The sequence below is a fragment of the Grus americana genome, chromosome Z (genome assembly GCF_028858705.1).
Source record: "Grus americana isolate bGruAme1 chromosome Z, bGruAme1.mat, whole genome shotgun sequence".
Classification (NCBI taxonomy): Eukaryota; Metazoa; Chordata; class Aves; order Gruiformes; family Gruidae; genus Grus; species Grus americana.
This window is the reverse complement of record NC_072891.1, coordinates 40,814,694-40,886,782: the sequence shown is the minus strand read 5'-3', so window position 1 is coordinate 40,886,782 and position 72,089 is coordinate 40,814,694. Positions and strand designations below refer to the sequence as shown.

The window sequence follows — 72,089 nt, the reverse complement described above, 5'->3', positions numbered from 1 at the left end:
CCTGCTCCTAATGACTGAGATACTGGTGTATATAAGTGGGGAACTGGACATACCCTCTTTGAGTTGCTGGACCTGCTGGGACAATTTCTCGAATAGATTTTTGGATTTTCAGACAGTCGTTCCATAGCTGAGACACAGTCCCATAGGGAGGAAGACATATTTTTTTGTATTGCCAGAGTTGGCCAGCCACTTCATTGACTTTGTCTGTCCAGGCCAGTACTGCCAATGATTTGGCATATGATAGTGGTGCACTCTGTACAAACCTCCACCACATGGGTTGGGTACATTGGACTTCATCTGGATCTGTGGGTAACTGCACATTGTCCTGGTTGTAGTAAACCATCTCCCACACAGCTAATTCCCTCAGGTACTGGATACCTCTCTCCAAGGTGGTCTACTTGCCTGTGTGACATATAACATCTTCTTTGAAGGGATACCTTTCCTTCACACCTGATAAAAGTCGCCTCCAGAGGCTGAGGGTTTGTGTCCATTTTCCAATCACCTTGTCAATGACCCCTTCCCTGGACAGGGATCTCAGATCACTCAGAGATAGGGATGAGGTAGTTATTTCTGTCTCTGTCTCTTCCTTCTGTTGTTGTGATGGCACTGTTTCATCATCCTTTACTAAACAAGTTGACTTTTGTGTCCATTTCTTCTTGTATAAAGAGGCAACTGATACCTGTATAGGTTGGTTCTCTGGTTCAGCTGCAGTGCTTGTCGCCAGGGATTGAGTAGCCACAGTGCCTATCGCAGGGGTTTGAGTAGCTGCAGTGCTTCTCATGGGGGTTGATCTCTGGGTGATATTCTTCAACAGTTGTTTAACTCTAAATGAGACCCGAACCACATTCAGGAGACCTAGTAATAGAAGCATGCTGGTCTGAACATCCCAGGGATATTCAACATTCTCAAGAGCAATTGTAATTAGCCTCGAGAAGGGGAAGGTGAAGGAAGGTGTCTCCACCACATATTGGCTCTCTGAGGAGAAAAAGTGAAAAGTATAATTATTAATAGCTTCTGACAGATGGCTCCCAAAGTATGGAGAGGAAACTGCTGCTGTTGCTCTGCCACTGCTGAGTACAGATTCAGTTGCTGCTGAATACAAATACAAAACTGGTCTGACAGTCAGTGATTTTATCATACCGTAAGGCAGTAGTAGACTGAACAAGAGACAATCCAACACCCAGAGGTGACAAACCACACATAAACGCTGATAACCAGCGTATATAGCACGTAAGGTGTAACATAACACAACTTCAAGAACAACTGTGTGAACAAATAAAACAACATTGTGACCAGTGACAATCAAACTAATATAATAAATGCTTACAACAAATTTGTTTTAACACTCTCTGGTCAGACCTGTCATTATCTCAACACTTTGTGCCCCACATGGGGCACCAAAAAGGACTGTCGTGATTTAGCCCCAGCTAGCAGCTAAGCACCACGTGGCTACTCGCTCCCTCACTCAAGGGGATGGGGAAGAAAATGGAAAAAATCCCCTTGTGGACTGAGATAAAGACAGTTTAATAGTATAACAAAGGAAGACAATAATAATAATAATAATAATAGTAATAACACCACCACCACTGACAATAATAATAACAATAATATGTGATGCACAAATGCAATTTCTCATCACATGCAGAACAAAGCCCAATGCCCAGTCTGTTTCCGAGCAGCGAATTTACCTCCCGGCTAGCTTCCTCAGTTATACATGGACCCTGACATTATATGGTGGGGAATGTCCCTGTGGCCAGTCTGGCTCAGCTGTCCTGGCTGTGCTCTCCCAGCCTCTTGTGCACCTGGCAGGGCGTGGGAAGCTGAAAAGTCCTGGACTTAGTGTAGATACAACAACTACCTAGCAACAACTAAAAACATCAGTGTGTTATCAACATTAATCTCATACTAAATCCAAAATACAGCACTATCTTGGCCGAAACCAGGACAGTGGGATGTCTCATCTATCAATGACCTTTATTACCTTTAGTACATATGTCTGTAAATGGTTCTTACAATAAAGGGATGTCTGGTAGCGACATGGTCTGTTTGCAGGAAGTGCACTCAGATATCACTTCATGTGGCTGTTTGATGAAATTGGAGCAGCAACTGTTTTACCTGGTTAGCTGGTCTAGGATCATTATGGTGGCTGAGTTTGGCTGATTGGAAAGTACCTTCCTTTTTTTTTTTTTTTTTTCTCGCTTCTGTGAATGGTATACCTCTTGGTAGTGTAAAAAAGGACTTTTGCATAAAATTGCTTTTATATTTAACACCAAACATACTCTTATTTCCTCAGTTGCAATTGGTTAATCTGAAAATCTCTCTTATCTTAAAAAGCCCTGTCAGAGAGAAGACACTGAATTATCAAGATGGCCATGACACCATTTTCCATAATCATTTCACAAAGAAGCCTCCAGGTCTTTAACAACCTTTGTTATGCAATTATTCTGAAAGATAAGAAACAAACTTTGAGAATGAGGTTAGAACAGATGTCCCATAGTGATTTTGTTTTATATCTATACAACACATTTCTTCAAGCAGTTTCGCTGCAGCTTTTTTAAAAAAAGGAAAAAAATTCACTTAACTGTACTTCATTGAAGAAAGCCGGGGGGGAGCTTGCATTTTAAATATCTGCTGGACTGTGACTGCAAAATGGAAACTGAAGCTGCCTGTTGCTGTAATGCAGATTTGATTTTAAAACTGAAACAGTTCATCTCCGTAGGGCTGTTAATGGTTTAACACCAGAGGTGGACAGAGTGCCAGATTACTGCATTTTGGTGGAGAATGGGAAACAGAGGAAGGGTGTTGCTAGCTACAAGATTGTGTCCTGAAGGAGTGGTAAACCCTGCACAATGCTTGTAGAATTACAGGGATTATCTGGACTGTTACTAAAAGTTGTATTTTGTTGTTCTAATTAACGGGAATACAATAAATTATCCTTCCTTCATTGTTGGTCAATGTAACTTGAATTTTGTAGCAGTGGAAGAAAGGATGGTGGGGAGGTCAGTGTGGTTTTAGGGGCCCAAGGAGGCTTTTGGGGTCTATTCAGGGTAAAGAAAATGACTTCTCCTTGCTTCCCCATGTAGACTGCAAACTCAATACTGATTTGGGGGGCAGGCTGGTGGGTAGGCAACAGAAGCGGGTCAGGCTAGACCACCTCCTCTTGCCTATGCCCAAAATTGGTGTGGAGTAAAACTGGAGACACCTGAGCTGGGAGAAAAATGAGAGATATAAACTGAGCTCTGATCCTTTTGGGAGTATACGAAACCCTACCAGTCCCAAGCTGAGGACAGTCTCTCCAAATCCTTGCTGTTGCTGCCTGATAGTTCACTTCCTGACTTCAGCCTTCCCCTGAAGCACCCGTCATTGAGCGTTAGCAGAATTTAAGTTACTGGGTTAGAGAGGCCATCTCTCTGAAAAGCCAGTTCTTTGTTTTGGTTTATAAAGCAAACTGCTTTAGAGATGATAATGTTGTTTTATTCCTTGAAATTCACAAATGCGAAGTAATAAATGATGTACAATAAATGACATTTAGCATTTCTGTTTTATTTTACCTGTCAAGAAAACATCTAAACTAATTCCTGCAATTTAAAAAAATGTTGAAGTGCTTAACATTTTAAATACTCTAGCTTGTAGGTGTTCCAGTCCTTTTGTGTGGAAAACAAATATGTGTTTGACAGAAGTCTTCCTGTTCCATCTGAACAAAGCTTAAGTCATTTTTGAGAGGTGTAATAATACCTTTTTCTAAGTGGAAACTTTATTTTTTACCACATTCCATGAGCTACAAAGAAGAAAATTGGTATTAATTTTTTTTTTTTTTTAAATTACACCAGTCTTTGAATTAATGAGGGTATTTTTCCCTCTACTAAACATGCATGACTGGTTAATGAAAGAGACTTAAAGGGATGAGTCAGAGAAAAAAAATGTGAACACAGAAAACTTGTGCTAGATTCTGAGCACACTTTTCATGTTTCTGTTCTGCCTAATGTTTCGTCATACTTTTCTGAATTTAGGGTGTGGAAGATTTCAGGGGGATATGTTTGGTGGGAGGGAGAGCTTGTATTTTTTTCCCTTTATGTGGAATCTCTTGACCATCAAATAAGCTCCAAATTAGACAGAGCTGTATTTTTTCTGAGGTTGGATCTGGAGATGGTTGAAATTCTTTTAAGTCACAGCCTTACTGTGGCCAAAACCTGTGCATGGCTTAACATGCTTTATTAATGAAATGAAAATGCTACCCTCTCTTATAGCATCAAGACCTGTTAATGACTTTGTTCTCTTTGCCTTGCGGCCATACATGTCAAAAGACAGACTGATGCAGGGCGAGAAGTTATAGATGTTGTAAGGTCTGTTTGTTTGGTACAGTTGCATAAAACCGGTAGCACTAAGGCAATGACATCCAGTATATAAGTACTAGAAGGGGTCAGATAACAGCCACCTAACAGGTAATACCCTTCTGGCAAACCACTAACATATGTCTGCAAGAGCTGCAATGGTCTGGTTTTGATCTGCAAAAGGAGGAAATAATTCTTTAGGCCCAACCAGCCAACTTTGTTTCTCTTTTCTTTCATCAAAGACATCTTTATCCTGGTCATCCTGGCCTCGGAGACCTGAAGCCATCCAAGACTGTGAACATCAGAGCCAGAAAAGGACCATCAGATGTGTGGTACAGTAAACGTAAGGCCTGACTAATATATTTCATTAGTGACTGGATTGTGGCTGCTAACAGATTGCCTAGTCATTGAACATAACTGAAAGCATGCTGGAAGTTTTGAGGTTTGCCTGCCCCCTTCACGGCACTCTACAGACACCTAATAATAACAGTTGCAACATCACCAGATTACAAATTACACAACAGGTGGTTAACCACCGTATCAGCCTGTTGTTTCTGTCCCCACAACATTCTTTATGCTTTAATACACCAGGGACTCAAAATAAACATTACCACAGGGAATATCTGAGGAACAAACTTTCCTCCCACAGATGATGTCTCTTACAGCATGTTTTAGCTGCCCTTACATATTTGTTTTCCAGTGTTATGCACGTTAATATTCAAATTCTTCAGAGAACTAACAGAATATAAACATTATCATGATTACTATATGTGGTGGGTTGACCCTGGCTGGACACCAGGTGCCCACCAAAGCTGCTCTATCACTCCCCCTTCCTCAGCTGGGCAGGGGAGAGAAAATATAATGAAAGGCTCATGGGTGGAGATAGGGAGACATCACTCATCAATCACAATCATCAGTCTCATAGGGAGAGATCACTCATCAATTACTGTCATGGGCAAAACAGACTCAAAATGAAAAAAAAATCAAATTTATTACCAAGCAAAACAGAGTAGAGTAATGAGAAATAAAACCATATCTTAAAACACATCCTCCCACCCCTTCCTTCTTCCCAGGCTCAACTTCACTCCCCATTTCTCTCCCTTCTCTCTGCCAGCAGCACAGGGTGACAGGGCATGGGGGTTGTGGTCAGTTCATCACACATTGTCTCTGCTGTTCCTTCCTCCTCCTCAGGGGGAGGACTCCTCACACTCTTCCCCTGCTCCAGCGTGGGTCCTTTCCACAGGGTCACAAGTCCTGCCAGCAAACCTGCTCCAGTGTGGGCTTCCCATGGGGTCACAGCCTCCTTTGGGTGCCTCCACCTGCTACGGCGTGGGGTCCTCCATGGGCTGCAGGGGGATATCTGCTGCCCATCATCCTCCATGGGCTGCAGGGGAATCTCTGTTTTGGCACCTGGAGCACCTCCTCCCCCTCCTTCTGCACTGACCTTGGTGTCTGTAGGGCTGATCCTGGCTGCAAAAACTGCTCCTTCTGTTTGTTTTGTTTTTGTTTTTGTTTTTGTTTTTTTTTTTCTTCTTAAATACCTTATCCCAGAGGCACTACCACCATCGCTGATTGGCTTGGCCTTGGCCAGTGGCGGGTCCCTCTTGGAGCCAGCTGGCATTGGCTGTCTCAGACATGGGGGAAGCTTCTAGCAGCTTCTCACAGAAGCCACCCCTGTAGCCCCCAGTACCAACACCTTGCCATGCAAACCCAATACACTACAGTTACATTGTTATTAGAATTTAACCTTGCAACTGGCCTTCAGAAATGCCAGTATCAGAAGTGTGGGTAATCAGTCCAATTGGTCTAACTGTAGCTTTTTCTGAATAATAAGACTGCACCTATAACTCAGCCTTGTACAGCAAACCTAATTTATTAGGATTAACTTTCTCTGACTGTGCTTCCAAACAGTGAAACAGGTTGAAAATTACCTTATGACTGGCTGGAGGCTGCTGATGTGTGGTGGCCCATCACTCCGGCGCCTGATGGGCACTTTGCCATGGACCCCGTCACCACCATCACAAAGCAGCCCTCAGCAAAGACCCCAGGCCCTGCTGCACCCTTGCTGCAACCAGCACCATGTCCCTCTGAGAGGTCTTCATTCTCTGTGCCCTGGGGGCTGGGGCAGCACTATGCCCTAAATCTTATTTATGGGAAAGAGGAGTCATATCTTAAATAAAAGTAAAGCCAGAAATTTCTTGTTAGGATGATGGAAATCTTAAAAGTCTAGTTCAAGAATATTTACTCATCTAGATCTAATTATTAAAGAAAATGAAAGAATAATATTGCAGTTGAATTACTTCTGTATGGAAAAGTCTCAGTAATAATACAATTAAAATTGAAACACACACATTCTGTAGTTTCTCTGCCCTTTTTCCTGGTGTTATGCTTAAGTCAACAGCTTTGAACTCCTAGAGAGGACTGTTAAAGGAGTGGCTGCTGCCTGTGCAATCACACACCATTCATGGTGTCGCACATGCACACACACACACACACACACACACACTCACTTATTCCTGGGCATACTTCCTCCTCCTTCAGGCTTGACCCCAGGTTTCCCACAGCAGAGCCTCAGGCATTGGATTTTACAGAATAATTAATTTAATTAAAAGGTTCAGCAGCAAGAACAGCCCAGGCTGGGTGCCTCCAAAGAGAGGAACCGAGAACAAAGAAATCCCAGAGCAAATATACCCTTGGGACCCACACATCCGCCCCTCACCCACCCTAAGTCCAATGGTGATTTTTCATCTGGGGTCTTCTAACATTTAATTGGATTCTTCTTCTGTGACCAGGCAGGCAGGATCTTGTCTTCTTTATTTGCAGTTTCCGCAGTTTCCGCCAGAGATCTTCTGGTTTACAGTGGACCTGCCCTTGCTGCTGGAACATGGAGAACTGAAGAGTCCCAGACTTGGGAAAAACACTACTGAAACATTAATGTAACATCAAAATACTTTCTCCTACTAAAAGACTAAACGCAGCATTGTACTGGCTGTTAGGAAAACTACTGGGAAAATTACTGAGAAAAATAGCTCTATCGCAGGCTAAAGGCTTCAGCAAATCTAGCCACTCATGCTACGTAAAGCTAAGCAAACAGCACAAATCACACTCTATTATAATCCTAAGTAATTTATTCTAACTAAAACTTACTTATCTATGTTAAATTAATATCCCTCAACAGCTCCTCCCTTTGTTTTTATTAAGCATCCCTGCTAACATGCTAAACAAAGATCATGAATATGGTCCCTCTCATTTGGGTTCCAATTTTGATTTTCAGGAAAACACTTTAATTAAGATCTCATCTCCTAGCTGTATATCATGTACCTGTATTTCAGGTGGTGTGGGCTGGTTCCATTAGGCATATTTCCTTTTGTCTTCAAATACCTTTTGCATATATAAAATATACTGGGTCAGCTGTTCATCTCCGTCCAATAAGCTGGTCTTACCTGGAATGTAAGTTCCTGGTATAGCTAAGTGCCTCCCAAAAAGAATCTCTGCTGGTGTTAGTCCTATGGGTTGTCATGGAGTGCTTCAAACATCCCATAGGACTAAGTTTAATTCTTCTGGCCATTTTAAGCCAATATGTGCACATACTTTTGCTATTCTTTCTTTAATGTTCTATTCATGCTTTCTACTTGTCCTGAAGACTGTGGGTGATAAGGGGTATATAGACCCATGGTTGCCCCCCCCAACTCTGAGCTCGGCCTGGTACTTGAGCACTTTTGACAAGTTGGGCAGCTACCGGTGATTCTTTTTGCAGCCACATAAATTCCTGGTGCTGTCCATACTTTCTATACTTGATTAACTATCACCTCTGCTCCCCCATGGGTTTTGTCATGAAACCATCTAGCCACAGTAATTACATATTTCTTTGGTAGTATTTATTTTCCTTCTGTTGTCATCTTGGCTTGCTTCCCATTTTTTCCATTGTTCCTTTTCTTCTTCTGAATAGTCTTTTTCATACATGGTTTTGGGGTCTGTTAAATTAGGCCATTCACCTTGGTCCATTGCTGGAATTACAACCAGGCATTCTCTCAGAGGCTGTTGGGCTGCAGCCTTCGCAGCTGCATCAGCTAAGTCATTCTCCTTACTGATTTCTGTGGTGCTCTTGGTATGGGCTGGGCAGTATATGATAGCAATGTCTGTAGGTAGCTTGATTGATTTCAGCAAGTCATATATTTCTTCTCCATTAGATACCTTTTTCCTGATGATGTGATAAATCTTCATTCCTTCCATAACATCCCAGTTGGATGACATAACCTGAAGGCATAGCAAGAATCTATATAAATAATAATTCATTTACCTTTTTCCAGACATGCGGCATGCTCTGCTCCTTGTGCACTCATTGCTGGGACGGGTTCAGCTTCTATTACCTGCCCTTGGCTGACCACAGCATATCCAGTCCAACGTTGTCCATGCAGGTAGTAAGATGAGCCATCTACAAACAGAGTCAGATCTGGATTCTGCAAAGGAACATCAGTTAAATCTGCTTCAGGTGTGCTTGAAACAGTCATCACCTGTTCACACCAGTGATGTTTTTCCCCATCACCAGGGAAGGGTATTAGGGTTGCTGGATTCAAAGCATTACCGCTTTTCAGAATGACATTACCTGCCATTAGAAGGATCACTTTGTATCTGCGTGCCCGTTGTGGTGATAGGGCTTGGGCTGCGTACTGCTTCAACAGTGCTTCCACTTCGTGTGGGATGTGAACTGCTACACGCTGTCCCAGTATGAGGGGGTGACTTCTTTCTAATATTGCGTCTGCTGCTGCTGCCACTGATACAATGCAGGCTGGTGCTCCTGCTGCAGCTGGATCTAGCTGCACAGAGCAGTATGCAACCGGTCTCTGGTAGGGTCCTAATTTCTGTGTTATCACTCCACTGGCTCCTCCTTTTTGTTCATGCACATATAAATTGAAGGGCTTTGCACAATCCGGGAGCCCAAGAGCAGGAGCTGATGCCAAGGGTCCTTTTATTGCTTTAGAAGCTTGCTCTCTTTCTGGACCCCACGCAATAGGCTCTATCTCCTCACTTCTTGTTGCTTCTGTCAGAGGCTTTGTTAATCCTCCTAATCCAGGAATCCGTGGCCGACAAAATCTCACAGCCCCAAAAAATTCTCACAACTGTTTCTTCGTGACCAGACGTAGAAGTTTTACTATTGTCTCTACTCTTTCTGGATCTGCTACTTGCTGCCCTTCCTTTAGGACAAACCCTAGATATCTGACTTCTTTCTGACACAGCTCATGTTTGGACGGAGATGCACGATGCCCTTTCTCTGCTAAAACAATACATAGACGTATAGTATCTTTTATACAAGCGCCTTTGTCTTTACTCAATATCAGCAAATCATCTACGTATTGTACAAGAGCTGATTCAGCCAGTAGTTCTACATCTTTCAAATAATTTCTCAGTAGTTCAGAAAACAATTGTAGGAGATCCTGCAAACCCTTGTGGGAGACGCGTCCAGGTTAATTGTTGTCCTTTCCAGGTGAAGGCAAAAAAAAGCTGGCTGTCTTCATCTAAAGGGATACTAAAGAATGCAGTAGTTAAAGCAATCACAGTAAAATATTTCGCTCAATGTGATATTTGCAAAAGTATAATAGAGGGATCAGACACTACTGGATGAGGAGCCACTACATGTAGATCTTGTACAAAACTGTATTCGGGTCCCCATCCTCATCTAATTGATACTGTTTTACAGGGAGTATAGGAGTTTTATACGGTGACATACATGCCTTTAAAATTCCGTGAGCTAAATACCAGTCTATTCACTTTTGAATGCTTTTTTCAGCCTCTTAGGGAATAGGATATTGTTTCATAGCCAGGGGAGGGCTTCCTCACTTTGTTTTTGTGTTTACAGGTTGAGCTGATACTAGCAATCTGCATCCGTGCTAGTTTTACTCCACAGCTTTGTTGGTACAGATTTCAATATTTCCGGTATTTTTAGCTCATTATTTGGGCTCTCAGTGACCACAGCCAGGCTCATGATTATTAAATCATTCTTTCAGGTGACAAATGTAAATCTACGTCCAGAGCCTGCAAAAGATCTCTCCCTAACAGACATGCTGGGGAGTCCTCCACTAATACAAATCACCCCCATATACTCTTGTTACCTATAGTTACTAATAAGATTTTAACTAAATTCTGCTCTGCCTGTCTTGTGACTCCATGTATTAAAATTTTATCTGTGGTCCTAGATCCTTCTGGGAAAAAATTCAAAAGGGATAATGTAGCTCCTGTGTCTTCCAAGAATTCAACTTCATAACCTTCAACTTTCCCTATATCATATCCCTGCTGGTCCAATTGGGTTACCCATATATTGAAAATTTCTAATTTTTCTAGCCTGTCCTGACCCGCCCCGCCCCCCCCCCCGCCCCAATTCACAGGGTGCCATTCTTCTAGTCACAGCTACTGCAACATGTCCCGGGGCAGTTTCCCCCGTGAGAATCTTCTCCTGGTGTCCTGTTCCACAGCCAGTATGGGCATTCCAAACATAAATGTCCTATATTCCCACAATTGGAGCATGCCCTTCCAGCATTCCTTCCTTGTTCTTCTTCCCTTCTTCCCAGTCTTAACTCAGGCCATGAATTTGATTTTCTTCCCCTGCAGCCTCTATCTCTTGTTGTCAAATTCCTTGCTAAAGCTGCAGCCAGTAAATTTGTCTCCTGTTCTTTTGTTTTTTTCTTTTCTGTAACTGGCTTAACTTTTTGCCTTTCCTTGTGTCCATCATATACAAGCACAGCAACACTCAAATTCTTTTGCAAATTTTCTCCTTGCCACCCAGGCATATGTTCTTTAAAGTATTTCCATATGTTGGGGGCTGCCTGATCCACAAAGACGTTAATTGCAAGCTTTTCATTACAATTCTGCATCATTGTCCCATATTTCAACAAGACTTGCTGGAGCTGCATCCAAAAATCTCTAGGGCGTACATTAGCCCAATTTACCATCATTTTCTCCCATGGCCTGTTTGTTTCTGCTAAATTTTGGAGTGCAATTTGGCAGATGGTTCCATCCCCTGCATTATTATAATCCCAATTTGGATTATTTGCCAGCCAGGGGTTTCTACCTCCTCCAGCCTGTTGTGCTAATTCTGCATCTTTATTAATTATATTTTCATGTTCATTTGGCTGAAACAACTCCCTTAAAAGTATTTGAATGTCTTCCCAATTTGGATTATACCTGGTGCATATATTAGAAAACAACTGAGAACATTTTTCACCAACCTCTCTCAGTCTCAGCATTTTACTCCCCCAGGTAGCTAAATCACCAGAATTCCAAAGTTGATTAGTAAATATGTGCAGCACATGGGGAGCCCCTCCACCTCCCAGTTGCATAGCAGCAGCATTAGGTAAGACCTTAGAAATAGCAGAGAGTCCAGCGGCGGGCAGAGCAGAATCAGAAAACAGAGAAGGAGCATTAGGCACACAAAGCGGAGCAGACGCATTATCTGATGCTTTGTTCGGGGCAGCAGCCCCCGCTACTGCAAGCATTACCTTTGGAGAGACCTTTTGCATCCCACTCCTCTTCCACGCCCAATCCACCCAAACATACCAGTAATCCATTTGTCCCGGGAACCTATCCTCTAGGCAACGTCGCAGAAAGCTAAGTTTATGCTGGTCAAATGTCCCTTGCGGTGGCCACCGTTGTGCCAGGTTTCCACCTCTCGTTATAGCTGGCCAGTCTTCTTGACATAAAACATCAGCACGCTTTTTTGACAGAGTTGCTGTACCAAAAATGCTATTCCAATTTTGCATGACCTCGGCCAAGGGTGTCCCCTTCTCTGAGCCGGGTGAGTTTCCCATCGCTTTCTCAACCACTGTGCCTCTCTGTGCTTTACACTGATCAGGTCACACAGCCCCCCTCCTTCTTTCTGTGTGATTTACACTGATCAGGCCACGCACTCTCAACAGCTGCAGCAAAAAATAAACCTCTTCTCTCTCTCTCCTTTCCCCCACAAAGTCTGCTCCGGGAATTTTAACACTCACCCTTCAGCGCCTTCCGCTCCAAAGGTCCCAGGTGAACTCACCCGTTGCCAGCAGTTGGAAGTTTGGAGCCGAGAGGATCCGGAGGTGGTGGTCTAGGGTCCCAACTGGGTCGCCAAAATGTTAAAGGAGTAGCTGCTGCCCGTGCAACCACACACCACTCATGGTGGTGTGCATGCACACACACACACACACTTATTCCTGGGCGCACTTCCCCTTCTTCAGGCTTGACCCTAGGTTTCCCGCAGTAGAGTCTCAGGTGTCAGATTTTATAGAATAACTAATTTAATTGAAAGGTGCAGCAGTAGGATCAGCCCAGGCTGGGTGCCTCCAAAGAGAGGAACTCAGAACAAAGAAATCCTGGGGCAGTTATACCCTTGGGACCCACACACCTGCCCCTCACATGCTGTCCACACACCCTTTAGTCCAATGGTGTTTTTTGGTCTGGGGTCTTCCAACATTTAATTGGATTCTTCTTCTGTGACCAGGCAGGCAGGGTCTTATCTTCTTTATTTGCAGTTTCTGCAGTTTTCCTCGAAGGTTGGAGCCTCCCTATCTTCTGGTTTACAGTCCTTGTGCATCTGCCCTTGCTGCTGGAACATGGAGAACTGAAGAGTCCCAGACTTGGGAAAAACATTACCAAGACATTAGTGTGATATCAAAATACTTTCCCATACTAAAAGATTAAACACAGCATTGTACTGGCTGTTAGGAAAACTGCTGGGAAAATTACTGAGAAAAATAGCTCTATCGCAGGCTAAAGGCTTCAGCAAATCTAGCCACTCATGCTAAGTAAAGCTAAGCAAACAGCATAAATCACACTCTATTATAATCCTAAGTAATTTATTCTATTTAAAACCTAGTTTTTACCTTAAACAACTAATATACCTCAACAAGGACGATACCAGAAGCTGTCAGCCCCCTGAGTCCTTTGGTAGGAAGATGATGATGCTGGTGCTGGTTTCTTCTTTATCTCCCTAAGATCCACCTGAAGTCACTTGTATACATTTTCTAACATGCTTTTTTCACATCTTCTTTCTTCAGTGGTCTCTAGTGCCATGTTGTATCCAAATTAACTATATTTGGTGCCCTCTACATATGTTAGTTGCCATTTATTTGTTCTCTTCGTTATCTCTAAAATCAGTTGTTGCCAGCTCTGGGTCTGCATTTCTTTAACTGATCACAGGAGAGTTGTTTATAGTTGCAGGGTCTCTCTCCAGTGCCAACTCTGGAGACCCATTTCTTATCACCCATGACTGTACTCCTCTGTGCCATATTGTGCCTCTCTGCTTCTGGAGGCCTTCGCTGTTGCACCAGAGTTGGGTTTCTCTGCACTGTATCATTGTGTCAGAGGTGTAAATATCCCATTCTGCACAGAAAAAACTGCTCGTTACTGCTATCTGTATAAAAATATGGTTGTACTACACCCAAGTAAAATGGATTGATCATCAGCGCCTGATCAGTTAGAGAAATTGCTTTCACAGCTAAGACAAATAAAACAAAGGGGAAGGTCAAAAAAGTTCAGACAGCACAAGTCTGACAATCCTCAAATTCAGTACAGAGCATAAGGCCTGTAACTAGCACTGGCAATACCGTGTGGAGGACCACATGGTGTGACAGCTCTGTAACTCTGTTAGCTGCTCTGAGCCACTGTGGAAAGACCCCATTTCTGCCATCGCTGCCCTAAACAAGCTAAATGTCAATTGCTGTAGGAGTATTCTCATTCCTAAAACTCCAGAATTGGGAAAAAAAAAAAAAAAAAAAAAAAAAGATGTTTTGCTTGGTCTCCAAGAAGGAGGCGTAATATATGGCTATTTGGACATGCCAGGTCTGGATCAAGGAAGAGAAACAGAATCTGAGATGATGGGATGGATGGATGGATGGATCTTTTGCATGTATGGCTTCACAATTACAACTATAAAACATGCATTGTGAATGGCCATACATCGCTGTCCCTTTAAAAAAAACACAACCAAACAAAACCCAAAACCAAAATCCAAAATCTATATTATTTGAATTCTTAGTCTTGCCCTGTGCAAAATTTTCAGTGTGATTCCAAATTTAGTTTCTATAAAGCTCATGAGGTAAGTGAGTTTACCTGTTTTATCTTAAGTCATGGTAAATAAAGAAATATTCTAGGAAAATACCTCTTTTCAGATGACTGGTTTTTTCAACTACTATAAGTCTAGTGAACTCAATGTGATGGCCAACTTCTATCATGTACATATAAATGAACAAATAAAAATACCAAGTGGCTCAATGATTATGTTTTATGTTTGTATATTCAGCTGTAAAGGAGAAAATGCAACCCTCTTTTGTGTTAAAAGAAAATGAGGAAGAATAATGTCTGAAGTGTCAAGATCACAGATGATATGTATTCAATGTGTCCTATCCAGTTCTGGGAAATTAGTATTAACTAAGCAACTGCTATATCACTTCAACCCTGTAGAAAGTGTGAAGCACAGATTCATTTGCCTGGCAAACTTAGCTGAGATAATAATAGGAAGTTAGTTGGTTGGTTGGTTGTTTCTCAGAAAGTTCTTGGTGGAGGACAAATGCTTGCATTTATATTTTGAGTTTAGGAAGTGATTATGCTTAATGTTTTGCATAGCTGTTCCTCTTTCTCATGCTTGTCATTGAAAATTGGAGTGATTTATAGGAAAAATGAACAAACAAAAAATAATTCTCTAGTGTTCTTCTTTCTTTCCAAGAACAGACAACTTCACAGCTAAGTGTTTTGAAGATGGCATTGTTTTGGAGTTAAAATTGCTGATTGAGCCTTTAAAACAGGGTCAAACACATCTAACATGAATAGCACATTTTTTCCATATATAGGAAGGTGAGCATCAGAGCACTTCAAGGACAAAAGCTTTGCCTTATTCAGAGGACTTGTAGGTGGGATGCCATAGGAGGTAGCTCTGAAGGGCAAAGGACCCCAGCAAAGCTGGTTGGCCTTTAAGGACAGCATTCTCCAAGTGCAAGAATGGTCTATCCTCAGGAAAACAAGGAGACATATCAGAAGGCCAGCTTCATAAAGCAAGAAAGTCATGGCATAGCTCCAACATGAAAAGGTAGTGTACAGGTGGGGGGACAAGGACAGGACAGAAAGGAGGAATCAAGAAACGCTGCCCCGGCATGTAGGGGCAGTGTCAGGGAAGCCAAAATTCAGCTGGAGCTGAGGTTTGCAAGGAATGCCAAGGGCAGCAAGAGGGAAGTTGGTTTGTCTCCAGTCTGAGGGAGTTCATGCCCCAGCTGGGTGAAGCTTGATAAAATCTGATCTCACTGCCATTCCTGCTTTGAGCAGGCAGAGGGACACTACTGAGGTCTCTTCCAACCTGAATTTCCTAAGATCCCATCATTCTAACAGGTTGTCTGCAGCTTCCATGTTCTGAGAAATGCCCCTTCCCATGGTTAGTTTTTTAACTACCATGTTAGTGCAAAAGCCCCAGACGTGACATTGCAGTCTTTTCCACAGGAGCAAAAGTACCCAGTCCTGCAAGTAACAGTTGCCTACTTTTTCACCATTCTTCCACATGTCCTTTGTCATCAACGTGCCCACTTAACCACAGTGCCGGTCAGTGTTCATCTCAAGCCACGTTTGGAAGAAACGAGCATCTGTGGTCAGTATTCAAACATGACTGTGAGTCAATCATCTTACCCCCCATAAATAGTAACCAGCCCAAGAGCCCTTTGAGCTCTCCTGCACAGCACGGGCTGCATGCCAGGTTCTCCCCTCGACTAGGGATGCCTCTCAAGGTTACTCCTTGAGGCTGAGAGATTCCTTGCCACAACACATCCTCAGTAAGTGACTAACAGCATGCTAAACTTTGAAATCTTACCTAAGCGATATAAAGGATTGATTGTGCATACATAATCCTTTAGACATAAACTGTTGACCAAGTCTGGGACTAGGATTGGATCCAGCTGCACCTAGAGTCCTCCCTGAGAAGGAGTTTAGAAAGCAAGGGGGTCTTTTCTGAACCTCATGACTCAACGAGAGGGTCTCCCTGACAGTTCTGTCTGACCTTGTCCTCCATGCAGTAAATAAACAAGCGTACCTTGCTGTTGAATCTTGTTACACCACTGTAGCATTTACCATTGCATTTTGCTAACTCCTGGTTTTATATCAACAAAATATATTGTTGCTTCTCTTGTGAGTGAAGTGCATGATGCCATCCGTGACACACGGGCACAGCCATTGCATTTATAAAGGGGATTTCAACTCCATTCTTTCCATTATCCCCTTTCTCAGCCCCTTTCCCACTTCTCATTCAAGGATCCATTAATGTGATGTATAAAGGAGAAGAATAAACTGTGAAAGCATTTGCTACAGACTGATAACTATTGCTACGTATTGACAGACAGGCATTACTGCCATAAACCTGAAAATTATAAACTACAAAGCCAGAGCCCTGAACACCTCTTCAGACCACAACCTGTGTTTGAACTGCGTGAATCCAAAATGGTGGATTTGTGCATATCCAGAAAATGGAAATCTTTTGAGAGCATTGGTAACTTTTCCTTAGGGGATTATTTAGATACATCCATGTGAGAACTATTTATTTAAATCTGACTAGTTAATCTCAGCTTTTATTCAGGCATCATTGTCATGGAGATACACAGTGCTGGTCAAACAAAATGCCTTTATGTCCACTCTGATTCTGTGTTTGTTTATTACGTTAGCAATTGTAACTATTTGTCCTTCTGGCTGTTAAACAAATAAAAGGAGGACCCAGTTATGTGCCTTCGGCCCCTGAACAATCCAGAAGGATAAAACAGATGGAAAGCCCATCACGCATCTGCAGCCACAGCACTGTGCCTCTGAGGGCAGCAGCATATAACAGACTCAGTGCAGTCTCTGAAATCATGATCGGAAAGTATGCCCTTTTCTTGCTTAGAAGCCTTACCTGCTTTCATCTAGCCTCTTAGTGCTTAGAAAAAAAACAGTGAAATATTTTTTCTTCCAGCATGTTGAAGTCACTTAATAAAGTTTTAAAAAATCTGTATTACCTATGAACAAAAGCTAAGATGAATAAACCCACCATGCACATAGGCAGTGCTGAGCTGCCACAGCTATTTTACAATTTGCAAATCTGCTTCTTGACCACAGAACCAGTAGCAATGAAAGTTCCCCTACTCCACCCTTTACTGTAGCCTCTCAAGTGCTGCCAGTATATGGCATCCATAATCATAGAGACTGAGGTTAAATATCCCCCTCATACCATACACTATGCTTCCTTCAGGGAGTAATACATGCTATTAAGAGCCTAGAATTACAGAGGGTCTGTATCCTGATAGCATGTTTTGGAAGCATTCAGATCTCTGTTACTGTTCCCTTTGTAAAAATTAAAACAAATAAAAAAGTGTGAGTTTTGACAGAAATGTTTAAATTCGGAAACCTGTAGAAAGCAAGTAGTAATAATAGCTGGGACACCTAACTACAGATTTAGTGTTGCATGAATAAAAAGGAAAAAAAAAAGACAAATAATTTATAATTGATCATTAACAGGAATCAGTCTGATTTCAAACCTGCTGGTGCATGGAAAGAATATAGCTGTATCTGAAGAATTTTACTTCATCCATAAACTAAGATACATTGCTCATTTGATCTATGGGATGTCCATGAATACATTCAGGTTAGAAATCAGAAGAAAAATCCTTTCCATTAGAGAAATGAGAATCTGGAATAGCTGCCGCTTCACAAGAGACAGGACAGAAATCCTAGCTAGCTTTAAGATGGAAATTGATATTGCATGGATTTATGCACATGAGGTGGTATCAGATGGCTGATCTCAGTGACTGAGGAGGTCCTTCCTGTTGCTATATTACCATAAATATAATAAATCTTTAAATTGTGATAGAATTCAGTCTGGAACAACATTAACAGTAGATATATTAGGAAGAAACTTACTGTTTCTTGTTTAAAACAAGTACAAATCTACCCTAGGATGTAACAGATAATAGGAAGTATCTGTCTTTAAGCACTTAACTGACATTTTTTGTTGATTGTGTAATGTGACAAACAAGGCTCCTAACTTTATGAGTGAATCCTTCCGTCTGTTCCTTAACAATGACATGACTGTGTTACTTCAAACACAGTGCAATAACTGAAATGTGCCTTGGTGGGAGCAATGATTGAAAGGGTCATAACTTTCACGTATCAGTTCCTACTGGCTTGAAGAGTCGCGAACATATGCCTAAGCCAGCCCTGGAAACACACAGCAGAGTCAGCTCTGGTTTTCAAAATAATTCAGTAGGTGAATAGCTCAAAAACAGTGGTGTAGAACAGGTTAGTTCATACGTGCTTTAATGCAAGAAGGGAAGCCCTTCATTTGGTGAAATATTAATGTTCACCCCTATTTTGTGCCTTCTTTGCAGCAAGGGTCCTGGAGCTCTTCTGCCTGCAAGCCTCAGTACAGCTGACACTAATGAAAGGAGCAGGTTCTGGAGCTGTCTTTGTTGAAGCTGTGTTGTTTGAAGCAAGCAATACTATTAAAAATGGAAAGGAGAGAAGAGTAAGCCATCGGTACTAGCTAGTCATGGCTCCAATGAAATGCTCATTGCCTGAGCGCCAGTAAACACCGCACTGAGGTGATTTCATGCTAGCATCAGATGCTTTTGTTGCCTTAGAGCGTCTCTCCTGGATTGTATTTGTTGCTGCAGGAGAAAATTTGTCAATAAAACTGTTAATCCTAGGAATTTATGTGGTGCAGAAATAAATGAGGCGTTCTACTGAAGTAAACACATATTGAGCTTTATAACGTTTACTTCTGCTGTGAAATGCTTACTCTTTTATGAGATGTTGGATGGTTGGAAATTATGAGCCAATGCCAACTTCTTGTAACTCCCAAGGCTAGATGGAAGATCACCTGACTCTTTTTTTATTCAACAGAATTGTTCTTTTGCTGCTTTTTGTTCTTTTGTATGCAGGCTGCGCTATGTGGGCTGGTGAAATACTTGCATAATGTATGAATGCTTAGGGTTCATATTGTGCAGAATGTCTCTTTTGCTACTTTCTACTGAGTTTCCCTGGATACAATGAATGATAATTCTGTGAAATAGTCAATATGTACCATCCTAGTACCAGCAGTAGCCACTCTCATTTCCATACAGTTACAGAGAGTAAAAGGCAAAGTGCTTTTCCATTACTTCTTTATATTGAATAAAAGCTGCAAAGTCATGATTCAATAGAACACATTGGTTTGTTAAGGAAGACAAAGATCCAAAAGGAAAGAACTGTAATGATATTTTAGATTCTTGAACATATGTGCATCCTTTAGCGTTCAGTGAGTTTTCAGGATGATTGATTGGAAATACAAGGCCTCATTTTTAACTAGTGGGAGTCAGCTCAGCTCCATTAAGCACCAATCTATGAGGCAAGGTGGCCTGTGAGTGTCAGTCTAGTATATATGCAACACTGAGGGTCTTTGGAACAGAAATTCAGTATAGTAATGAAAATTATCTCTTTTTATGAGCAGATATAAGACATAAGAGAAGGACTAACCTTCCCCATTATTAAGAACTGAAATTAAAAATTAATCATACTTCTCAAATAGTTAGCTAAATAAAAAAACCATACTGAAAATGATGTTACTGTGAAGTAGAAAAGTGTTATGGGAACACACATGACATAGAGTAATTCTAGAGAGATTCCCTATTGCAAAAAGCAGTCCCTAAATCTTTCAAGCACCGTCTTTCAAATATAAAATCAGCCAGTCACTCAGATATCTACCTATGCATCTATAGAAGTCAGATGGGGAAGAAAAAAGAAGCAGTTTTATCCCGTGACCCAAGAGAGGAAGAAGGGAATTACATTAAGGAAAACTTCCCTTCCCTTTCTTCAAGGACATTGGGCTGATTTTTCCAGAAGAATACAGTCAACTTGTTTTGGTCCTTTTTCATTGTTCTGTTCATTGTACTAGTCACAAATGTTATAAATGCAGTCTTAATCAAACAACCCTTACTGCTGCGGCTGCAGAGATGTGTGAATCGGGTGCGTAGCGGGTGAGTTGCATTACAGCTTTCTCCCATGGAACTTCTAGTGGCAACTAAGGGATTTCGTCTGCATGTGAAAGAAGTGATGAGCTTTTTCTCTTCTCCCTTCCGTTCTTGTCCTCAAGTTATTGAAAACACAGAATCTTAAAGCTCGTCCAACCACAGACTGTTGAAATTAGGGCCTTGAAATGGCTTAGGGAACAGGCATATGACCCAAAGCCAGGCATGAATTGCTGTAGCTATTCAGTTCAAGGGAACATTGATTACGAAAGAACAAGTTATTAGCTGAAAGAACTAGCTGAAAGAACAACTGTGGAGGCCATTCCATTATAAACGACAGAGTGACCTTGGTTTTGTGTCCCTACACAGTCCTTCAACTCTCCTGCTGAAGTAAAACTAAACTTTCAAATTCTTAAGTAGAAACATCATAAGACCTTTAAAAAAAACACTTTAGTGGCAGGAGTCACAGGGCTAGTATCGTACGCCGTTTCACATCCTCCATATGAAACCACCTCTCTCTAACTTTCTATACTTCGGTCGGCAGTCTGTTAAGCAGAAAGCTATTAAAACTCTTTCCTTTTTTGGAGGTGAAAGCAAGCACCCAGTGGGGATTTGGCAGGGACAACAAAAAGAATTGCTGCTAAGTGAAACATGTAATTTCAGAAGTTTAAATTGGAAAATAGGAAAAAACATAGGCCCAAAGCACTAATTAGACTTACGTGTGCAAGCTTAGCTACACCCCCCTGTGCAATTAGATATTTTGTTAGCGGACAGACTTTCACTGTGAAACTATGTAATGCATTAACACTCTTAAAAAAACTCAAGACTGTATTTAATCTGGTGCATCTGATCATGATTTAAAGGAACGAGTTATGAACAGAGGGGGTGGCTGCATGTGGGAAGTGAATGAAAGTATTTGGCAATAAGGAGTTAACAAATACTAGTGTGTGTTCCTATTTTTGTTTAAGGCACGTGAACTGAGGTTGCTGTTAGTGTTAATACAATCTTCAACTGATGAGTTGCTTAATCTTTAACCATTATAGGTTATTAAAAAACATATCTGCTGAATCTCAAAACTAGTTAAATTGAGTTGTCTAAAAAGTGAAGTATGAGTTGGCTTTTCTGATTGACTCCTTTACTGTACAAAATTGTTTCACAATATAAACATTCCTTATGAATCTTCTCCCTGGAGAAATAAATGGCTCCCTATCAGTAATAAAAGAAAGGTTTACTACACCCAAAAACTTGCTTGGATATTTCACATTTCTGCACATTCCCGCTGGTGTGACACACCAAATCTGGCATCACTGGAGCATGGTAATTCCTGTTTAAAGCACCCTAGGGTTTGCTAGCACACGGTTCTGGAATAGCCCATTTGCATCTAAATTCTTTAGTCTCTCAGGGTCCTCTGGCACTGGCTGTTCTGTGCAAATACCTCTGAAACATACTATGTGTTGCCTAGAAAACCAGAATTTACCACACATCTCGATCCCAGACCACCAATTAGTTAATCAGTATCTGCTTAGGATTCTCCCTGGATACTGGTAATCCACTTCTGCATGGTGAAGATGGCCCTCCTGCTTACGAGCCATTGCTGCAATACTGGAGTCCAATTATATCACGGTTTCAAAATCTCTCTGACTTCATCCTGTAATCCATCTACTCAGAGCCTCTACTGAAGAACAAGACACATACATGAGCCCTGATCTAGCAGCCTTGGGAGGCTCCTTGGGAAGCTTATAGTTGCTGCAAGAACAGCTATGAGTTCTTCGTCTCACTCTCCCACTTTTTAGCAGGTAATATTTTACCTAAATCTCTTCAAAAAATGATTAAAAACCATAAAGCATTTTCTCCAGCATCTATTGTGAGAACAAAACTGGAAATTAGTGCTAATACTGTGGGAGTTACAGAACTTCTTCTCCTGGGACTGTATGGGAGTTTCTTTTCTTTTCTCTCAGCCCAGCAGGTGTTACTGTCAGCGTCTGCCTTGGGGGCTGTAGGGTAGGGACACATCTATGTGTGGCCGTAGAGTCAAAGAGTAGAAGTCCTCTTTCTCAAGTGACACAGCCAGAGCGAAACAGTACTTTTGGCTGGCTACTTGACTGTTATTCCAGACATCCATTTCCCTCACACCGACAAGGCAATAGGATAAAACTGCTCTTCCCCCAGACGATGAAGCACTCACAGAGAATCCACTGCAGGTGCCTTGGCTGTTTTTTTGCAACTCTGACTGTGTGGAGGACTGAGAAACAGAAGCCCATTTGATTCGCATAAACTAATTGCCTTTTACAAAGGCTTAGATTTTTTTCCCCTCAGTTGTATCTAATCCAAAAAACTACAAAAATACAGCAGTTTAACACTTAAAGTGTGTGAATGAGTGTGACTTACCAGGAACCAAGATTCTCAAAGGAGACAAGCCACTTCGCCTGCTCTCTCTTTCTGTCACAGTGTACTATTTAAAGCATCGTACTTGCATATCAAAAGGGCCTATGAGTCACGACAGTACTTTTGAATCACAAAAAACAATCTTGCTTGTGCCATGGATAAAAAAATAGCTTAGTTGTGAATGCTAGCAGGCGGCAGATAATTAGATGCATGTGTGTATGTGAGTAGATGTCCGAAATTGAACTTTGACACTCCCAAGCAGAAGCCTGCTACTTGCTAGTTGCAACTGGCATGGGGGTCAGTTGTAAATGTTGATTAACACCTGGTCTAAACACTGGTGGCACGTCCTGAATCCTCCAATTGATGGAGGGACATGAGATACCACTTAAGAGGCTGATCACACGTCCTGCTTCTGCACACAGACTATTCGTGTTGGGAAAGCTGGGGCCTGGAAAGGAGCAGGTGAAGATCTTGGCTGAAGGAAACATCCTGGAAGTGGGGGAAGGTCCTGGAGATCAGAGAGCTGAGTGGAGATGAGTGCCAGGACCCAGTAACATCCAAGAGAGGTAACTGCCAGTGGCACTATAGCAGAAGCCTACATGACTTTCTGCCCAACTCTTCTGCATCAGCAGTGACCTCCCTGCTGGGGACGGAGGTCTAGAGCTTGGGAACGTAATGCTGGGGGAAGCAGAGGAGTGGGTGTGTGAAGAAGCATTAATCCTGTTGGCTCATAAACAAACCCCAGTACCCAGGTCCCTGTTGGTTGTCATTCAATTTGCCTCAACTGTGACAGCTTGACAGGTTGCTTCATACGTTTTTTAAGCAATTCTGAAAGCATTTCAGAGCTGACATTTAGTAATGTGTGCCAGCTGATGCACGCAGATGCTTTGGAGTGGAGATCCCACTGCTCTTTTCCACAAGTATTGAAAGAAGAGAGGAATAAAAACCACAGAAAGCCATTATCACCCCAGTATTTTTGATTGCTTTTTTTTTTTGAAATAAGAATTTTTTCTGCTATAGTGAACTGATAAAATGCAAAAAAAAAAAAAAAATTAAGCAATACAGTTTTCAAAATATTGAAAATCCAGAAAGAACTTGACACTGAATGTTTAGCAAATCTATTTTATCAGATACAAGATGGGGTACCATACACAGTCTGCTGTTGACCACCCCACCAACTCATATGAGAAAGCAGACAGATCTCCAGGCATATTATAGACATAGAAATACATTATGGCATGTTTCTCCTATAACTGTGCAGATTCCACTGCTTGGCTCTATACTATTTTTAGCAGTCATTTGGAAGAAAAGACAACATTGTCATTCGTAAAACTTGCAAAAGACATGGAGGTAGGGAGAGTAATAAATAATAGACTCCAGTTCTGTGACCTGGACAGCTTAACTACCTTGCCTCAAAGAAATAGTACACATTTCAACAAAAATGAATATAAAGTGTATACTTAGGAATAAAGAATGTAGGTTGCATTTATTCAGCAGCTGTCTGTGCCATAGGATTGACTGTGATCGATAATCAAATGAATACGTCTTCTCAGTGCAGCAGCACAAGCAAAATGTAAAACATGCTGGTTTCAGATGTATAAATAGGGACATTACATAACCTCTGCATTTGGCATTAGCATGATTGCTTCTGGCATATCGTGTCCAGTTCTCAATGTCCATGAAAGACACTGAAATTAGACAGGATCCAGAAAAGAGCCATAAGGATCATTTAAGGCTGGGAAAACAAGCTATACATTAAAAGACAAAAAGCACAATCTATTTAACTTGTCAAAGAGAGTGAAGGGTTCTACTTGATCACAATTAAAGCACAGCTTTCATTAGGGGTTTTTTCTATTCAATGTAAAAATACTGTGTGTCTGGAAACTCAATGTAAACAAATCGAAATTATAAATAAGATGCCTTTCTTCTCTTTTTTATGCCAGGAAAGATGATTATCAATAAAATTAATTTGGGATATCTTATTAAAGGCCATAATGAATTCCCCATTACTGGCAAACTGTGTATCAGGATCTTGCTAGAGGTATAACCAAACATGCATAGCCTCAGGCATTGCCACTGGTGTATATTACATAAACAATCAGACTACAGGATCACAATTGTCTCTTCTTCTTTATATAACTTTAGCTGCATGTATGGGTGAAGGGAACAGCCATGGAACACATCACAGTTTAACTTCAAGTATAGTGCTTCAGCTTAAAATCTGAAAGAAAAAGAAAATCTCTTAATATCACTAATGTGAAAAATTGAAAAACATTTAAAAAAATGGGAATTTTACTTGAAGTTTTAAGGAAGTCAGAAGAAAACATTGTACAAACCATAGAAATCCTTGAATGCTGCAAGAAACAAACACATCTGAAAACAAACCTGAATCTGATAGCAGGGCTACAGCATAAATAGGAGTCACATAAAAACAAAACTGGAAAAGAGCTGTTAGTTACAAAGCTAGTCAATAAATTGAGATGAAGAAATAAAGAATGACAAGCATGATAAAACAATGTTCTCGGATAATACTTGGCTACAAAGGAAAACTGATCCAATGCCTCTTACCACTAATACATGGCCTCTACCACATCTCCACATCATTATGTTCTGCTTTGTGGCAGTATGCTGTCTGTGTATGTGTTCATAATGCTCCAGTCAGCATGGTTTCTCCACAGCTTTTGCAGGCATATTTCTAACAGAACAATTTTGCCTTGGTATTGGTTTTGGGAGAAGCCTTGTGATGCTTTTATGAATTCTATCAGGATTCCCTTCTGTAGGTTTCAACAACAGCATGGTCTGTGGGACTGTTTCCCAGATGTCAACTTGAAATTCAAGACAAATAGTATGCTATAAAGTTGTGAATAATGTTTTTACCTTTGGGGAAAAAACAAACCAAAACAAAACAACAAAAAACCCCACAACCCCCCCCCAACAACTGGTATCTTCAGAAACAGGCAGACACTCAGTGTCCTGGTTCTGGCAAGGATAGAGTTAATTTCACAAGGAGCCAGGACAGGTGAGCCAAGCTGGCCGGGGGCTATTCCATATCATGTGACGTCATGCTCACCATAAAAGGGGGGAAAGGGGGCTAGTTGGGCAGGGGCGGGTTCGGCGTGGCTCCGGGACTGGTTGAGCATCCGGGTCGGTCGGTTGGTCCTCGGATTGGTAAATCATCGTTCTCTGTTATCACCCATTGTGAATATCTGTTATCAGCACTGTTGTTGATTGTTTCCCTCTCCCTTGCCGTCCCAGTAACCTGCCCTTATCCCAACCCTCGAGGCTTTGCCGTTGTTTTGTTGTTTTTCCGTTCTCCTCCCCAGCCTGCCGGGGGAGGGGTGAGCGAGTGGCTCGTGGCTCTCAGCTGCTGGCTGGGGCTAAACCACGTCACTCAGAATCACAGAATGGTTTGGGTGTTTTTGACATTTAAAGCTTATGTAGTCCAGCCCCCCTGCCATGGGCAGGGACACCCTCCACTAGACCACGTTGCCCAAAGCCCCATCTAGCCTGGCCTTGAACACTTCCGGGGAGGGGGCATCCACAGCTTCTCTGGGCAACCTGTTCCAGTGTCTCACCACCCATGTAGTAAAGAATTTCTTTCTTATGTCCAGTCTCAGTCTATCCTCGTTCAGTTTAAGACTGTTACCCCTCGTCCTATCACTAAAGGCACTGGTAAGAAGGTCTTTCTCTGTCTTTCTTATAATAAACAATTATATAACACATATATACGAATGAATACATATTGAAAGGCCACAATAAGGCCTCCCTTGGAGCTTTCTCTTCTCCAGGCTGAAAAACCCCAACTCTCTCAGCCTGTCTTCCCAGGAGAGGAGCTCCAACCCTCTGATCTCCTTCATGGCCCTCCTCTGGACCTGCTTTAACAGGTCTTTGTCTTTCTTATGCTGGGGACCCCAGAGCTGGACGTAGTACCCCAAAGGGGCAGAATCACCTCGTTCGATCTGCTGGCCGCTTTTCTTTTTATGGAGTCTAGGACACAATTGGCTTTCAGGGTTGCAAGTGCACATTGCTGGTTCATATCTAATTTTTCATCCACCGCTATCCCCAAGTCATTCTCTGCAGGGCTGATCTCAATCCATTCACCACCCAGCCTCTACTGATGCTGAAGATTACCCCGACTCAGGTGCAGGACCTTGTACTTGGTCTTGTTGAACTTCATGACATTCACTTGGCTCACTTCTCAAGTCTGTCAAGGTCCCTCTGGATGGCATCCCTTCCCTCAAGCATATCAGCTGTACCACCCAGCTTGGTGTCATCCTCAAACCTGCTGAGGGTGCACTCAATGCCACTGTTTATTTCATTAATAAAGATACTGAACAACATCCGTCCCAGTACAGACCCCTGATGGACACCATTTCTTACTGATTTCTGTTTGGACATTGAGGCATTGATTGCAAGTCTTTGGATACAGTCATCCAGCCAGTTCCTCACCCATCTAATAGTCCATCCATCAAACACATGGATGTCTCTAATTTAGTGACAAGGATGTTGCGTAGGATGGTGTTCTTAATGGGTTAAGGAACCCACCTTCCTTAGTAGTGTGATTTAAAGGGATAGAGGTTTGATGCTATCTTTTGTGGTTCTAGGATCATATACCCAAGTTGTGTTTACCAGCAACAGAGTTCATGCTAGTTCATGCATGTTATTACACACCAGAGGACGTCGCCCTCTACGTTGATGACCAGCTGGAGTGCATGGAGCTCCACCTGGGGATGGATGAGGAGCTGACTGAGAGCCTATGGGCCAGGATTAAAGGGAGGGCTGGGGCGGGGGACATCATAACAGGGGTCTGCTACAGGCCACCTGACCAGGGGGACCGAGCAGATGAAGCTCTCTATAGGCAGATAGGAGCAGTCTCACGTTCACAAGCCCTGGTCCTTATGGGGGACTTCAACCAACATCTGTTGGAGGGACAACACAGCAGAGTACAAGCAATCCGGGAAGTTCCTGGAATGTGTTGATGACAACTTTCTCCTCCAAGTGATAGAGAAGCCAACAAGGAGAGGTGCCATGCTGGACCTTATTCTCACCAATAAGGAGGGCCTGGTAGGCAATGTCAAGCTCAAGGGCAGCCTTGGCTGCAGTGACCACTGCAGTGTTGGAGTTCAAGATCCTCAGGACAGCGAGGACGATGCACAGCAAGCTCACTACCCTGGACTTCAGGAGAGCAGGCTTTGGCGTCTTCAGGGATCTGCTTGGTAGAGTACCATGGGACAAAGCCCTGGAGGGAAGAGGGCCCCAAGACAGCTGGCTAATATTCAAGGGTCACCTCCTCCAAGCTCAGGAGCAATGCATCCCAACAAAGAGGAAGTCAAGCAAAAACACCAAGAGGCCCCCATAGATGAACAAGGAGCTCCTCGGCAAAGCCAAACACAAAAAGGAAGCCTACAGAGGGTGGAAGCAAGGGCAGGTAGCCTGGGAGAAATACAGAGAAACTGTCTGGGCAGCAAGAGATCAGGTTAGGAAAGCCAAAGCCCTGACAGAAATTAGTCTGGCCAGGGATGTCAAGGACAACAAATAAAGCTTCTATAGGTATGTCAGTGATAAAAGGAGGATGAGGGAAAATGTGGGTCCCCTCCGGAATGAAATGGGCAAGCTGGTTACCCAGGATATGGAGAAGGCTGGGGTACTCAACAACTTCTTTGCCTCAGTCTTCACTGGCAAATGCTTGAGCCACACTGCCCAGGTCACAGAAGGCAGGGACTGGGAGAATGCAGAACCACCCACTGTAGGAGAAGATCAGGTTCGAGAATATCTAAGGAACCTGAAGGTGCACAAGTCCATGGGACCTGATGAGATGCATCCATGGGTTTTGAGGGAACTGGTGGATGAAGTGGCAGGCCACTCTCCATCATATTTGAGAAGTCCTGGCTGTCCGGCAAAGTTCCCACCGACTGGAAAAGGGGAAACAGAACCCCCATTTTTAAAAAGGGAAAAAAGGAAGACCCAGGGAACTACAGGCCAGTCAGTCTCATCTCCCAGACCTTCCTGGACACTATGCTCAGGCACATGGAAGATAAGGAAGCGATTGGTGACAGCCAACATGGCTTCACTAAGGGCAAATCCTGCCTGACAAACTTGGTGGCCTTCTATGATGGGGTTACAGCGTAAGTGGATAAGGGAAGGGCAACTGACGTCATCTACCTGGACTTGTGCAAGGCATTTGACACTGTCCCGCACGACATCCTTGTCTCTAAATGGGAGAGACATGGATTCGATGGATGGACCACTCAGTGGATAAGGAATTGGCTGGATGGTCATGCTCAAAAAGTTGTGGTCAACGGCTCAGTGTCCAAGTGGAGAACAGTGATGAGTGGTGTTCCTCAGGGGTCAGTACTGGGACCGGCACTGTTCAACATCTTTGTCAGCAACATGGGCAGTGGGATCGAGTGCACCCTCAGCAAGTTTGCCGATGACACAAAGCTGTGTGGTGTGGTCGACACGCTGGAGGGAAGGGATGCCATCCAGAGGGACCTTGACAGGCTGGAGAGGTGGGCCCATGCGAACTGCATGAAGTCCAGCAAGGCCAAGTGCAAGGTCCTGCACATGGGTCGGCGCAATCCCAAGCATGACTATAGGCTGGTGAGGAATGGATGGAAAGTAGCCCTGAGGAGAAGGACTTGGGGGTATTGATTGACGAGAAGCTCAACATGAGCCGGCAGTGTGCGCTTGCAGCCCAGAAAGCCAACCGTGTCCTGGGCTGCATCAAAAGAGGCGTGACCAGCAGGTCGAGGGAGGTGATCCTGCCCCTCTACTCTGCTCTTGTGAGACCCCACCTGGAGTACTGCGTCCAGCTTTGGGGGCCCCAGTACAGGAGAGACACTGAGCTGTTGGAGAGAGTCCGGAGGAGGGCCACGAAGCTGATCAGAGGGCTGGAGCACCTCTCCTGTGAGGACAGGCTGAGAGAGTTGGGATTGTTCAGCCTGGAGAAAAGAAGGCTCCAGGGAGATCTAATTGCGCCCTTCCAGTACCTGAAGGGGGCCTACAGGAAAGCTGGTGAGGGACTGTTTATCAGGGAGTGCAGTGACAGGACAAGGGGTAATGGGTTTAAGCTGAAGGAGGGTCGATTTAGATTAGATGTTAGAAAGAAATTCTTTACTGTGAGGGTGGTGAGGCACTGGAACAGGTTGCCCAGAGAAGCTGTGGATGCCCCATCCCTGGAAGTGTTCAAGGCCAGGCTGGATGAGGCTTTGGGCAACCTGGTCTAGTGAGGGTGTCCCTGCCCATGGCAGGGGGGTTGGGACTAGATGATCTTTAAAGGTCCCTTCCAACCCAAACCATTCTATGATTCTGTGATATGTCCACACCTAATAACTGATTCCCAGACGAATATGTCTATAGCTGATAAGTGAAACCAGATTTCTGTAGAAACATCCCAGACTGCTTAGTTTTTACTAACAGAAACCTGTGCATGTGTAAAGAGAAAACTACTGAAGGGCCTTGCAGACACATTGCAGGTGGGGACCTCTGTGTGGCTTCCTGCATGCAATGTCATCATAGGTTCCCTCTGACGAAGAGGGAAAACCATGCCAAGCACACAAGTGGTGCATACAAGTGGACATTGCATGGTTCTAAATGTAGACACGAGACAAATGTGCACCCCCCAAAAAAAATCCTGCCTTTGAAATTTGTATGTCCAGCAGACTAAATTGCTAACATAAATGCACATATTTGGTGCCAATATGGCATACATATGTAGTACTTTGAAGTTATACCACTGAGTGCTTGAGAGTCAGCAAGCAAGATAAACTAGTAATTTTATGAGGAAGACTCACACTACTGAAAGCCCTCTGGAAAACACAAGCCAAATGTAGACAAAAACTAGGACTAAGGAAATGGAAACAAGAAAATTTGGATGTATGCATTATTAATTATGTTTTTAAGTTAGATTATTCATCATGGTTCAGAGTTCATCACTCAAGAAGAAAATGAATTCCAGCATTAAGTGGAAGTACATTGGACAACTGAGCTCTTCAGGATTATCAGTCACTACTGTCAGGCAAGGCTAATGGAGACAGAAGCGATCATTTGCTCCTCTTTAAAGCAGGAAAGGTGTTCATGTGTGGACAGCGTTAAAGAGGAAATCAATAGTACCTGTTCACTTCAATTCCTTATGACAATTTATTTTGTCCACATGTCTTAAGAATTTTATCTTCTAGGAATGCAAAATTAGATAAAAGTCTCGTCACTGATAATATGTTGAAGTATATTTTTGGTTTTATGGGTTTTGAGCATGAAAATGAGACTAGCAAGACAGTTTTTTTAAAATGGTTAAGTACAGTGGTTTATGATGATGTCATGACTAGAAATGAAATGATCATGTTCTCTTACTCGACTAGACTAGACTATTTCAGTTGGAAGGGACCTACAACGATCATATAGTCCAACTGCCTGACCAATTCAGGGCTGACCAAAAATAAAAGCAAATTGTTAGGGAAACTGTCCAAATGTCTGTTAAACACTGACAGGCTTGGGTCGTTGACTGTCTCTCCAGGAAGCCTGTTCCAATGTTCAACCACTCTCTCGGTAAAGAAATGCTTCCTAATGTCTGGTCTAAACCTCACCTGGTGCAGCTTTGAGCCATTCCCACTGATCACTGGGTCCTAGGGAGAAGAGCTCAGCACCCCCCTCTCTGCTTTCCCTCCTCAGGAAGCTGTAGAGAGCCATGAGGTTGCCTCTCACCCTTCTCCACACTAGACAACTGCAAAGTCCTTAGCCAGTCCTCACAGGCCATGCCTTCCAGCCCTTTCACCAGCTTTGTTGCCCTCCTCTGGATGCACCAAGGACTTTCACATCCTTCTCAAATTGTGGGGCCCAGAACTGCCCACAGTACTCAAAATGAGGCCACACCAATGCTAAATACAGTGGAACAATCACCTCGTTTGACTGGTTGGTTATGCTGTTTTTGATGCACCCCAGGGTATATTTTGCCCTCTTTGCTGCCAGGGCATGCTCCTGACTCACGTTGAGCTGCTGTCAACCAACACCCTGTGCCACCCCACTCAGAGCGTAAGGGTGAGGTTAAATTTTTAATTCTCTGTGCGGTAGTCAGGAGCAACAACAATTACTCGAGAGGTTCAAACACATCACAAATTTACTTAAAACTCAGCAGAACTACAAAAGATAGCTTGGCAAAACTTGTCATGATATTACCCTAATGTGCCAAAAATGAAGTTAGAGACAAAGAGAGTGGTGGAGAGGAAAAGAGAGAGAGGAAAAAAGAAAATATATCACCACCCTTGGATGCAGTGATGTTCTCTGCTCGTAGTGGCAGTCCTTGGGTGGCGGGCACATGCCAAAAACTTATGTTTCCCTTTTTTATAACCCAATGTGCCCATCCCATAGGCAGGGGTTTGTAATCACTGAGCAGGTGCAGTATGTGCTCAGGAATGTTCTAGAAATGAGTTGGTGGGTTGTGGGGGTCTTGGGGGTTTCACAGTCCCCCCCCTTCGGGGTTGACCGAGTGACGACCTTTCACAGGCACGCACGTGCAGAAGACAGATAGTCTTTGTCTGCATGTTTCAGGAATAGGGGAGTTGGCTCACAATACGGTATCTTGCCTCTGCAGGTTCTGTTCGTTTGCCCTTGTGTCAAGATAGATGTTTGCGACACTCACTTGTTATTGGAGCTCCAAAGCCCCCAGATCCCTTTCTGCAGGGCTGCTTGCCAACCACTCCTCTCCCAATTTATACTTGTGCCCAGGGTTACTCCATCTTAGGTGCAGAATCTGACATTTCAACTTGTTAGATTTCATCCCATTAATCATAGCCCAATGCTCCAATCTATCTAGACCCCTCTGCAAGGCCTCTTGTCCCTCAAGAGAGTCAAAAGCACCTCCCAGTTTAGTATCACCAGCAAACTTGCTAATGGTGCATTTGAATCCTACATCCAGATCATTGATAAATATATTGAACAGAACTGGCCCTATAATTGAGCCCTGAGGAACACTGCTAGTGACTGGCCACCAGCCAGATATAGCCCCGTTCATTTCAATCCCTGGAGCCCTGCCATCCAGCCAGTTCTTCACCCAACACACTAAGTACCTGCTCATCTCACAGTTGGACAACTTGTCCAGGATGCTGTGAGGGACAGCATCAAAAGCCTTACTAAAATCCACAAAAACTACATCCACTGCCCTTGTTATCTGAAACAACACTGGCCAGTTTCAGCTCTAATTAAGTTTTGGCCTTTTTGTGCCTTCTCCCTGCATCTATGAACCACAGTTCTGTAATCTTGTGTGAAGCCTGACCTCGCTTCCAGAGATCACACAATTCCTTTTTCCTCTTGAGCTCCATGAGGAGTTCCCTGTTCAGCCAAGCTGGTCTTCTGCCCCGCTTGCTTGGCTTATGACACAGTGGGATTGCCTGCTCCTGTGCTTCTAAAAGGTGATTCTTTTTAGAACTGACCAGCAATCGTGGACTCTTAAACCCTCAAAAGCAGATTCCCAGGGTATGCTGCTAAGTAGCTCCCTGAATAGCTTAAAGTTCACTCTCCTGAAGTCCAGGGTAGCAACTCTGCTGGCCTTCTTTCTCATTACACTGAAAATTTTAAATTCAACCATTTCATGATTGTTATGGCCAAGACAGCTGCCTACCATCACATCTCCCATGAGCCGTTCTCTATTCACAAGCAGCAAGTCTAGGAGGGCGTCTTTCCTGTTTGGCTCACTGAGTACCTGTGACAAGGAGTTATCTCCTACAAACTTCAAGAAATTCCAAGACCTGCTCATTACAGCTGTATGATATTCCCAGCTGACATCTAGGAAGTTGAAATCTCCATAAGGACCAGGACTAATGATCCAGAAATTTATCCTAATTGCCTACAGAATAGCTCTAGTGCTTACATCCGGGCTGGGCAATTGGTAGCAGACTAGAACATGTCCTTTGTTTTCATCTTCCTAATGCTTACCCAGAGGCTCTTAATCACATCACCGCTAACTGTAAGGGCTGTGCAGTCAAACCTCTCACTTGACATATAGTGTGACCTCGCCTCCCCTGCCTATCCCTCCTGAATAGCCTGTAACCCTCCATCCCAGCAGTCCAACTGTGGGACTCATTCCACCAAGTCTCACTAACACCAATGATATCTTAGCTCTGGGAGCTGGCTAACACTTCCAGTTCATCCTGTTTGTTTCTCATACTGCATGTGTCGGTGTACAAGCATTTCAGATACACTCCTGAGCCCTCCGTGCTCCCAGGAGCAGTATAAATGTTCCCACTAGCATTGCCACACTCAGGCAATGCCATGCCAACCCTTGGCTTACCTGCTACAGTCATGTTGGTATCTCCTTCCCCCATTGATTCTAATTTAAAGCTGTTTTGATCAGCCCCACTAGCTTGTGCCCAGAGATGCATTTTCCCCATCGGGACAGGTGGATCCCATCAGGCCCCAGCATACCTTGTCTCTGAAAGGCTCTTCCATGGTTTAAAAACCCAGAGTTTTGGCAGAGGCACCAGTCCTGGAGCCAGGTACTGATATCCTGGTCTCAACGATTTCTTCCAAAGTCTCCCCTCATTACTAGAAGGATTGAGGAAAACACAGATTCACTGTGTAATGTAATTCCACAAAGGAAGTTTTCTCAGTGAAAGTGCTCAGGCAACTACACCAAGTCCTAGTCCAATTTGTTCCCCATAAAACTCTGTTAACAACAGCAGACACCCAAGTTCTCTTCAATTCTCTCTTAGCACGATCAGAGGTAAAGTTTAGCAAGTGTATTGATTCATCCTGTGTGTCTTACGGAAACTGAAAACAACTTTATCACCAAAATCTTTTGGCGTGTTTCACCCATTCATGCTTGTACTTCTAGTGAAAGACGAGTTTCACTGATTTTTGTGCAGTATTTCCTGGCTCTTATTAAAAACACCTCTGGTTTAGTTACTACAATTCCTGTTAGGAACAAGGCAGTAAACCAGAAAATAGGTATCGGTGAACAAGTAAGACGTCCTATCTTTCAATTCTAATGATGTGATATTTTATGACAGTACTATGCCAGTGCTAGCCCCATTTGGAGGCAGCAAACATCAGAAGGTAACTCCAGCTTCCCTTGGGGGTGTCTGAGCCTTGCCTTGCCAAGCCTTTTTAGACTTCGGAATCAAAGGCTGAAAGCTCTGTCCGGGCCCTGTAGAGTGAATGTGCATGGTAGTAAATGAAATGGAGCTTGTATGTATGGTAATTGTTTCTTACCCTTTTTGGGTGGGGTAATTTTCAGTTTTAGATGGAACTGGAAAAATAAAGTACTGTAAACAGATGTTGATTATACAAATGCTTCAGGGAAAATGAGGTGCTTGAAGTAGCCTGTGCTGGATTAGCCCTAGCTCCCAATTTAATTTCACACTTTAGAGTAGATATTTATCATGCCTCTCTTTCTTTCTTTTTCTGAATAATCCCAAGTATTTTATGCATACTCAACTTTTTCTTTTACAGACAAAAATCACTCAATACCAGATAAATCAATTGTATTTTGTCTCTCTGTTCACTTAGTTGTTGTGTTACAAATTATATACAAGGTACATTTTGACCATAAAAAGCAGTAAGAACATGCACTTCTATATCAGAACAATAATTATCGTACCCTGATGCTCAGACTCAGCAGGCACTTATCTCAATGTGTCCTGATGACAGAAGCTTCTGTTCAGTGGCATGTACCCTATCAACTATTTTTTGAAAGCGGGAGGAGAAAAAAATTTCTTTTTCATATATTTCAAAGATGTTTCAGGATCAGCTTAGGCGCTCTGAAACTTTGAAACAAGGCTTGAATTCTTACTTTGTATAGTGTACCAAGTGAAAGATCAGAAAGTGAAAGTGTTAATAAGAATGAAGGCACCCTAATCCTGCTAAAATATGTCCCTGTGCTCGTAGAAGTACACTGACAGATTATTCTTCCAGTCCTGAAGTTGTTTGGCTTCAGGGCTCAGACTAAAGACGCATTTCTATAATTGACTAGAAGATAATGATTTAGAAAACAAAGAAAGTCTGACAGACGACTTCTTCTTCTTTGTTTTTTAAAGCAGTAGATCAAAGTACAGTGATTATGTACTTTAACATAAATGCATTAATGCAGGTACGATGATTTCAAGGAGTTTCTAAAGCTAAGATTTACTTCGCAATGCTATTCAAACAAAACATTGTATAAATTGTAAGAAGCTAAATCTCTCTCTCCAGACCCTCAACCATTTTGCAAAAAAGAGCAAGTTATTTCAATCACTCTTTAAGTTAATTAGTATGTAACTCACAACAGAGCATTACATTTCTATCCAAGGAGGTAAGATGCCTAGCATAGTGTATTCCAGTGAAACTAAACATACATCGGTGTAATCCTCTTACAACATCTTGGAAGAATGACTGTTTTTCACAACTGGCCAAGGTCTCATCTTGAGCAATGTCAATATCTAGGGCATGCATGTGCAACTTGCAAACTAATGAAGGAGGGAAAGGTGTTAACCATTCTTCCACCAGCCCTCTTCAGGGGCTCCCATGCCTTCCTACATGATACCTGGAAAAAGCAGAAGAGACCTCTAAGTCTTTTAACACTGAAATGATAAAAATTCAGTGTTTAGAACCCACTTATGGCAATAACTTTATCATTAACAGTGTTGGCTATTGACATTTCTCCCTAAAAGTGCTAAAGGAAGAAACTGTCAGTGTTTTCAGTTTTCTTCTCATGCATAAACACTGGCTGGATTAAATTTCACTGAAATCAGTGTAGTAAGTATCACCCTTTACATAAGGAAGCTGAAAGAAAACCCTGAGATTTTTAATGAAAAACCAGGGATGAAGCAATCTCAGATTCTCAGGAGCAGCCCACATGCAAACAAAGGGTTTCTCAGGAACAGTGAGCTCTGCTGAATATTACTTTCAACTGCAGCATACCTGCATCTGGGTAGCAGCCAGCGCAAGAGCTCAGGATTTGAAGCTGAAAGCTGCGCGTAGCCTGATGCGAGTTAAGCGAAGCACACAAACACCTAGGGCAGCATGCTGGAGACAACAGCATACAGCAGGACCCAGCTATCTCGAAAAATCAGGCGAGCTGCTGCCATGAGGGCAGGGCAAGTTGTTTGGAGCAGTAGCTGTTGCTGGGGAAAGTTGTTTTCACTCTTCTGTTCACAGGAGGAGCAAGTGAGCTTACCTCTGCAGGGCCTGGTCTCTGTTTACCCCGTTCTCAGCTCTACTCCCTGTCTCACTTGTTAGTGGCAAAACCAGCCTATCTCTCACTCCTTATCCTTCATACAGCAAAAGACAATTTTCCTCACCTGGGGTCACAGCTTGGAATACAGATCCTTTCAGCTGCAGCGTTAATAAACACAGCAATGTCACCCTCAGAAACATTTTTGTAGAGGGCTTTTGCAAGTGCTAATTTAAAAAACTTCTGGTGCTATTTTTAAAAAAGATATTACTCTACTGTTCAAGGAAGCAGGAAGTATTATGGTGTTCTGAACAAACTGAATTGCATGAAAGATTCTCATGCCAGTTTCTTCTTCAAACGAGATTGACCTGCAAGACCAATCTGCATTTTGTTTTGTTCGCTAGCTTCTCATGTCAAAGAGATTAGAAATACAATCAAAAAAGCCACGTATCTTAAAAAATCCATTTCATCTCATTGGGAGTCGTCTTAAACTACAAAAGCTCTCATAAGAAATTACCAATATCAGCATGTAAGAGTCACTTGCACATGTCCATTTTATTTTGGACACTTTTTATGGCCTAAGCAAAGTCAAGGTAAGATCTTTCAGTCAGTAAGTCCACTATTTTTTAAATTTGCTTCACAGTAATCTAAAGCATTCTTATGCAAAGAAGGCAAGATAAAGGCTGATGACATGCTCCTAGCAGACCAAAATTAAAGTCTTTCAAAACTAAGTGCTTTCCCACTGTGTCTTTCTCTCCTCTCACCATTGATGTCAAGAGCTTGTAGGAAAGATAGTCTACTATGCATTTGTGTAGTGTCAGCACAGTGGGGAGTGCAAAGGTCTTTTGATTATAAACTATGTAAGGACAAACTTCGCAATCCAGCTTTCAGAATGACAGTCAGTGCCCTTGGTGCCAAGTCCATTCATCACTCGACAAATTGGTGAAGAAAGGTGTCTTCAGATAGGAATTCAGAGGACACTTATGGTGTTATCCCTGGTGTATATCATTCTGGGCCCACGAAGTCTTATCCCAATATTGTCAATAGCAATTCTCTTAGCACCTGCTCATGATGTACTTTGACTTAGCTTGTCACAGCAGAATATGATTCTGGAAATGCAGTTCTCTGGATTAATGAAATTAATTTTTGTCTGCCTTTTGTTTTCCTGATGCTGTTTTCTCTTTTTCTGTAGCTACCCCCACTCTATTTGGCTGCCTGCTTCTGGTAGCGTGGGCACCTCAGCTGGCATCTATTTTCCACTCCTCTACCCTATGCGGGCCAAGGACTGAGGAGACAGTCTGAGATATTAATATTGGAGCACTGACTACAACAGAACAGGTGAAAAAAAGCAGTAACTGCCACCTCAAAATACATGTTTAAAGTTTGTAATATTTTAAAGCTAGGTTTATTCTTCTGAAAATGTCCAATAAATTTCCTAGTGCTCCAGGCACAGAGCAACTGGTTACAAGCCGCTGGCAGCTTGCGGCAGAATGAGCTTACAAACTCAACCTTTTGTAAATGAAATTTTTAAAGCGTTATCAACGTTCCGGCTGGTTGCAAAAGTTAGTTGCCAGACACTCCTAAAGTATTGCCAGACACCATGTCGGATCTTTCACCACTTCCCAGGAAGTAACTGGGACCTCAAAACCCATCCGGCATTACTCCAGGCTTTTGCGCCTCCTAGACGGCGGAGGACCCGTCCCTGGAGGGCCTGGGCGGGTGGCTGACGGTTTGGGGCGGGGGCGCAATCCTGCACACCTCTCGGCCGCATCCCGGCCACCTCCGGCCCGGCGGCCTCGGGGCAAAGGCGAAGGTGGCGGCTCACCCTCCGCCCTCCCTCCGCCGAAACCACTCCCCGAAAAGTCATTAGGGGGTGGGGAAATGGTGACAGCTTCAGGAAGCCGCCGCCGGCACCGGGAGACACCAAGGGGCAGCAGCCTACTGGGTGGCAGCTCCCAGCCGTCTCCGCCACTCCGCCGCTCCGCCAGCCCGCCCGCCGCCGCCATGGGCTCCCCTCAGCGCCTGCCGCTCGCCCACGTCTTCAAGGGGACCTTCGTGCACTCCAGCTCCTCGTCGCCCATGGAGATCCTCCGCGGACACCTGCTGGGGGTGGACGAGAGCGGGACGGTGAGCGCGGGGGGCGAGGGATGGGGTGTTGCGGGGACGGCTGGTCCGGGCGGCCGGCGGAGGCGTGGGGAGATGCCCGGGCCGCCGTCCCGAGCCGCTCCGCTCCAGGTGTCCCGCTCTCCCCCAGTGTCCCTCTGCCTGGGTTAAAAATGACCCTTTTCGGTCCCGAGTCCCGGTCCGGGCGGAGTGAGGGGCAGGGCAGTCTCCGACGGTCCGTAGGGAGAAAGTGGAAAATTTTCACACGCAAAGTACTCGGTGTCTGTCGGCAAGAGAAGGAGCCGCGAAGGGATTTCATCCTTGCAGGAGCTGGAGGTAACTGGGATGGCACGTTATCTCCTTGGAACGAGGATCCAGTTAGCCTAAATCTGTTTTTGAAACGTGCTAAATGTTTCCAAAACAGCAGCGTTTTGGACCAGGCATTCTTTCAGATTCTCTCAGTTGTCTGTCAGTTTCACAAGTGGGTTTTTTATTCTGTAAGTATCGAGATAATGATTGTGAGTAATTGCAGTGTAGCCCTTGTACTCATACACAGCCTTCTGAGTGAGGTGCTTTTTTTTTTTTTTTTTTTTCACCCACAAGAAAACCCATGGCATATACCCATAAAGAGTTAGGAAAATGATGATGTTGGGCATATTATTGGTGCAAGCCAAGTTTTAAACAAGCGTTGCAGTTACTAATAAGGCAGGATCGATTCTGGCAGGGAAACTGTATCATTCCCTTAACAATATAACAGGTGAAACTTAGTTTCACAGTGCATGTTGTGTAGGTAGGCTGGTAATTCAGTCTAATTATAGACTCAATAACATATATAGGTACCCTATATGTAATAAAAAAAGGTCATTTTCTTTCTTGCAGCTAAATAACAGAGTTCAGAGTTTCAGGCTTCAGTAACATTTGAAATCTGTGCAAAGTGCACTTTGAACCCTTACAGTGTTTATTTTCTCTGGTCCATGAGGGCCTGTTTCAAGACGCCTTCTTATAGCTCTTGAGTTTGGTGCAAGGCATAGCAAAGTCTATGAGAAGCTGTATTTTGATGTACAGGAGGGGAACAAAATCTTACACAATTAAGTATTGGCTCATGTCAACTAAAAGCAATAGTTGAATGAAAAAAGGGTTTAGTTTGTGTAACTCAGATGCAGGAGGCAGAAACTCATACCCCATCCCCCTCTCACTAATGGCAATTTCTGGAAAAGGGTCCCTACTCAGGACTTAGGAAATCAAGACCTTTAAGTGATTTTCTTGAAAAACAGCTAATTTAGTAAGCTCTACCTAAGGATCTGTACTCTCAGTCACTCTCATCCCTTCTCCTAGTGAACAAGGATTTACTGGATATTGTTTTCCTTGCATAAATTTGCACATTCCCACACAGTTGTTTAAAAAAACCCAAAAATTCCAGTAAAACACTGTTGTCCAAAAGTAAATTTCCCACCAGAGTACAGCAATAAGGACTTTCATTTTCTTCTATTTTTAATACAAATTCTTGGGATTTTACTATTCCAGGTTCTGATACAGTGAGTTTTGGTGCCATTTAGCCTATTACTCATAATTTAACCTCATGCAGAACTTCCACTGGAATCACAGAAGATGACTTGGCTTTTCAAGAAGGACGTGGCGATTAGAAAATTGCTTACTTTTATTGTCCAAATTTACTCAAAAACTGTTTCAGTATTACTCCAAAAGAAGTAAGTTTAACTAAATAGGTAACGTTCTTTTGCCTGATGTCGCCGACTCCATCGTGGAAAAATCTTGCATGGTCTCTGACAGGGTCAACAGATCAGCTTTTGTGAACAGCCAGGTTCTGTTTTCCAGTGTGAGTCTCTGCCTGTCCTCCAAGGGACACAAGTATACAAAGAGTGCTGCAGAAACACTGCCCAGATCCCCGCTGCACGTGAGAATATGTGGCTGTTAAAGGCCACAGATGAAATGTCAGCTCTCTGTGCTTTACTTGTAGATGAAAAGGGAACTTTAGCAAGGAAAACACCGCTGTCAGGTACAAAGACCCAGGTTATCATTAAGTTAGCAAAATAAGGACTGTGTTTAAGCAGTTTGAGGAGTAGAGTGGTGCTGCTCTTGAGGAATGGCAAATAGAAAGGGTAGTATTCCTCAGGGTAAAGAAAATAGACAGGTGCAAAATGTGACATCATTGAAATGTTGGTGTAATTAACTTAGCTGAGTAGAATATTAAGTAAATAGAACTAGTATTAAGCTAAAAGCTCCTGTTGAAGGCATGAAAAGAGCTAGAGTTGTGGAATAAGACTTAATATCGTTAAGTACTGCCAAGCATAAGTGTTTGATTTAAGCCAGCTGGGATAGCAAGTGATGTGTGTTAGCTGTACAAGAGGAAGGTGCTAAGGCACCAACATCCATCCGGAGTTCATTGCTTAGCCTTTCTCAGCAAGTTGGGGTGTTTGTTCAGGAACTGGACCTAGTAAGTGCTCCTGTCTCTCATCTAGCCTCACATTCTGGTTTCGGGACCTAGGCAAGAAATAGGCATCATGTCTCTAATTGCAAAAGTTAGCTAATCATCACAGGAACAGGGAGGGAAGAGAAGCATGTGGCAGGGGAAAGAAGGATGGACCCCTTACTCATGTTCGTCTATGAATATCATAGCCAGAAACAAAGTAACACAGGCACTCTTGGATCAAAACCCCTGTGTTCCTTCAGTCAGTGTCATTCACTTTCCATTCTTTCGGTAGCAAAGTTATTTGCACTGTGGTGCTTGGACGCAGTCAGAGTTTACTGCATCAGGGTTGATGCATGGTTTAGTGGACCAGCTATGCATTGATGGAGATGCTTTGGGCATCTCTTGGAATAAAGACGACCTGAACTAGGCACCAGGGTATGGAGGTGTCAGCTTCTCGTCTTTGGATCCTTTAGGCCCATCACATGGGTGACACATCAGAACTGATTTAAGTGTTTGGGCAGTGGTGTTAGCAGCTGTTGATCCTGGTTTTTGTGATACATCTTTCCCAAAGTGCTGCTTATTGTCCTTGACTTTTTGCTTTACAAGCTGAAGGTTTTAGTCTTGCCAGTGCACTTCTCTTGACCCTGTAGTGACTCTGCCATACAGTTTTTTCTTGATTTTACGGTGTTAAGGTCCAGAACTAATTTAAAGCACCAGTGCACCAGGCTGGTTACCTTAAATGTACAAGCAAATACTCAAGCAAATGTCCCAGCCTGGGACCTAAAAGACCTTAAGGCATTTGATGTTAGAAAGGTGGCCAAAGAAAATGCGTCCTAAAGCAACGGGGAACATCTCTTGGATGACCAAGGAGTTCTGTTGGGAAGTTTGTTTGAAAAGAATATATATGTCCTGCTGATTCATCCATAGTTGCATTTGACAACAGTGGACCAGGTGTCAGGTTTAGGGTTGATTTCATGTGTCCAACTCCCTTGAAACATATTTTCGTCATTCTTCCATGATTTAAGTGTTTTATTTATCTGCACCCTAAAAGTATATACTATCCACTTCTTTTCCATAGCAACGCCTGTTTCCAGAATTTGCCATCTGGTGTTTCATATTTCTCTCTCTCTTGCTTTTTTTTTTTTTTTTCCTCATTTTTTCAGCAGCTCTAACATTACTCATTGTGCATCCATTTTGACTTCAGCATCTGAGTGACATTTTCTTTATTGCTTATCAGAAATTTCAGTAGGTCTGTATTCTAAGCCCTCTGCAGATATATAGCTAACTAAGCTGGCTATATGACTCTTTAGGAGAGAGATGCTGCTTCGTGTGGAGTATTATTGGACTACAATATTCTTCCAATTTTTGCTAGTATGTATTTATATGGTACGATTTTAATAGGCTTTTTTTCTGATTAAAAATTTAAAACATCTGCTCTTTAAACAATGTAAATCATATAAGCCACGTGTGCATTTAAAAGACTGGGCAGCCAATAACTTCTTGTCTACAGTTAGCAGCCTTTGTTTATTTTTCTTTATAGAAAAAATAGAAAATGCAGAAGGTAATGTCATACACATAAAAAATGGGTGTGCAAATAACGGTTAAACAGTGCTCTTTTGGTCCTCTTGATCTTCCTCCTAAGTTCCTTCCTATTGCCTTTTTACAACTAGCTGATCTTGCCTTTACATGTTTTTTTAATTGCTGCCGTAGCAACTGCTGCCATGAGAGTGATACAGTTCCTCAGTGTGGGAATCTTCACAGGAGCAGAAGGATGCTGATAGCAGTAAGATTACTCCCTTGAACTTGGAGGAACGAGCTCTTATACCAAGGGATTTAGAAGACCATGAGTTGGTTTCTGGCAGAAATTGTGGTTAGACAAGAATTCCTGAAAGCCCAGGATAGCCAGTCTTTGGTTGGGGGAGGCAGCAGGGTCCTCTACCCCGTCAAGGGTAGCGGAAATCCAGATCCTGCCTGGAGCCTGTAGCAGGCATTTCAGTTCTTAGACTCCCTGCTCTTCGTTTCTTCGAGAGTTGTTGTGCCTATTATTGCCAGACCAGAGAACTAAATAGTTGAGAATTCAGCTGCCAAGAGTCATGTTGCAGATTTACCATGGAATTTAAAAATAAACAGAAAGTGTGCTAAAATTCTGCCTTGGCAACAGAAACCTAACAGCAGTAGAGCTCATGTCCTCTAGGAGACAAATGGGGTTGAGTTAGCCTCCAGATTGTAGGGGTTTTTAAAGTAAACAGAGATCTTATGCATGCTTTTAGTCTGTTCTGGAAAATGAAGATTATCTGTATTTTTTTCCCTCAATTTCTTTTCTCTTCCTAGGCACTTAGAAAATAAAAAAACCCCAACATTAATGACACGAGCAGAGAATTGCAAAATACTTAGCTCAGTGCCAGTCAGTCCTAGGCAAAGCAATTAATTTGACCCTTCTGGTTCTGGATATTGTAATTGCATTCCCGTAAGGCTGTTGCACAACTCTGTAATGGAAGACTGTACTGCTAGAGTAGTGGGATGTTACAGGAAAGCCAGTTAAATCTCTGCGGTTCTGCCCCTGTATTACTTGAGAATAAATTAACTGTTTTCTTACAAGTTACAAGGTGGGTGCGGTTATTCACTGGATGGTGAGTAACTGTTTCAAAATTATGCTTGATAATCAGGAAGAACAAGTATTTCAATGCAACCCTATCACCTTTGTAGTAAGTGAGTAAAATCTGTTTTAAGATGTGACTTGTTTTGCCTTCATGTAAAGCTGATGTGGGATACAGGTTTAAAGTATCTATGTTTTCTTTCTTTTAGATCGTGTTTTTGGAACAAGCTGAACAGCAAGAGCAACTGGCTAAGAAGTGGGATTTCAAAATGTCTGACATAAGAGAACTGAGTAACTAGTATGTGATTTTTGTAGATTAATTTCAGCAAATGCAGTTTATTCTCTAAGTGAAGTAATGTGAGTTTCTGTTAATACATTTTGGCAGGGAGCACACTAGATCCGGTCTCATAGGCAAAACTCCCTTTCAGCTCTGTGAAAGCTCTTAACCCAAGAGCTGCCTGCATCCTGGATGGGACTTGGAATGTGGACGGTCTGTGTGCTTTTTTTGCATTCCTTGGTTTGATAATGCAGCCATGGCTGAATTGTGCTGGCTGATTTACACTGCACAGAACAAAATGCCATATTTAGCTTTCATACATGACCTCTTCTGTGCTTAGAGAAGTAACTGGCGTTCTTTTTTGAGATTACATTTTATATCCCTTTTGTTAGCAGCAGACTGTGCCTAACTAGCTCGAAACTCTAGATGTAGTAAATGTAGGTAACACTAACACTGCAGATACAAAGTTCAATTGCTTGGGCTTTGACACACTCCCTAATAAAAACTAATAAAATTAAAAGACTTAAACCTTCTAAATAGAGATCTTTGGATTTCTAACTGTATTGCAGCTTGAGCATTTCTTTTTTTCTCCAGCCAGTGAAATCCCCCACCTTTCTGGTGAAGTCACATAGTTTTGGATTGCACCTACTATGTTTTGCATGTAGTAGCGCAAGTGTAAATGACTTGTGGCTTAGAATCTAGAGCTGCAGCACTGTTTTAGTGTTCTGTTGTTAAAAAATCTGTATGCTTTGTTGGAAGGCAAATCATACAGAATATGTGAGTCATCAGATGTTTTCTGCACTTGAAATAGCCTGAGGAAAATGGAAGGTGCTGGAAATACAGATCAGATTGAGAAAGATCTTTCAGCATTTCTAGTATGGAGGAAAACAGGAAGAAAGGGAACTACAAAGAGAAGAAATCACTGTTCATTCAGTAGTCAGGGAGAAGGGAAAAGGAATGAGAGAAATTTTATAGTGTGTGGAGTTCCAGCAGTAAACAAAATAATTACAGCAACTTCCTGGTAATGTTGATATATTCATCCCTGTTAATCCATGGACAGTACATGACAACAAATAATATTACATTTCCATTGTAAATATGCCTTTCCTGTCAAGATATTGAACAGAGATTTTTTCCACCAGTGTCTGTCTTCATTCTTTTATGATGATTTTTTACAATCAGGGTGGTGAGGCACTGGCACAGGTTGCCCAGAGAGGTTGTGGAGGCCCCCTCCCTGGCAGTGTTCAAGGCCAGGTTGGATGGGGCTTTGGGCAATGTGGTCTATGGAGGGTGTCCCTGCCCCTGGCAGGGGGGTTGGAACTAGATGGTCTTTGAGGTCCCTTCCAATCCAAACCATTCTATGATTCTGTGATTTGTAGACACAGTGGCTGTTCTTCCACTAAACATTGAAATTAATTGATTGTATATATATATATATATATAGAGAGAGAGAGAGACACACATATAACGTAGAGGAAAACTAGAGTATAGAGAGTTTCAGTTTCGTAAATATAATGGTCTGGCAGCTAGAGGCATTCCAACTATATCTATACTAGGAAGCAAGACCGTGCCCAAATCGTCTCTTTTTCAAGTGGATTCTATGGTGGAAAAATTTTAGTTTTGTGAAGTCAGTTTGGCTTTATTTCTTGGTATTTAGTCTGGGTAAATATTAAAGATAATTGGATTCATCATGCTCTTATATTACTTTTCTCTCAGCTAGCTATATATGAGTCTGTGTAAAAGTTATTATTCAACTTCTTCATACTGTAAAAGGAGAATGGGTTGAGGTGCAGTATGAGTTGACACGCTGATGCTGAAAGAGAAAGGTTAATCTGTACTTGCTGTTTACTCTAGTAGATTTTTCTCAAACATACTATTTAAAGCAAAACTACTTAGCATGGAAAATTTTGTGGTGTTTTTGACTATTATAATATTCTTTTCTTTCCCTAGTGAATTCTTCATGCCAGGAATGGTTGATACACACATTCATGCCCCTCAGTATTCATTTGCTGGTACAAGAGTAGATCTACCTCTTTTGCAGTGGTTGACTACCTACACATTCCCAACAGAATCCAAATACAAAGACAGTGATTTTGCAGAAGAAGTGTACACCAGAGTTGTTGTAAGTACTGCAAATGTCATTTACCTATTTGACATCATTCATATTTGTGAAATATACGTATGTTTTCAGAAAGCCAGCAGAAATAGTAAAGCATGTTTTAATGTCATGAAAACCAGATAAAACCAACAGGAAAACCACTGTTCTAATTGCCAGCCAAGACTGCCCCCTTATGAGTTCCAATCTTGTTCTATTGTTGCTGATAAGACAGTTCATTTAATCACATGGTTAACAACTAACTTGTTTATCATCTTTTCTGATATCTGAGTACAATGACCAACATTTAAGAGTTGTCCCAGAGCTAGTATAGCCAGCAGGTCTGACAACCTCAATGCAGAAATAACCAAGCATAGTAAAAAAAACAATTCAGAGGATACTTCCTTTTCTGCACAAAAAGCCTCTGTTATGAAATTGTCTTCTGCAAAGACTACATGAAGGAGAAGATGCTTCTCACAGACAACAAATCTGGGGTGTTTTGGAGTAATTAAGGGAGGTGTTTCTACAGCTGAGGCCCTTGTGGCAGGAATATCTTTCACTGAAGGGGCTTCAGATGAAGTCCATCAATGGTATTGTGGCACAAAGAGAGAGACTGTGTTTGAGCTAGACTGGTTCTGAGTAATATAAAGGTTTTAAGGTGAAGTTGCACTTGATGAACAATAAACAGCTAGGTCATGTTGCAGAGTACTGGTTCTGTCCTATAACTGAAATGTATCCTTTAACATGTGGACTGAAGCATCTTCCACAGATTAAACAATTTGGCCAGCATAAGTTGCCTTGCATTTGTCTAATACTGTGACAACATGTGTTGTCAAAATAACACAGTGAATCTGAAATAAATAGTAATACTGTCCTTGACACACAAATTAAAAACAACAACAACAAAACACCCCCCCCCCAAAAAAAAAAAAAACCAAAACCAAAAAAAACCCACCAAACCAAAATCAGCCCAAAAAGCCCAAACAAACCCCACCACCTTCTGCCACCTACCATAATAAAAACATGTAGGAGCAGCTTGGTCATAGACTCTAGTGACAAGCATACATGCCTTCAGCTACTTAAACATACAGGTGATCTCACCTTCCAGCTGTGTACCTCAACATACTGTTGCTGTCTCCGTCAGTTCAGACTGGGTGACATCAGCACAGCTAAAGTGCCCACTGTGCAAGGTGTTTGATAACATCACCTGGAAAAGAACTGCCAGTGAGAGATGGAAGTTAGTTGTAGGAGCTTCAATACAATGGTTAAGGTCTCCCCATGTGTATCAAATAGGACAAAGTCATGAAAATGTCTTTACCCCCAAATGCTGCAGAATACCAGTTGCTTTGCAATGTTTGATGGGGCTGATAATAACCTTCAATTGTTAGAAACAGGACTTACCCTGCAGGGAACAGATATTGTTTCATATGTATATTTGTACTTTTGGAGTTGTAATGAAAATATAGTGGATTCTTTCAAATCAAAATTCTGTTTCCAATAAAAACTTTCTATACTTGGTAAAAGAAAAAAAAATTAGGTGAAATTTGCCAGAATTTAGCTGGAACCTCCTCTTGTCCCTCAAATTTTAGGAAAGCCAGTTCTTCATGCTGATGTTTTGGAAACAGAATGTTTTTAGGTTTCATGATATTAGGAATCCGGAAGTAGAGAATTCTGGATTTAATAATCTAAGAAAGGCAAAGATAGTTTGTCTTAGTAATGACATTGTTATTTTTGAGACTCGTTTTAGGTACCCTTAAAGACATTTTTAATAATTGGCTTTAATTTGAATATTGTATGGAAAAGACAGCTTGGCTTCCTGTTTGTCAAATAACTAGCTCTAGCCATTCTCAAAAGTTGCGTTGGATATCCCACTGTCTATCTCATTAAAAAAAAAAAAAAATTCTCAAATTACATTGTAACCAGAATCTAAAACTGTAATTTAAACCTGTATGTTGGATAGGTAGTCAATATAGTTTGCATTAGTTCCAAGATCAAGTGAAGCTGTACATTTCATCATGACTTAATGTAAGTTTAAATGGCTTTTCATTTACTGTTATGTCCTCCAAAAGTAATACAGAGGTGTCAACCACCCTCTCCTTTCAAATGGTATAATTAATTAAATAAATAACACTCTGAACAGTTGTTCTAAGTTTACTTTGAAGTCTGTTACTTTGCATTCAGGCATAACAAAGGGGCTTCATGCATGAAAGCCTGGCTATTTTTCCCAGCCACATCAGGTGGCCAAATGAAAACCACTACTTTTCCCCAAAAGCCTTGCTTTGCTAAGGTTAGGTAAACAATGCTTCACTGAGAAAATTGGAGAGCCTTTCAAAACTAGGAAGTAACATAAATGACTGGTTCTTTATATTTCTAAATGTAAGTCAGGATTTATTTCCAGTTTGAGTGAAGGAAATATAGACTGGTTTCTGTGGGTTTACCCATTGTTAAAATCCTGTATGGATTTGGAAGAGTAATTTTTGTATTAACAGTCAGGTGTAAAAAAGCTATTCTGAAATTAAAAATTTTACCTTCCTGCTTCACTGCATAATTTCACAATAACTGAACGTTCTCGCAGTTTGAAATCAGACTGCCTGTTCTGCATTTTGGCAGCTTGGACTTTTTTTTTTTCCCCAGACAGTTGAAACTGATTTCTTTTTATAGAGGCGAACTCTAAAGAATGGCACGACTACGGCTTGCTACTTTGCAACAATTTACACAGATACCTCTCTTCTTCTTGCTGAAATTATAGGTAAGACTAATGAGTTTTGAAGGATGTTGCACAGACTGTGTTAGTTGAAGGAAACAGAGCTTGGGAGTTTTAGACTAGCTAGACATCTGTCTTTATACTAAATTGTTTTTTACTCAGCGTATCTGTCATACTGTATCCCCCAAATCCGCCCTAGTTACCCTTATTCACTTAACTGCCTCTCTCCTACTGTTGTTTCTGCTAGTCTCTTCATTCCCAAATCAGCTGCTGCCTGAGCTTGAATTAGGTCTGCTGGAGTTCCTCTTCAGCTGCAGTGCTCTGCTCTTTCTAGCCTTTTGCTATTTGAGGATTAAAGGGCTGAATGACAAGAAGTGCAGTCAGTGCATTAATTTCCTGATACTCTGAAGTTTCAGTTGAAACTGAAAAATCCCTACATCCCCTCTGAAATCACAACAGAGGAAGTTGCATCAGTGTCTTACCCCTCCCTTTTGTCCACTGCTGCAAGCACCTGCTGTTTGAAAGTGTTGTGATTCTTGCAGGATTTCTCAAGGCTCAGCCAGCTCCCAAAGCAGAGCAATTTAATGAAAATCACAGTTCCCATCAAAAAATCCCTAGTCTTTCTGATTTTGTAGGAAAACCTAAAACTTTGAAGCTGTTGTATTCAACAACTCAGAAAGTAAAAGTGGACAGACAAAAGAGATCTGATTTAGAAACATGTTTAAAAGCTTATAATTGAATATTATATGCATTCCTTTTAAGTCTTACACATGAGTTCTGAGTCCTAGCATGGAAAAATCTCAAGAAAGAGGCTAGAAGTAGCTCTTGTAATTTTACCCGTCCAACTGCACGTGGGAGGCACCTTAGGAACCTCGTTCCTTTTTCGTAAGGAGAGATGGTTTGTGAGATCTTTGTGCCTTTTCTAAACTCAGGGTTATCATCTACTACCGCTACTGTGCTTTGATGCTTGTGTTTCTCATCCTCTACTTCACAGTGGTCTTCTTTATATATTACTATTATGAATTCTGGCTGTGGTTAAACTAGAGTAATCTAGAACTCAATTATAATATTTATAAAGTTGGGTACTAATGTGGAAAAGGAGAACTCCTATGTAAATATGGTTTGGTTTTTTCTCTTTCCTTTTCAGCCTTAAAAGTCATATGGATGGTCCCAACTTAAGAAAAGAACATAAATTCTGTTCATCTTAAATGAAGCTGGGGTGGAATTTGCTCTTTTGATTTCAGTACAGGCTTTCATAGCAGTTTTTGAGAAACAGTGATTCCGAGTTTTATATTCTTATGCATCTCAACAGATAAATTTGGTCAACGAGCGTTTGTTGGAAAAGTCTGCATGGATCTGAATGACAGTGTGCCACAATACAAAGAGATTACTGCTGACTCTGTCCGAGAGACAGACAGGTAAGGTGATTAAATTGAAGGCACAACCTTTAGAAATAAGACTTTTTCATACATCTGAAAAGCGAAGGTGAAGCTGACTAGGAACTTACAGATGTAAATTTATTAGGAACATTTTTTTTTCTTCTGACAGTATTGTTTCCTACAGCTCTGGCAATTCCTGCATACCTAGCTGCTGCACAGCCCAAGCGGTTTCTCTCTAGCTCCTCCAAAGAAAGGGAGAAGCGAAGGCCCTAGGGTTTGGAGAGAATACATGCATGTTGTTGTCTGTTTTCTGCCTGCTCTTTTTCTTTCACAGCTCTGTGTGTGGAGGTGATGTGACCTGACATGGGATGGTGGGGTGGCAATCAGTTCCTTTGCCCCCATCAACTTCTGAGCTATTTCCTTCCCCCGTTTAGGATAAAGCTTTATTCAATTGTAGGAGACAGCTTTCATATAGCCCATTTTAAACATGCTGTGGTTCTCCTCCCCTCCAGCATAGCACCAGTGAAATTACTCTAACTTACAGCTGAGAGAAGGAAGGAGAATCGAATCAAGGCAATGTTCATGGCAAAGGGGACCCAAGACGAGTATGGCAGCCTGCTGTCTTAGGTTTCCATAGTCTTTTGCATCCGTGTTCAGAAAATGCTTACGCAGCTTTTCTCACAGCATTATTTATTTACTTGTATAAATGTTTCCAATATCATGGTGAAACAGAAAATACTTAACAGTAATATAAACATGGCTCTTGTGTGAAGTTGCTACCTTATGTTTAAAAGTCATGCTAGAAGAATGCCAGTGAAAATTAGAAATAGTTATGGATTTCTAATGGTGTTGATATTTAAAGACATTTTAAAAACATGTGGTATTAGTCATTTGCACTCTACTAACATTTGTTTTCCTTCGCTCCCCATTTTTTGTAATACAGCATGAAACTTGCTGGATGGGTCTGGAAGTGGCAGAACTTCCGATTTTGATAGTTTTTAAAGGTTCAGAATGATCTGAACAGCTTTCTTTCAAATACCTATCTTGTGTCTCCAACTCCCTTCTCACGTGATTGTGTTAATAATGAATGTTTCTCTGCTTGGGGTGAGAGCATGCCACAAGTGCTCCAGAGCTGTCTAGACAAGAGGGGTGTGCGCTTGTCAGCATGGATTGCGACTACTTACCTCATCAGGCCTGAATCGCAGCAATACAGTTGCAGAAGGATGAAAAAGCTCGTCCTTAAAGAGGGCAAACTTTTTTTTTTTTTTAAAGAATGTAAGAAATGTGGTCTGTCACACTGTCAGAAAATGTATTACACTGATTTCAGTTCTTTACAGTTACCCTCCGGAAATATTTATGTTGTATGTGTAATATACAATTCCAAGGGCTTCATATAGTAAATCTAAATTCAAGCCAAGAATTTGAATCTAGCCTTCTCCTGCAAAGATGGCTCAATAAAAACTTAAGGAACTGAAATCTAGAATACATTATATGCTGCTAATGGTTGTAGTCATCTGGAAAGGGGAGGACCTGTGTTCAAATCTGTTCTGCTACAGAAGACAGTGGTTTGGACCTGAGCTTCCTTCCTCACAGAGAAGTACATATGCCAGCAAAGTATAATGTGTTTTGAGAAAGGTATTTCAGATTTGAAACAATGCTGACACTGTTCAAACAATGTGAAAAAGAGTGCAAACAGCCATCGCATCACCTGAGAGTTATACCTGTGTTACACAGTTTCTCCTCCAGCGAATATTTTATTGTATCAGGTGAATCAGTAAGAGGAGAGACAGACGGACCGACAATACCTAGTTCAGTTTGTATTTTGGGTCTCAAAGTTGATGGACTCAAACTCTTCTGGTCATTGCAGAAGTTTAGCTTAGGTCTCTCACTTCCAGCTGGTGATCTAGCATCAGCTTCAGTATTACAAAACTAGCCTCCAGCGTTATTTTCTTTTCCATCTGAAGATATTTGACAAATCTCATTCAGTGTTTGTTGTGGCGAAAACTATGGGTTTTTCTGAATATAAACTATGACACAAAAATTCACAGAGATTCTGTCCAGAATCCATCTCAAATTGGCTTTTTTTATTTTTTTTTTTTATTATTATTTGCATACAGTATGCATATGAGTTTTCAAAGATTTTCTTCCCTGCAAAGTCAGAGGAAGTTTTATTTGCTCATCTGCTTTATCCATAATCGCTGCTCGGGGTTTTTTGTAGAGGTCCCTGAGGTAGCTTCTTTTATTTAACAAAGTAAGTAAGTAAATCTATACTGTATTTTCCATAAGGTGGATAATCTATAGGCTAACATTAATATAAACATTTCCAGAAAATGAAGGGTCCTATAAATGAATGAGAACTTATGCAACTACTGCAAGTGAGGTATGAAAAATTGCAGCATCTTTTTAAAACAGGATTTTAAATTTAAAAAAAAATATATATTTACTGATGTAATTTAAATTCATGGACAGACAAATTTAAATGTTGATTTTTTTCTGTAATGTTGTAGCTGTAGCTTATAATTATGTTTTCAGTGAATTTAATGTAACATGTATTTGGTTTTCAGTGAGATCTTAGGGTAATTACCACATGTCTAATGTTAATTATTGCAAATGAAAAAAATTCTGCATATTCAGGGTCAAATTCACAACTGACATAATTTGGTGTAACTATGTGCACTTCATTGTGTTGCTTTTTTTAATTTCACCTGAGAATCTGGCCCAACTTTCTCTAAAAAAAAGAAAAAATTATCTACATCTGAAATGCTGAATAGAGCATCTAAATAAATATTTTCTGTATTTTTCATCATTTGTAGCACAGATGTCAGATTTATAACTGATTTTTTTCCTACCCTTTTTCAGGTTTGTTAAAGAACTACTGGAAAGGAAAGTAAGTAGAGTTCTCCTTTGTATTCACTTCTGTATTCAGAAAATGCTGTGTCAATATATGAAATAGTTAATCCCACTGACAAACTCTGCTGGCTTAGTAGCAAATCAATAAAGTACATCTTTCTGTGTAGCAGGCAGAGATCATCAGTCTGAAAAATGTCCTGCTAGCCATGTTGTTGAGAAATGGACTTGTAGCAGTGTAAATTCAGTTTCGTGTGGTCAGAGCACAGCAGAGTGATGTTCTCTGTGTGTTCTCTATTGACTTTAAAATATTCTGATTCCTAGAAAGGACAATTTTCTGTGAAAGAAAGGTGGAAGTCAGTCTATCACTCGGTGGTATATAAATAGACTAGTAAAAGAAGTTCTTAGCAGCAGAAATCAGTATTTTTACAGTACAGTTACTAATCCATTACCAAATTAGTATTTTGGGTCAGCACATGTCTTCCAGTATGTTTCTAAAGAAATTCACGTTTACACTCCTGAGGTAAAGATAGAGATTTGCACTTTATTATTAGAAGCAGGGATACTTTTCTTAGCAGCCTTTTGTTTTCAATGGCTTAATTTGTTGACATTTGTATCTCAAACTATTCAAGAACAAATGCCTAGAGTTTAATGCCTAAATCATATCTATTAGTAGAGTAAATCAGCTAATTGCAGCAGCCCTGAGCTCCTTGTATCTGGGAGATGGTATAAGAAACTGCAAACGAAGTTATCATATACCATCTTCTAGTGGTGCCACGTGCACAACTATTGCCTATGACTTGTGATGCCATTGTCTATTTTTCTGGTGAAAATTTTAATCCAGAAGTGCAAGGTGTAAAGTAAACATCTGTAGCTCTAGCCTTGGTGTCTTCTCCACTATTTCCTACTGCATAGCAGATCTGATGCTACCACTAATCTTCCTATCTAGGGAGTATAGGGACAGTTTGTAGCTATCACGAGTGGAGAAGATTGAACAATAAAAAGGCTTTGGTTTAACAGAACTCTGCAGTTTTGCATCGTTAAGTATTTCATATTCACAGAAATGGGACTCAGAAAAACATCTGGTCATTCAACTGACTTATTTCTCGTAATGCATATTGGACTGTCAGCAAATATGAAAAAGCTTATCCTGAAGTCTGGTAAAATCTCAGTGACTCAATGAAAGAGTTCTAATGAAAATAACTTCTTTACTAAGGTTTATTAGAAATGTTTTCAGAAAAAAACTTTGATTCTCTATTTCTGTGGTGAAATCTCTAATAAAAATAAGGAAATGACTATACAACTTGAGTCGGCAAGGATGCAGTAAGCAGTAAGTGATGGAGACAACATGTAATTGCTGTGTAAATGCTTGTCTTAATTATGATTACTGATATATAGATATAGAATCCCAAGCATGTCTTTTTAATATTTTCAGTATCCAAGGGTACAGCCTGTAATAACTCCCCGCTTTGGCCCTTCCTGCACAGAGGATTTGCTGCGTGCCCTTGGCGATTTAGCACAGGCTCGTGATCTCCATGTGCAGGTAAGCTCTGAGAGCTCCATATACAATTTAGTTTGGATAGATAGCATGCAGACCAGGGAGTATTCATAATTTCAGCAAAACACTTAAATCACAGTCGTGGCTTTACCCCAGCTGGCAGCTGAGCACCATGCAGCCGCTGGCTCACTGCCCTCCGGTGGGATGGGGAAGAGAATCGGAAAAGTGAAAATGAGAAAACTCGTGGGTTGAGATAAAGACAGTTTAACAGGTAAAGCAAAAGCCACACGTGCAAGCAAAGCAAGACAAGGAATTCATTCCCCACTTCCCATGGGCAGCCATCACCAGGACAGCAGGGCTCCATCACACGTAACGGTGACTTGGGAAGACAAACGCCATCACTGCGAACACTGCTGTCCCCCACTCCTTCCTCTTCTCCCAGCCCCTTATATGCTGAGCATGACATCATATGGTATGGACTATCCCTTTGGTCAGTTGTGTCCCTTGCTGACTTCTTGTGCAGCCCCAGCACACTTGCTGGTGGGGCGGTGTGAGAAGCAAAAAATGCCTTGGCTCTGTGTAAGCACTGCTCAACAACGCCAAAAACATCTCTATATAGCAAAAAATCTCTATATTATCAACAGTGGTTTCAGCACAAATCCAAAACATGGTCCCATACTGGGTACTATGAAGAAAATTTACTCTATCCCAGCCAAAACCAGGACACACATTCTTACCTTGGAGCCTGTCTTTTAAATTGCTCTGAAATTAGTAATGGCACTCTGCAAGAACACTGTGACCTGCACAGGAAATGAAAAAGCTCTTAGCTGGAAGGATGCACAGTTCAGCAAGCCCCAGTGCATGGTCACTAAGGGACTGGCACCCAGTATCATAGGTTAGAGCAACCCTTTGGTTGCTCAAGATTGCTCTTCCTGGTCTAAGGTTGTTACGTCTGTCTTCCTGCTTTCTGTTGTTTCTGTACAGAACATATTTTACCAGATAAAAGAATTACTCATCTTTGTATCTTATTTAACATTGTTAACATATCTATGAGATTGCCAGTGTAATGAAGTTTCTGCTCTAAAAAAGACATATTTTAAAGCTTACTGGTCTGTTGAAACTTTGAGATGCTTCTTTTTTGGTTATGCAGTTCTAAGCATATACTGTTTTAAAGCAAGTCTACATTAGGATTTCTTGTCATTATGAAGTGAGCATTTTGAAAATATATGTTTCAATGGGAGTATAGGAGGTCCAGATTTTTATCTGAAACCAAGAATTAATCAGCCTATCTGAAGATACATGGAGTAGCTACCTATATGTTGCCCTGATTCCAGGGTCCACTGTGTGGTAGGCTGGTTCTCTCTTTTACCTCACGCTCATATGTATTATTTTATTTATTATTTTAACATTTGCCAAATACCAAGTCAGCCATTATGTCATCAAACTACTGGGATGGACTATCCAGGCATACCATTTCACATCAGTTTTAAAGGAGCAAATGGAGCTACTTTTTTGGGTCCCAGGGACCTCTCCAATGAAAAGAGAAACCCAAGGACTGCATAGATCTAACTATAGGCTTTAAAAATACTAGTTTCTATCATTACATGTTTAGTACCAGTAGGTTGCTCAGAAGGTTGCAGTGTCATATTTAAAGCTATTTAAAGCACTCATTGATATTTATTTTCTTATTGCAGAGTCACATAAGTGAGAATGAAGAAGAACTCAAACTTGTGGCGAACATGTTTCCTGCCTACCAGAATTACACTGAACTATATGATAAAAACAAGCTGCTTACCAGCAAGGTAGCTGCATAAACACTTCCACAGCACAGCTTAGATTTATCCATGTAGAGAATATGATGTTAACTGTAGTTACCTGGGAAGTTTGTATTGTTTTGTCAAGGTCAGTGACATCTGGGGGAAAGTAAATTGGTTTCATGTTCTTTGTTGCACAGGTGTTGGTCAAGGTACTCGAACTTTTAGACAAGCCCACACTTTTCCTAAGCGTTTTGGGGGAGTTGAACAATGAAGCTATTTTATGATCTGTGATCCATTTTCCAAGGGCTCCAAAGAGAATTGGGGCAGTGGGATCAGAAGGACACTAGGTAAAGCTGGTATTGTAGGAGCTGGTAGTTCTTGGGCAGTACTCAGTTACTCTTACATTACAATGTTCTTGCACACTGCTTTTACCTGAAGATTTGTTTCATGGTGTTATGGTAGGACCAGCTTAATTTTTTGGCAGTTTCCTACAGAAAGGCAGCTTGTCCTGTTGTGTTCTGTGTGTGAACCTCACATACGGACAGGTACGCTTTACTGCTCTGACTATCCAAGAGTGCTGTCATCTCATTAGCAGATTTTACCAAGTATTGAAAGGCACAGTGACCTGAAGTGTTGAAATTCATTAGCGCTTTCTGCTGGTGAGATAAATGCAAGCAGATCTGATACCAGCCCCTAATAAGTACAGGCTGGAGTGCCAGAGCACACTTTATTAGATAGTGGAGAGCCCACGCAAGAGTGAATATGAACCGCCTAACTACAGTCAGAGTGCTTAAACATGAGTCAAATTGATTTAAAATTTCAGGAGAGAATTTTCAGAGGCACAAAAGGCAGATGGGGACTCCTTGAGAATTAGGTATTGAACTCCCATTTCTACCTTTGAAAATGTACCCCAGTAAATTACTTACAGCCCTTTTTACCTGAGAAATCAATACGGGCTACTTAAGTACGTACACAGTATTAACTTTTGTTCTATACACACTGATTTGTTGTGTCAGTGTACTGAAGAGAATATTAGTGCTGCAAAAACATAGGTCTTAATTCTATCAGACTTTTATATGGACAGCACTGAAAACGGTCACTGAAAATCAGGCTTACCAGTGCTTTCTGGCGCCAGGCTCCTGGTTGTTTGGGAAGCACTCTATTAAACACAAGCATAACGAAACCACAGACATTTACCCCTCCCCAACCGCCGAAACTAAGACACCAAATTAATTTTTTTAATGTTTTAAAAGTATGTTTTTCAGAGCTGTGGCTGAAAGATTTCCTTCTTTTTAAAAAGCAGTACTGATCAGCAGAGATATGGTTCAGCAGCTACCATATGTATGTTCTTTCCTGAAGATGTGGCTATTCTCATTGCGTGTTCAGTTACATTTGAGCTTGATGAGTAGAGATGGCAAGCATACAGTGCTATTAGGAGATGCTCAGTGGAAACAGTCCCTGTGCCGCTCTCATTTTTATCAGCAGATTGCAAGGTCTAAGAGTGCTCTTGCTCCTCTCTTTGAGTGGGCATTTGGCATGTGACGTAATTCCAAGTAGATCTGTGTGGGAATAATTAGTTTATGTCCTATTAAATGATACTATCCTATACTTCTATGTTTTGTGTATACTGCTTGTGAACTTATTTTTAAAGTCAGCTATATAGGTCAAGAAAGAAAAGTCATTAATCAGTTGCATAACAAATTAGATTATTTTAATTAAGGAATATTCCAGATACATATATCAACCTGGCAAAACCTTTAGAGACACAATGGGAAACATGCTAAGAGTACATACATCTTCTATTATACCTGATGTATTCCCAGCCCCAGTACTTAATCTCTGTGTTAGCTATGAAATATAAATCATAAGGCTACTACAGTGTTAGGTCACTGGGGAATTCTTGGTTTTGTTCCTTGAAGCTCTTAGATCACAGCAGTCACTGCAAGAGTCAGAACCCTATCTTCTTACATTCGTAAGTGAAAAAAAGCTGAGGGAGTGATATGTCGGGCATAGTGAAGTTAATGAGAGTTTCTCCCCTGTTGATTTCAAGAGCTTCATTCAAGAAATGCGTTAATTTCCCCCGGTGGTTACAGGTGTCCTTTTGGCTATTAAAAGCAGCGCAGCAAAAATCACAGGCACTGAAGTAAATGCAACATTAAGTAAATTGGTGATTCTGTTTTTCTTTAGACAGTGATGGCTCATGCCTGTTATCTTTCTGACGAAGAGCTGAAACTTTTTAGTCTTCGTGGAGCTGCAATTTCACATTGCCCCAGTTCTAATTTTTCGTAAGTTAAAAAAAGCGAAAAAAAAAAAAGGTATACAATTAAATAAAGCTGTTCACATGGTATCCTGGTTCCAACCTACCGTTACAAGGCTATGTATATGATACCCTATTCCACCAGAAATTACCTATTGGATTGAGCGTGACTGTTCATGCTCCACTTCTGCATGGTATGCTCTGGATTGACTTGTGATCTTGCTGTATAGTTATATATTTATTATATATATAATATATATATAAATATACATATATATATAAATATTTTTTAAAAAACTTTATTTCTTTTGACTGTTCTATCAATGGCAGATTCAGGCCACATCTCTTCACCTCAAAGTATGCATGTTTTGGGTAAATAGGAATGGGCTATATAGTCTTTCTATTAAGCGGAAATGAGATACTGTATGGTATCCAGACAGGATACTGTACTAAATGTTAACAGTCATTTTGCTATCAACATAATCAATATCTTGTTTGTGATGACTTACTGGAGCTCATGAAATGACCTCCCATCTCTGGAATATACTTTACATCATATTTTGATTTTTTCACAGGTGTCCTGAGAGCTCATTTTCAGCAGATAACTACAAAACTGGGAGTTTTTAACTGAGAAAAACTGCCTTTATTTTTGGTGATTAAACCACATCTTTCAGATGTGTGAATACAAATGCTCCATCCCAGTTTAATAAACCCAATCTATTGCACACATTCTGAGACCCTCTGTCATGAAATGGCTCTGCAGCCCTACTCTTCCTAAATTTTCTCTCTGTGTGTCACAAAGAACACATTTCTTCTTCCAATCCAGGTTGTGCAGCGGAGTCTTAAATGTGCAAAAGGTCCTGAAACACAACGTGAAGCTTGGCCTTGGCACAGGTTAGTAGTTTGCTGTAAAAATGTTTTATTTTGGAAACCATTGGGACATACAAAATCATGCCTACTTGTTTGTATTTAAAAGTCAATATGTCTCCAACATACAGACCTGCTTTTTTTCCCCCACTACTTCTACAGTAATGAAGTCTGTAGTACTGAAATCTAGAGCTGGTCCAAAAGTGTTTAAAAAGAAAACCAAACATGAATGAAGAAAGTTTTGTTCCTGTCGTGAGAGTAAACAGGGCTTAAACAACAACTTTTCAGGTTTCTGTTATTCTGTGTTGTGTTCTGTTTATCTGACTTTGTATGTGAGAGCACCTTTATTAGGAATTATACATTCAGAGACAGCGCTCAACAATAAAACTTTTTGTGTTTATCATATCTACCACTTTGTAACATATAATTAAAGCTCATGGAAATTTAACCCAGAGAATTATTCCCAAAGCTTCTTTCTAAGAGTCTGATCCCTTCTAGATGTTGCCGGTGGATATTCAGCTTCTATGCTTGATGCCATCAGGAAGACAATGATAGCATCTAATAGCCTTCAGATCCATGAAGTGAATGAAACAGGACTAACTCTTAAAGAAGCTTTTAAACTAGCCACTCTAGGAGGAAGCCAAGGTAAGAAAAAATTTATTTAGGATGTACACAGAGAATTACAGCTTTTTGATATTATGTCTCCCTGTCTTTAAAAGGCGGCTGAATTCATAGATTTTTCTGGTGCCACAGTGAAGTCTAAAATGTTTTTTGCTGGGAAGAGATATCCTTCAGTCTCTCATACCCATACTAGGCTTATTACAGAAGAGTATTTGTATTGATTTTGAGAGTTTAATAATAGAATCTTAATGATTTTTCAGGGTTGTACATTTTCTTTTCAAAGATCCTCAAACTTCTTAATCATTAGTGCTTGTATGTTTATCACACCAATTGGAAAGACTTTGTTTTCTCAGCAACTAACACTTATAGGAAAAGCTGTGCAATTACTATAAAATCATGCATCCTGTTTGTCATCAGTTTCTAATTTTGTTTCTGCTTTTTGAGCTCTCAGTGAGGCAAATTGTCACTATCTTTCCAGCAAATCAAAACATCATGCATATAACTCCTCAGTCAGAGAAAAGCACAAAGTTTAAACAGGATATGCACCACAGTTGTTTAAGTCACAGTTGCATCTGCAGAATATAGCCATACAGTATATTGGTTATTCTGTTTCACTGCCATGTTTTGTCATGATCAGTATGCACATAGTGATTTATACAATTAGCAAAGTTTTATCAGAACTTGTAGAATTTAGCAGAGAGCAAATCCACATTTAAGAAAAAATTACTATTTCAGTAAGCAGAAATGAACCCACTACCTGCTAAAGAACTGGTCCCAGGTCTTTTCCGTGTAAGGTTTTTGTAGTTGTCAGAAAACACCCTTGGGAACTGATAATGGAAGACTGAAAGAAGTAGGGAAAATGTCATCAAACAAGTCTTCTCAGGACTGTATTTGAATTTCTGCATAGTGTAAAGGGGAAATAGAGAAGACAGAAAATGGGCAGGGGACAAAAAAGGAGAGATATTTTTCCCACAATATATACCGTTCTTATAAAAGGTGAGAATAAATTAGCTGAGATACAGAAAGAAAAACTTACAAAAATCCCAAACTCATATGTGGTTTCCCTTCCTAGCTACACTTGGGCTTGTTTTATCTGGGTTCTTAGGTTTACTTAGTAATGTGCTTATTTTATATATTGATTCTGAGCTGGTTTAGCCTTACCGAGTCACTTTCAAGGGTAGAATATAAAAACTCATACAACCTTCCAGTAGCCTGGATGCGTACAGTTTGCGGAAATTCAAATGAGTAACACTTTGTTGCAATCATTTGCTTTGCTCAGACTCCTAACACTTGTCACCCTCTTGTGTTTAATCTAAAAATTGCATTCTGCTCACAAACGTGAAGGAATATGATATTATTTCAGTTGAAACTGGTAGGTAGACAAAATATTTCACCATTTGGAGGAGTTCAAACATTAAGGTATTGTGAGGTTCCTGCCACACGCAGACTTCACTGAAGGCTGAAGTTCCTTTGTCAGACCTGAGCAATATGAAAACAAGTGAACAAATTATTTGCAGATATTATACCCTTTGATAACTTAGTTTAAGTCCAGAGTTGATTTAATACACAGATACTTTGCACAACTTAAAACTATCCTAAGTCATTTCCAAGGAGGCACAAAGGCCTGTCTTTAGGTATTTTAAGCACTTGCAAGCACCCAGTCGCTGAAGATCAAATTGTAGATTTTCAGTGCTTGTGAACCTGAGAACCAGAGGTTGTAATGAACCTTTGCATTAACAAAGCTAAATAATGGACCACAAGACAAGTCTTACAGGTGGGTATGAGACCTTCAGATCTGGCTATGATTTTTTTTTCCACACCGTATTATTCTGTGTTCCAGCTAATTACCCTCAGTTATCCTCTCTTGCACACCTCTTTTATTATCATATTATTATATGCTACTATTGTAATAGGTCTATACAACCTATCAAAGTTGCTTAGACTGTTTAAACAATTAAATCTAATACTACCTTAGCAAGGTGAGTATTATTATATACATTACTGTTTCTCTGACTTCATTTCCCCTTTTGGAGCTTTAATGTTTTTGCAGTGTAAATTATTGTTATTCCACTTCAAACAGTCAGTGACCTATACATCAGCTCTGCAATGACACAAAATCAATGGAGAACATTAAAGAACAAAAGTCAAAAGCGGGGTTCAAATTGTTTTCAGATTTCTTTTACCCTTAACAGATGCCCTTCAGAAATTCACCAAAATACACGTTTCACTGAGAAGTTGCTTAAGAACTCAAATGCTGACATACTCATTGTTGAATTTGCTTTCATATTTTTCCTTGTAATTGTCTAAATTCTTGTAGTTCTTCTTAGGAACATCTCAAACAAGTTGCCAGGTACTTCCACATGGTGGAAAGAGGCTGGCGTTGAAGATCTGTTTGTGAACTTATTTTCTTCCTCAGCTCTAGGATTAGACGATGTGATTGGAAACTTCGAAGTCGGCAAAGAATTTGATGCACTGCTCATCAACACGAAGGCTTCAGATAGCCCTTTTGACTTGTTCTCTGCTGATAATTTTGAGGTAATCAGAATAGGATGAACGATCCACAAAATTGCTGGAAATGACATGGGGAAGGTCCGTGATACAGCCAAAATAAGTCTCCTCAGAGTTATTTCAGTAGCAGGAGTTGGGTGTACTACACCACTGCTGTCGGTGTTTCAGCCCAAGAGGTTCAGTGGTTGGTTGTTGGGTTTTTTTAGAGTCTTGCTGTCCTCAGTGACAGTCCCATATCCTCATGAGCAAAAATGCATGTAACGTTTTTGAACGCATGCCTTATTAACCCAAACTGACAATTCGAGTTAGATATTTGCAGTGACAGATGGCAGCCAAGAGAAAGCAATTCGGTTTTAGTTAACTCTTTGAATTCAGACTCAGAAATAGCAACCTGTTCCCAGATAAAGGTTGGGTTGCCTTGACTGCACTGCTACTGTAAATTTAAGCAAGAACTTGAGATTTTATGCAAACATATAAGCAGTATTTGCGTTATGTAATAGGCACACCTTCTCATACAGAAACATTTTATGATTAAAAAAAGGTAATAAACAACAGTTACTTGAATTTACTGATGTGGCCAGACTGTCTATCACTGTCTCTATTCTGAATGTTACCATTTACTTAGAAATGTGGGCATAAATGGTGAGGTAATTGTTCCTTGATCGGTTTCATCCACAATAATCTGGATTAGATTAAATTCTTTACGTTTTAAACCTTATTCAAATAATTCTGGAAAAAATATTTTCCAGTTTAAGTCTAAACCTTTTTAGCTAAGTTAGCAGTTCTTAGGAATTTAAAAATGCTTACAGTTTTGTCTAATTTTTCAATAAGTAAATGAATTTGAGAACTGTAGAAAAGAGGAAGGGGAAGTATTGTGGTTTAGGCATATATTTGTTTACACTGTCAAACTTGTGCAGTGTTTTCTTCCTGAGACGTACAGCCTTCTTACTGAAAGTTATTTATAAGAAAACATGCAAATTAAGTTTTGATTTTACTGTTAGTAGGAATATTTGGGAAAACTATTTTTATCAATTCTTTCAAGCTTCAAATAGTTGTGATCTGGGATAGCAGATGCTGCTTTCTGAATTTGGTTTTCTCCCATTTTTTTTATAGGACACCCTCCAGAAGTTCCTGTATCTAGGTATGTTCTGATCCTCAGCCCACATAAAATTCTTTTGTTGTTTCATACATCAAAAATTGCCTAAATTAATGTGGAGGTTAATGATGAATTTATTTATACATAGTTAAATACATATTTGTTTACAGCAATTAAATATATTTATTTACATTGTATATAAACATTAATATTTCACTATTAATATTTATTTACATTGATTGAATAGACATTTACTTGCATTTATTAGTATTTATTTATAATACTAAGTAAGAATTAAGTGGTTTAACTTTTGTTCTTTGGGACATTAACATGACCAGATGCACCAAGTTTTTCAGATTTATTACCACGCCTATCTTTATCTACAGTATGAGCTAAATCATATTTCACAGTAAAGTAACGCTGACATGCTAATCACCAGTTCAGAACCAGTTCACCTCAGGACTTCTGCAGACCAGTTGCCATTATGTTTTTTTTTTTTAACTCCCAAAGAAAAAAAATGGCCTTTAAAACAAACAAAACCCAACCCAAACAGTCCCACCCCGCTAAGAGAATAGACATTCTTTGTAGGGCATCGTCTGGACCAAGAGCTGTGCAGCCCATTATGCTGTTACGTAGAGGCAACTGGTGTTAGCTCTGGCCATGCTTGTGTCACTCTCTAATTAGGCTTTTGCCTTTTTGAGGAACTGGCTGAGGCGAACCAGCTTTACTGCTGCCTGGTACCCAAGTTAGTTCAGATACCGTGCAACAACACATTTTCTGTACAGATATATGGTATTTTCAGGGTTTGAATCTACTAAATATATAGAAAACCCATGACACCATTGCAGCAGTGGTATATTTATTTCTTCAAAAAAAAGCATGGGTAGTTTAAACGTGCAGTGGTCTCTGAGGTAGCTGTGACTATTTCTCTCCAAATAAACCTTTCTCAGTCCTAGGAAATGGTCACTGCAAATGACGTATTCCAAAACTGATTTTTATGGATTGCATAATTTTCATTAATTAATCCAGTCCATAGATTTATGTGCAAATCTCTGTTTGACCATGTTATTTCAGGTGATGACCGGAATATTTCTGAAGTGTATGTGGCTGGAAAGCAAGTGGTTCCTTTTTCAAGTTCAGTATAAATCCATTTCCCTTTTGCAAAATCTCTGCTGATCGTTCTGCATCTGATTTGGAAAAGATTGATTAAACGCAGTGCCTGATCATCAGGAGTGGCACCTCATTTTTGTTTAATGTTTTAGAACTTGCAAATATTTTGTTAGACCTTTCAAGAATTATTTCACCAAAATTGTCACCATCTATTTAAATGTCTCTGTAAAAATAGCATGTGTGCATTGATAAGGGATTTGGTAAATTCCTTAATTAAAGAAGATACCTGCTGTTCCTTTTAATAATAGTGTAGGAAGCATTACAAAGAGCAATGAGACTCTCATAGTCTATAGTGAATCTGAATTTAAAAAAAGCCAGTGCTAGTAAATTGATTTTGCAGATAATGAATATCATAGAAGAATGCAATTTCCATAATATTATCATCAAGTATGGAAAAATCAGTGACCTTTTGGGGCATTTAGAACATTTTTGAGTTTTCTTTAGGAACTATTTTTTTAAAAAAAAAATTTAATATAAAACATTACCTTTTTTTTTTTAAGAGAAATTAGGTAAGAAGTGTGTGTTTATAAATAAATAAAGGTCCTTATTATCAAAGAGTTCAGATTTGCCATCATGTAGTCAGACAGAAGAGAACTGGTGGAAGAACCAAATAAGAAACGGGGCATTAGTCACAGGGAGATGGGCTGGGGGAGTGGAAGGGCTGCGTTGCTCTCTGATGCTGTCAGCTGAAACTGCATTTCTGCAGATTTTGTTCCTAAGTCTAGATCAGCCTGATCTTCCACCCACTCCACTGAATTACCTTCAGCTGAGCAACAGCTGAATGCAACTTGCATTAAATTAGAAGCAGGCATTAGGCTATCTGGGCAGGCTACTTGATGGCAAACAAATGAAGAGGTTTTTCTGGACTAGAGAGAGTGCTCCATTTAGGTCAGCCTCCTGCAGAACCTTCCTGAGCTCATTTGCTCTTGATTGTTCAGACAGGACGATATGACATCCTTTCCCCTTTCTGTAAGGGAAGTGAGCAGCTTTCAAAAAAATCCAAGAGAAATTGGCTATTCCTGGCCATTATGACCTTTGACTTGAGGTGGGAATTGTCACTGGAAAAAGCATCTCAGCTTTAATGTGCTCTTTTGTATTTTTCAACATGGCAACTGTAATTCCAGCCCTGTACAATTCCAGGTAAAAAATGTGCCCTTTTGTTTCAGAAATCTGTGTGACTTCCTTTCTTAAAAAGCATATTTGCCTACTTTTTATCAGAGACTTTTTTTTTTGTGAGATTTGTTTGAGGAGGGGTTTGCTTCTTGCTTTATTATGTTTCTTCAATGCAAAGGATGTAACTTTTAATTTCAGTGTCAATAGAGACAATATTGTATCGAGTTACTGTAAACGTGTGTTAGATATGGTATTAAGGCCTGCTTCAAACTCCTTTGATTTCACTAAGCTTTGTTTCACACTTTTATCTCACTGCCTGGGGATATAAAGGTACAGGACTTTCCTCTGGTCACTGTACCAAAGTCTTATTTCGTGTCTCTGTCTGAGAGAGTGCTTGGCCCAATGTCACTGATAACATTCTGATTTTAAATGCATTTTCAGAGCTTACATACTGTTATGGTTACACCTACATGAGACAGCGTAGTGTCAAGTGGAAGCGTAAAAGCTAGCTTGGGCACTTAAAGCAGTACAGTCTTTTTAGTGTCTTGGTTTGGTTTTTTTTTTGGTTGGTGGTTTTTTTTTTGGTTTTTTGGGTTTTTTTGCTGAAGCCGAGCAGCCCTTCTGAAGAGCAGGGGCTACTGGCTTGCAGACACCACCGAGCGCAGCGGCACGGCTTGCTCGTTGAGAGCTGGCTTGGGTATCTTCGCAGGGCACTATACTGAGCCATGTGCTTGCAGAGGTACAGCCTTCGTATACATTATGTTCGATGATTCCTAAGACTTTAGGAGTTAAGATTTAAGGATTAAGTTTTCCACATTCCATCAGGTTGTTTTCTTAACTGTTTTTGCTTTTCCTGTGTCCCAGTCACCTGCACAGTAGCACACTTGCTTGGCAAATACAATCTTCAGTCTTTAACTTGTTTTCCTGATTCAGGGACCATTTTTTTTAATGAATTTTGACATGAATTTAATTGACCAAATTTCACGTTCCAAAACCAAAGATCTGTGAGACACATGTTTTAATCCTCCCAGTTACTGTTTGAAACTATTTTTAGGAAGTTGCATGGTTTGGCTTGCCTGCAGGAGTGTTTTCTGGAGTGGAGAAAGATTACACAACCTTGTGTACAATGTATGTTTGTGCCCTACTTCTTTGCTTCCAGAGCAAAGAATTAATGCTTTTATTTTAGTGGTAGTCTTAACTGTCCCTGACTTCATTGTTTTCCCTCTATTTTGCAGCGTTGTTAAGAATGGGAATCAGCATTTCTTCTGGAAAGATCTGTGGGGGAGGAGGGGTTGCGTATTTGCACACTGGGAATACAGAAAAACTTTAACACTATACTGCTGGCCCACTTACAAAGGGACTCCCTAGGATAACTGCTGATGATGAGCTTTGTATCTGAATATTGTCTGCGTCATGAGCAGTTTGATTCTTGTTAAATTCAGGCACAAGGTAGGAACTCAGCCTTTTGATTACAGCTTTACTAGTGCCTAGCACCCAGACGCTACCCAGACTTAGAAACAGAGAATATTTTTTTTAAGAATCTCAGTCGGAGGAGGAGCTCTGCCTGCAGATAGTGCCTGGGCTGCCTGCACCACCCTGCAATGCCCAAGGTCAGGAGGAGTGAGGACCAAGATGGATAGCATTGCATTAAGTGTTGAGGTGCTTAAGGGTAAAGGAAAGAAGCCTGAATTTGATGTGAAAGGAAGCCAGTGGAGGAATTAATAAAATAAACCCAGAGGTACTTTCAACAGCAGCATCTTAAATAGAATTGAATGGAGAAAGACTGTAATGCCAGAAAAAAACCCCTGAAGTCGGGTCCTCTGAGGTGGTCTCTAAAGCTTATTCAGTGCAAGATGGCTCACGCACAGAAACTTTAAGGTTTTAGGAGATATAGAGGATGTAGTAGCCAAACTTCTCTGGAAAAAAAATTTTGGGAAAGTCACTGTGGATCCCACTGTGAAGTTTCGGTCCTTGGGACTCTCTGGCTACGTGTAGATTGCCAAGATACTTGTTGCAGTAGGGGAGGATCAGTAACTGCTGAGGCTCGTACATCTACACTATATGCAGCTTAAGACTGCATATAGTCTGTTTCCTTGGCTAAATGTCCCCACTGCATATGCAGTTTGAAGCAGGCAAAATAACCGGTTCAGACTCTTTAACGTCTCTTTTAGAGGCTGGACTATATTTGGCATGCAGCTGAGCTTCCAGTGTAGTTTCTTCCAAAATAAACTTAATCCTTGTGTACCAACCCCCCCCCCCCCCCCCCCCGCAAACTGAAACAAGGTTCAACAAGGGAGGATGATTGGGAATTCACTTCAGAAAAGCACTACTGTTTCAAACCAAAATGCTAATGGCGGCTAGGAATTGGAATATTCCTCCTCCATCCTCATTGTCACAACTTAGTAGCTGAAGGCAAATTAAAGCAACCTCCTTCCCTCTTCCCCCCTCTTTTCACCTCTTCCCCTGCCTCCTCCACCCCCCCCCCCAAAAAAAAAAAAAAGTAAAAATTAGACAACCAAATACCAAGGGGACATGAGTAAGTGGAAGAAAGGGATAATTTTCAGTTAGTATAGATTGACACAGCACTACTGAGTTAAGATAAAACCTCTGGAAAAATGTTCACGCAACTTTTTCCAGATGTCACTCCCCATTAGCTCTCTTGCCAGATTGTGGGGATCTTTGTTTCTTAACGTGTCTTTGTGTTCAATGTTAGCACACTATTCAGACAAATAAAAAACCCGATAGTTTGTGGAAAGCTTGCTTGTTGGGATATGCTTAATGTGTTCTATGTTCAGAGGAGCACTTATATATTATAAATGGAATGTATTTGAATTACTGTTACATGTTGATCTCATTGTATTGCTTCAGGTTTTGATTATTAATGAAATGCTAGTAAGTATCGCTATGCATTATGCAGAGTTATTTGAATTATTCATGTATAGCAAGTGGAGTTCTGCACTTTAAAATGTTGCCTTGGCCTAATGTTTATATTCATTCTGTCTTTTTTGTGCAATCAGAAATCTTTGTAGGGGAAAAAAATTGTGTATTCACTGTACTGAACATTTTTAGTATTGTAAGTTAACTTCCTGTTAGAAAAAGAAATGTTAAAATGACCCTATTTAAAAGTCTGTGGTCTGTGCCTGACTATACACTCATCAATGAAAAAATTATAATGGTATTACGAAAGCCAACAAGAATAGTAATGTTTTAATTTAAAAATATTTACAGAGAAATAGATTTTTTAAAAAATTTTAATCATGATTATGCAATGCAGATTAGCAAAAGGTAATAATTCTTGGTAAAATATCTACTGTTCTACAGAGCAAAGGAGAATGTAACTATTCTTGATCATACATTTAAAAAGAATACGCAAGTTTTGAAAAGTAAAAAGCCCAAGTTCCTTCAAAGAGTACTGTAGTTTTAAAAGGAAAGATATTAACAACATTGCTCAGACAAGCTGTTTAAAGGTATTGTTTTAAGCATTTCCAGGAACAATCCATAACAGGTGATAAGGTGGACAGCATTTAAAATACTGGATTTGTATGAATAAACGGTACCGCTTATCTGCAGCCCTGTGTGTAGCAGTGGTCAACTCATCTCTAAAATGATAATGTACAAGTAGAAGGTATTTAAAAAAAAAAAAAGCCATGAATTTGAGAAGAGATTTGAAAAGGGTGGTAGCAGAATACAAAACAATGCAAAGTAAAAAGAAGCTAGACAAGAGCAACTCATAAAAACAAGATGACAGGTCAGTGAAGTTTTAGGTGGGAAACACTCAGAAAATACATTTTCAGGCAATGTTCCATTAAATCACGGACCTCATTCCTTCTAGAAGTCATTGAGGCGCAACAACTGAGCAGATTTCCAAAGCAGTTACTTACATGCTTAACAATCAAGCCCAAATAATTGTAGCTAATCATAGCATCATTATAGGACATTTTTCAACCTCTACTTTAAGATTTAAACCAAAATTACCTCTAACTCCAGAAGAAACCTAATGTGAGGGCACATTATGCTTTATTTCCACGTGTCCTGTGAAACATGACGTTGGCCAGGTCAGAGACTGAACTAGTCCTGTCCCGGGGAAGAACCTCTGCTCCTGCATGTCCCCTGTCCTGTGCCTGGTGACACAGTGATGGCCAACACAAGAAGACAAGCATCTGGTGTGACTAGAATAACTGAAAATAAGCGGTTTTAAAAATCAGGTTGTTTTGAAGTTAAGCACACTGCAGAGTGCACAGCGTGTTTTAAGTTACATGAGCATATATCTAATAGTGAACTTCTAGATACTAGGAACTTTGGCTTTTGACTTTTTTTAAAGCCCTTGTACTGTACATGCAACAACTCATGCTTCTTCTCTCAGCAGAGAAGCCAGCAAATGGCATCTGCAAGGCTGGCTGTACAAAAACCAGTAACAGCAACAAAAACAATTCTTGGGAAGCCAAAAGGACATCAGCAACATCAACAACAATCTGTTGTGTAAAGTTAATAGAACTATTAGCTTTTATTGAAAGGCTGAGCAATGTTTTTGGAGGGCAGCTTCCTGGAAATTTCAGTGGAAATTTTTTCTTGGAAAATGCCCTGAATCAGAGTGTGCTCTGACCAATGATGTCCCCTGTGGCTTCTGGAGAGGCAGTAACTTCTGTCAACGTGAATGCAATAGTCATGCCTAGGCACACACTTCCTTCCCCAGTCAGGACTCAGAAGTATGTATTCGCTTTAATTCTGGGTTTAGTTTGTGGTTCCTCATACGTTTGGTTTTAGTTTGAAAATAACTATGCTGAATGAGTGGAGGTGGGAGAAGGAGAAGGCTAGAAGGCAATCGCACACCCAGGGCCTAACACTTCAATTCAAAAGACTTGTCCTGTCAGGTAGATGTTGTTATGTTTGCATAGCTCCTAGACTCAGTGATTTGGCTTAATGACTTGAGTCAGCTGGTAACAATTAAACCCATCCAAGACCAGAGTGTAAACTGTGAGCAGCTGACAAAAACATAAAAATATTTTACCTTGATCTTCATTTAAGTCATCGAAGGCTTTGCTTAGCCAAGTGCTCCTAGGTGCATTTAGGTACAAAAACTCCTTGGAGAAAACCCTTCAGCAGCAGTGACCAGTGTTAGTGACAACTGAATGCTTTGATCTCTGTGTCCTACCTGGCCTTGGGGCTTTGGAGCTGGGTTGTGCATTCCTTTAAAAGGCTTTGCTGACGAAGCTTTTAGAAAGTGGTTGCACGCACTCCTTAGCTGAGGAAGTTTGCAGCCCTCGCTTCAAGATGAACCTTCTTTCCCCAAAGGAGAGTTCACACCTCACCGGAGTAAGCTTTTCTGATTCTGGTCTCTGGTCTGCTTGCCGCTTGTTGTGCATAGGCTCTGGTTCTTTCGTTTGTGAAAAATGCCTAACTGAAGTTAATGTTGTTGAATTTATCTTTCCTGTTGTACTCGTGTAGTTTCAAGGAAGAGCAATGTATTAAAAAAAAAGTATATGTGATTTCCACTGTTCTGCTTGGTTTTGATCATGCTAAATGAGAAGCCGTGTACTGTTGAAACAAATAAAGAGGCCTTGCATTTACACCAACCCTCATCTGTGTTTGACTTTGGAGGAGCGAGAGAAAGGTGCCAAGCTGACCAGTGAAGATTTACAGTGAAGACCATAATATACAGCAAAGAGTTGGAGATGCACAGAGCTTACCTGTTCCCTGCGGAACTCAGGCACACCCATTTACCATTGTAAACTCTGCCTAGTATGCCTGACGTTATTTTCTGGGATCATTTTCCAGATTCAAAACTCCTACAGCTTTTGATGTATCTTTATTACCAGCTTTGTTGGCTTGATAAATCGAAGCCAGTGCTTCAGTAACCTTTTTATTATTTCATCTCTGAGTATCCTGAAATGTTTTCTTCTTGTGCGTGGCAGCAAGCATAGAGAGTCACGTGTCCTTCAA

At 41.0% G+C, this 72,089-nt stretch overlaps 1 protein-coding gene across 2 annotated transcripts; it reads left to right on the top strand.

Moving 5' to 3' along the window:
- The first annotated feature begins 38,696 nt into the window (after window positions 1-38,696).
- GDA (guanine deaminase) lies at window positions 38,697-71,722 on the top strand. 2 transcript variants are annotated; one of them, XM_054809111.1, is made up of 14 exons: window positions 38,697-38,960; window positions 44,170-44,258; window positions 46,188-46,359; window positions 48,994-49,081; window positions 50,349-50,454; window positions 53,275-53,302; window positions 54,698-54,805; window positions 56,455-56,562; window positions 58,705-58,802; window positions 59,601-59,668; window positions 60,140-60,286; window positions 62,679-62,797; window positions 63,884-63,911; window positions 64,941-71,722. In XM_054809111.1, exons 1-14 carry the CDS (start codon window positions 38,715-38,717, stop codon window positions 65,009-65,011), a joined length of 1,476 nt encoding a protein of 491 aa, XP_054665086.1. In that variant the 5' UTR covers window positions 38,697-38,714; the 3' UTR covers window positions 65,012-71,722. The 2 variants fall into 2 exon arrangements, with proteins under 2 accessions (XP_054665086.1, XP_054665087.1); XM_054809112.1 differs by lacking the exon at window positions 38,697-38,960 and adding an exon at window positions 43,852-43,970.
- Window positions 71,723-72,089: the final 367 nt, after the last annotated feature.

Excerpts from the sequence above, each read along its gene's own strand:
- GDA (XM_054809111.1), top strand. The coding sequence starts at position 38,715 with ATGGTGACAGCTTCAGGAAGCCGCCGCCGGCACCGGGAGACACCAAGG. Across the intron at positions 53,303-54,697 it reads AAGAACTACTGGAAAGGAAA|TATCCAAGGGTACAGCCTGT; the intron begins GTAAGTAGAGTT and ends TAATATTTTCAG. Across the intron at positions 56,563-58,704 it reads ACAAGCTGCTTACCAGCAAG|ACAGTGATGGCTCATGCCTG; the intron begins GTAGCTGCATAA and ends GTTTTTCTTTAG.